Source organism: Brassica napus, chromosome C2, assembly GCF_020379485.1.
Source record: "Brassica napus cultivar Da-Ae chromosome C2, Da-Ae, whole genome shotgun sequence".
NCBI lineage: Eukaryota > Viridiplantae > Streptophyta > Magnoliopsida > Brassicales > Brassicaceae > Brassica > Brassica napus.
The window spans coordinates 49252623-49324711 of NC_063445.1; the positions used below are offsets into that span (position 1 = coordinate 49252623).

The 72089-nt window shown below is 36.5% G+C and overlaps 3 protein-coding genes, 1 long non-coding RNA gene and 1 pseudogene across 4 annotated transcripts; 4 read left to right on the forward strand and 1 right to left on the reverse strand.

The window, feature by feature from the left end:
- Window positions 1–965: 965 nt before the first annotated feature.
- LOC106357763 lies at window positions 966–2642 on the forward strand. Its single transcript, XR_001272351.3, has 3 exons — window positions 966–1504; window positions 1695–1774; window positions 1845–2642. It is a non-coding gene; the product is annotated as an uncharacterized LOC106357763 (long non-coding RNA).
- Window positions 2643–20994: 18352 nt separating this feature from the next.
- Window positions 20995–22878, reverse strand: LOC106357462 (annotated as a pseudogene).
- Window positions 22879–45997: 23119 nt separating this feature from the next.
- Window positions 45998–48272, forward strand: LOC106356200 (GDSL esterase/lipase At2g03980-like). The gene is made up of 4 exons (XM_013795998.3): window positions 45998–46370; window positions 46699–46829; window positions 46914–47138; window positions 47707–48272. The coding sequence occupies exons 1-4, from the start codon at window positions 46094–46096 to the stop codon at window positions 48166–48168; spliced, it is 1095 nt and encodes a 364-aa protein (XP_013651452.2). The 5' UTR covers window positions 45998–46093; the 3' UTR covers window positions 48169–48272.
- Window positions 48273–50953: 2681 nt separating this feature from the next.
- Window positions 50954–53145, forward strand: LOC106355030 (GDSL esterase/lipase At2g03980-like). The gene is made up of 4 exons (XM_048749180.1): window positions 50954–52180; window positions 52394–52524; window positions 52607–52834; window positions 53101–53145. The coding sequence occupies exons 1-4, from the start codon at window positions 52105–52107 to the stop codon at window positions 53143–53145; spliced, it is 480 nt and encodes a 159-aa protein (XP_048605137.1). The 5' UTR covers window positions 50954–52104.
- A 256-nt stretch (window positions 53146–53401) lies between these two features.
- LOC125582456 lies at window positions 53402–54784 on the forward strand. The gene has a single exon (XM_048749181.1). It carries the CDS (start codon window positions 53402–53404, stop codon window positions 54782–54784), a length of 1383 nt encoding a protein of 460 aa, XP_048605138.1.
- Window positions 54785–72089: the final 17305 nt, after the last annotated feature.

Genomic DNA, 72089 nt, shown 5'->3' on the forward strand with positions numbered 1-72089 from the left:
TGTACACTAGAGAACATTATATTAACCTAAAATATAAGAAGTGTGTATTCTTTTCCTTAATAAAAGCTACGAAATTACCTAATATGATTTACATATATATGACAATTAATGATTATAAATAATAAAGATTTGATAATAATTTTTGCATCCTTCTTCATTTTGTTTAATTTTATATTATTAAAAAAATAAACAATCACATTAACCATATAATAAAAAATTAGATTTTTTCTTATATGTTATATTTTGATTTTTTTTAAATGACTTTAAATTATAAAAATGAGGAAACATTATATGTTATATATTTTTTTAAAAACGACTTTAAAATACAAAAATGAGGACACCTTATATGTTATATTTTTTCTTATATGTTAGATCTTTTCGTATATGTTATATTTTGAATTTTTTAAAACGACTTTAAATTACAAAAAGGTAAGTTTTCCTTAAGTATACGACTAAAAACATTAAAATGACATGTATCAATTCAATGGTTGATTTGAAAGCTTTCAAAACCATATGGAAGATAAAAGTCGAAATAATTTAACTGTGAAAACAATACTGTTCACTTTTTCAAGAATGTGTTCGATGGAAAAATAAGATTTTTATGTCATAATTTGTTTAGTGTCCAATCCGATCAACCCATGATGTATTAATTATAGTTTTGTCCCATTATTTTTAATAAAAATTGATCCGATCCATCGAAAAAAAATTATATAATAACAACAAAAAATATTTTATGTATATAAATAAAATAATCAAATATATAGAAGAAACTATCGAAATATATACAAATAAATTTATCCTACTCAAGGCGCAGGTCTTATTATAGTCTATATATATAATAATATATAATAGTGTTTCCTTATGAAATCTTTATAGGCTATCCATGTCAGAAAATCAGTGCATCACGATGCGACACGTGTCCACTAATACTTCGTGCTGCGTTTCATTAACTTTCTTCCGTGATTTATGTGAGCTTCGCTGTGTGTTGTTTGGACCAATAATGTCCTCAAGGACCCATGTCGTTAGCGTGAAAAGCAAGACCCTTCATCCGCACCGTTCTGGAGTTTAGGGAATCTTCGATCTCCGCCATTAGAGAGGCTGAGATGCAGAGGTCAGCATGACAAATCTGTTCATTGGGGTTTCGATAGGTCCTTTCGCCTTCTTTACCTCTATCGAAACGAGACAGTTTCCAGATCCATAGCATTGAACATGTTCTTAACTACTTTAGCCACGATCTACAATTTAATTTGTGTTAATCTTCTGATAGGCGGTGTCTCTACGGATATAAAAAGGCATGCTTTGCTCCTCTCCAAAACATCTTCTATATCTTTCTTAGTATACTTATTCTCTGTGGTTGCTACGAACTCAAGTTTAGCATGACTATTTTTTTTTAGCATGACTTTGTTAGGTTCTTTTGTGAGAAAATCAATCAAAGAACCACTAATTAGGTTCCTTTGTGAGGAAAGACTACAATAGCTGCAGTGATTTGTTGTCTCGGCTTAAGGTACGAACTCTTCGAACCCTACTTTGTTTGTTGATGTTTGATGTGGCGAGGGTTCAAATATATGAGAGCTTCGTCTTTTTAGTTTATTCATGTGTTGAGGATCGTTCAACAGAGCTTAGGGCTGCCAAGTTTAGATTAAAATTTTTGGATGTGTAGAATGGATGATGGTATTTATCATGTTCTGTTTCAGGTTCTTTTGACGAAATTCATAAATTCTGTCTCCATTGTTTGAGAATACACCAAATGCTGCTCATGAGCTCACTCTTACAAGTATGTTCTCTTATTGGTTCAAGTCTGCGCTTCTATTTTATGTTCCAGAAAATTGTTTCTCTTAACGCAGGTAATGTACTTGGAGTTGAAGACAATGGCCCTGCCAAACAAATGACACTCCCTTATAAGGAAAACACTCAGCAGCCTCCCTGAGACAAGCGGTGCCATCCCCAGCGCAGAGATTGATGCTAATTTTATTTGGGTATTCGAGTCAGAAGAACACAACTTCTTCAACACAGGGTCTTTCCAGCCCCTCTGAGCATATGGAGAATGGTTGACCACGACCCTTTAGTTCCGCACCCATGGTTTGACCATCGTTTGAGCGTCTATGGTCACATGTTCTTCAGTCATAGACCAAGTGACTTCTACCCGAGCTTCAGGTTTTGTTAAGAACCTTCTGGAATTATAGGGTTTATTTGTCTGAAAGTAATGAAGACAATGAAGCTATGATAATGAGAGTTCTAAGCTGCAAAACAGTTCTTAGCAAAGCTAGAGAAGACTTCGGGTATTGAGGTCCATTTTGATAAGGCAAACATGTCTAACAATATAAGATACAGAGGACGAAAGCGAGGAGAACGTGTTTGATTCTGCAGCTGTCTGCGCTTTTGATGGCAGCCATTGATGGTGGAAGTTCAGTAGGTGGCATGAGAAATTATACAGTTAATCCTCAAGTAAATTATTATGATACAAATCAGAAAGATGTCTTGACACGGTGTGGCCTATATTAGTAACGAACCAGTCATAGAATTGAAAAAATAATTATAGTATTGGTTCTATTGGATGACTACAGATCTACATGATTATGTTAGAGCTGCATGAACAGCAAATATAAGATTACTTTGTTTTATTAAATGCTTTTTCATATTTAGAGTGAAAGCTATAAGCACAAGTTTTTGTGATTTTTTTTAGATGATTAGCATTTAGATGAGTATTAAACTCAATTATAATCTATTTTACAATACACTGAAACAATTTTAGTGTCACTTTTTAGTATTATAGCAAATTCTACTCGAAAACACCGGTGGTGAATATTATAGAACTTTATCACGTTGTTCTAGTTTAAAAAATGTGATGTCGCCATTTTCTCATTCACAATATCATTCAAAATTGTACGGCTTGATGCCTTTTAGTTACAGTATACTAGGTGTCTTTCTGCACCATGTGTAGTAAAAAAACTTTAAAATATTTTTTAACAGATAAATATAAATTATATTTTAAAATAAACTTTTATTAATATTGTAAATTTTCTTTTTCGTATCAATATTTTAATATAAATTTGATTTAATTAAACATAAAAATTATATTTAAGAATATATGCATGTATATATTTGAAATTATAATCTTAGATAGATTTTTCTATCTATTTATTTTAATTAAATATATTAAATAAATTTGTAGAAGTTGCATAATTACCAAAAATTAAAATTAAACAATATTTATAAAATTTGTAGATATATAAGAAAATAATGATTTTACGATTAAATTTTTATAATTTTCTAAAAAATTGTATACATTTTTGAAAATTTTAGTAATAAAATTGTATAAATTTAAAATTATATAATTAAATTAAATTTCGAAATTTATAATGCCATATTTGAATATATTTATTTTAATGATGATTTATGAGTTATTCTCATATTCTAAAAAAAATTTCAAAAATATAAATTGACATTAAATGTAATATATGAGTTATTACAATATTTTAAAAAGTTTACCAAAAATATAAATTAACATTAAATGCAATTGTCCATGTCATATTAAGCTATAAGATATGTCATCAATTTTAGTAGTCATGTCATATTTGTTTTGTGAAATTGATTGTAGAAAAGACATGTGGCAAAATCACTTTGCAAATATAGTCTAGGGGATATGCAGCGCAGAGTTATTAATCTACTGGAAACTAGAAATAAACTTTCCATTTTTTTATTGTTTAAACATATTTTAATCTATTTTAGTTTTTCTTTTTGCAAATAAGAAATTGTATTGCAGTGACTCTTGGTATATCTGTATTAGATTGTTCGATTCAATATCTTAAAACTATATTTATCAGAATTAGGAAAACCATTTTACATTAAATAGAATAACAATATATGTGTGTATATATATATATATATATATATATTTTTTTTTTATGCTACATGTTATCTAGAAGTGCTATTTACTGGATTATGCTATTCAGTCATATCTGAATATAGAACTCTGAATCAAAATTGTAACATGATAAAATATAATATAATTTTTAGAATTCGAAAGAAAAAAAACATATAATTCACATTAAATGGTCAATCAGACAGGGTTTGATAGAGTTATTCTTTCAAATAATCTTTCAATTTCTATTTATCAAAACTTGGTTTAAGAATATAGATTGTTAACAAAAAAACAGATGTAAGTTAAACAGGTTTTACATAAACAAGATGTAAACAATTTTAACGTAAATGGATTTTAAAAAGATGGGTTGGATAGTTCCAAGCTTGTGGAAACTTAACATATTATTAGATGTTTAATATGTTAAGATACACACAATAAGGAAACTTAGAAATAGGAAAAAGAAGTTTCTATTTAGGTTAGGTTTGTGTTTTCCATATTCCACATGTTAAAGGGAATTGTCTTTCATATAAATATAGGTCTAATGGAGAGGTGTTCCATATGATCTAAGAGAAACATTGAGAGCTTTAGTTTTGAGTAGTTTCTAAAGCTAATAAGAAAAATTTTTCTTATAATTCTTTGTGTTTCTAAAGATTTGAATTGGTATCAGAGCCTTAGGTTGGAGACTCGATCTAAGCTTAAGTTGTAACTTAAGATCCTGGTGCTTGTGAACAAGAGATCGCGTAAGCAAGATGGCGGACGTGACTGAGGCTCCACGCACGAAGGACTTTGGATCTACATCCATCCAATGTCTAATGTTGTCATCGACAAACTATACAGTTTGATCGATGAGGATGAAGGTTCTACTTCGTATTCATGAAGTGTGGGACACGATCGAACCCGGTTCAGATGATCAAAAGAAGAACGATGTTGCGATAGCTCTTTTGTTTCAATCTGTTCCTGAAACATTGATTCTCCAGGTGGGAGAACAAACCGCATCAAAAGAGATCTGGAACGCCATCAAGTCGCGACACCTAGGAGCTGATCGTGTAAGGGAGGCGAGACTTCAGACGTTGATGACGGAGTTTGATAGGTTGAAGATGGATGATAACGACACGGTCGATGACTTCGCGGGGAAGATATCGGGCCTATCATCCAAAGCAACCTCTTTGGGAGAAAACATAGAGGAATCCAAGATGGTCAAGAAGTTCTTGAAGGGTCTTCCGAGACACAAGTATATCCAGATCGTAGCATCACTTGAGCAAGTCCTAGATCTCAACTCGACGGGGTTTGAAGACGTATTGGAAGGCTTAAGGCGTACGAGGAGCGTGTAGGAGAAGAAACTCAGAAAGAAGACCAAGGGAAGCTGATGTTTTCGAACAATGAAGAGCATAGTCAGAGGGGCTATGACAATTCCCGTGGTAGAGGAAGAGGACGGAACGGTAAAGGCAGAGGTCGAGGTAGGTCACACAACCAAAACCGTGCGTCACACACCAAAGATAACAACTCGAAGAAGAATCGTTCAAAGCTGATATGTTGGAGATGTGACAAGCCTGGTCACTACGCAACTGTCTCTCCCGAGAAGACAGAGAAGAATCAAGAAACCAACCTAAACGAGACAGAAGAGGCCGATGCACTCTATGTACACGAGGTTGCGTTTTTGAACGAAGATAAGGTGATTCCGAAGAATCTTGATATCGACAAAGGCAATGCAAGTGTCTGGTATTTGGATAATGGAGCGTGCAATCACATGACGGGGAACAAGGAGTTCTTTTCGAGTTTGAATCTCAACACCAAAGGGAAGGTGAAGTTTGGTGATGGATCGTGTGTTGACATTGTAGGAAAGGGTGTGGTTACCTTTGTGTGCAAGACTGGAGAGAAGAAGGCACTCAAAGACATATACTACATACCCGACCTGAAGCACAATATATTGAGTCTTGGGAAAGAAACAGAGAACAGATGTGAGGTTAACATGAAAGATGTCAACTTAACGCTCACAGATTCGCATGGAAGGTTGCTAGTTCGTGTGACAAGATCTCCAAACCGTCTCTACAAGACCCCTATGGAGATAAGCTACCCGGAGTGTTTACATGTCAGGGACGTAGATGCTACATGGTGGTGGCATGCTCGACTAGGACATATAAGCTATGGAGTGATGAACAACATGGTAAGGAGGGAGATGGTCGTAAGAATGCCGTGTGTAACACACGAAGAAAGCGTGTGTGACCCATGTCTCGCAGTGAAGCAAATCAGAGATTCATTCCCGACTAAGGTCATGGTTTGTACATCAAAGCCATTGGGATTATTGCTTGGAGATTTGTATGGACGAATCGCACCACCAACGCTAGAAGATAATAGTGAGACATTCTATCGGTTCAAAAGATTTCACACCGATAGAGGAGGAGAGTTTGCCTCAGCTGTGTTCAACCTAGGTTGCACCGATAGAGGAGGAGAGGTTGTCTCAGCTATGTTCAATCTAGGATGCACCGATAGAGGAGGAGAGTTTGCATCAGGCGAATTCAATCTATTCTGTGAAGAGAATAAAGTTGAAGCTATGGCAGCCGAGGTGGATTATATCACAAGAAACAAGACGTGTGAGCTTGTGGATATATCGGCTGGTGTTAAACATACGTGGGTATGTGACACAAAGATAGAAGAGTGTAACACGACTCACGTAGGAGTGTGTGACACAAAGATGGAAGTGTGTAACACAACACACGTACCAATGGAGTCAAGGTTAAAGATCTTAAAGGCTGAAGACGAACTAGAGATAAAAGCGTGAGGTGTTGAGCAGAAGGCCGGCATCCTTACCCGAGCTCGCCTACGCAAGATGGCGGACATGACCAGAATTATCGTCGTAGTGAGCTTCAGCCACAAGACTCATCGTAACTTAAGTGAAGAGGTCAGGAGAAGGTTCTACAAGAACTGGGCCAATTCTAAGAAGAGGCGGTACGGAAGCGAGGAGAGCATCCGGTCTAACCTTGAGAAAGATGTGAATCCAATGGGTGGATTCGCACACCATGGTGTGGTGAAGGAGGATTACTTGATGATTAAGTTCAAGCAAATGAGGAGCTTAATCGGAGTTCAAGAAATTTATCTCCCTAATTCAATTTGGAATTAAGGGGGTGAATGTTGGGTAATTCTAAGCTTGTGGAAACTTAACATATTATTAGATGTTTAATATGTTAAGATAAACACAGTAAGAAAACCTAAAAATAGGAAAAGGAAGTTTCTATTTAGGTTAAATTTGTGTTTTCCATGTCCCAAATGTTAAAGAGAATTGTCTTTCATATAAATATAAGTCTAATGGAGAGGTGTTCCATATGATCTAAGAGAAACATTGAGAGCTTTAGTTTTGATTAGTTTTTAAAGCTAATAAGAAAAATTGTTCTTATAATTATTTGTGTTTCTAGAGATTTGAAGATGTGTGTTTAAAAAGGTTGGACATAATTAGACTGGATAAACCGTTTTAACTTACAACGTAGAAAACGAGAATTTGATATTTGATGATATAGAAACGATAACACTTTTGTGCACAAAAAAAGAAAATAAATGATAACACTTTTTGATCAAAAGAAGAAGAAAATAAGTGATAACTTTTTTTTGTCAACCAAATTTCATTATAACAGTCCAATGGGCATGGGCATGTTTACAGAAGTCGGGCTTTAAGACATCGAGGCCTAATAACAAAATTATAATTAGTCCATCGTGAACCGACTACTCTAGACTTAAGCAAGGACACATGTTTAATTTCTGGCATCTTGTGACACGTAATGGACACGCGGCTTTCATGCATAGCTTGAAGTCGCCGGCACCGCTCTGCCGTTTGCAATACTTCTCCGCCTTGATGGTCGTTGGCAACGATCCATACTCAGTTTTAGTGCCTCAGTCTTCCCGATCTTAAGATACTTCCACCACAACCGTGACCTCCTAATCAAAATTGCTCTCTTTCACCGTTGAATTAATAGCAAAGAAGCCTTAGTCTGCTTGAAAAGTTCATTCGTTTAGCCTGCTTGAAAAGTTCATTCGTTGGACCGCTATAAGCGCCAATTCTTCTTGAAACTCCTCCGAAGTGACCGCAGAACTCCATCAAACCCAACCAATTCCCAAACAGAGATGCTTTCCTCAAACGCCATATAAGGCTATAATCAACAAAGAAATGCTGATTCCCTTGAAAATTAGTTAAAGTGAAACGGTGAAAACAGAGATTCCGATTCTTTGGCCCTCAGGATCCAAATTAAACAAGTGGAAAGTAATCTGAACGTTCTTCGTTGAAGAAGGAGGAGTTGATTGAAGATCAACTTCAACGAAGAAACAAGGAAACACAACAAAAAAACATCGCCATAACGAAGGTATTAGATCCGCAACGGAAAAGAAATTCGGCTAACCGAAAAGCATGGATCTTTATATTACACAAAACAAAACAAACAAACGGGGTGGCAACCGGCAGCGAAATTGCTCGCCGGCCACCAAGCACAACTTTAGATTAGCTGAACTTAGAGAGAAGGTAGAGCGTTTAGAGAGAGAAAAAAATATGTTTAATAATAACCAACTCTAAATAAGTGATAACATGTTCAGTCAGTACGACAAACACTAAAAAAATGTTAAAAGCAATGAGTTACTTATTTTGGTTGTACTCGCTGAAGAAAAAAAATGAATATAGGAACTATCATGTATAGTTTGGCTCATTTTCATTTTCAGATTATAATAGTTTGGTTACATTTTAACTAATTTTTGATTTAATTGCAATTTCGCTCATTCTAATATGTTTCAACTACATTATTCGTTAGTGATATATAAATAAGAAAATGGTTAGATACATGATTTTTTTCTAATCTTCCTAAAACAATTTTGTATCTCTTCGCATTTTCTGATTATTAAACTATAACCGTGGAATTAATTAACTTCAGTGACCCCTTATGTAAACCAAAAAAAAAACAACTAAGCCATTGCAGTGCCTGCTATTTCACTCTCTCCTTTCACATTCGAACTCATAAGAACTATAAGTACTACATTCCGTTTATCATTGTTTTTTTTATAACTAGGGTCGGTCCGCCCTACGGGCGGGATATAATTTACTTGTAATCAAAATTACTATTTTTTATATGATTTGTGGTTTGTGTTTTAGTTTTACATTTGCAAGAAGAGATGTATATGAGATATACTATTTTCTTAATTTAAAATTAACCAAAAAACTAATTTTTACTATTAGCATAATCTCTCTCTCTCTCTCTCTCTCTCTCTTCTCTCTCTCTCTCTCTCTCTCTCTATTTACGCTATGAGCGTGTTAGTAACAAAAATACATAAATATATCAGTTAAAGAGTATTTCAAAATGTTTAGCTTACTTAAAATTTAAGGTGATATTAACTTTTATTGTATATGTTTTGTTATTCTTGTTATAGATCATGATCATCTTAATATTAAAATGTTCATGAATACATAATAGTTTTACATATTTTCTTTGTTTATTCTACTGTAATTATGATAATTTTGATAATAAGTAAAATAATTTTTAATACAAAAATCTTAGATTATATTTTTTCTTATGAATATTTTTAAAATTTATGTCTTTGATATTATATTATTAATTATGTGCTAAAATATTATTTTAGGTTGATGTCCAATGAACCATTATTTTCATATATATATATATATATATATATTTGAAACTATTGTTTTTCATATCGTATTAGTTCTAGTTGTTTTTATCCAAAATAGGAGGTGCGGTTGGACGAATTTTCTTTCAAATGTGTCAACGCTGTGATTGTTTTTTTATTAGGTTAGCATGTATCATTTGTCGAGAAGAGAGTACATATGTTATGGGAAGTTAGTGTTCTAAATAAAGCATAAGTTAGTGTTTGGACAAAACTAGAACGCTTCAATTTCATGTAAGAACATGTTTAGTATTCTACACTCAGCTCATTCGTCCATCATCCTCATTTTATTGTGATATATGCAGACTCAAACTTGGAAGTATAATAAGAAAAATGCATTCAATGTATATATCAAAACTCAGCCAATTTTGGAGACACAAAATCAGCCAAGTTAAATAGAATTCACAATCCAGTAGTCGGTATGGAAAATATGTAATTGAAATATACTCACAAATCACAATCATGCATACTCACACATGATTTTATATCCATAAGTGTCTGCACTAACTGTTGTCTCTCTCTCTATTTACGCTACGGGCGTGTTAGTAACCAAAATTACATAAATATATCAGTTAAAGAGTATTTCAAAATGTTTAGCTTACTTAAAATTTAAGGTGATATTAACTTTTATTATGTATGTTTTGTTATTCTTGTTATAGATCATGATCATCTTAATATTAAAATGATCATGAATACGTAATAGTTTTACATATTTTCTTTGTTTATTCTACTGTAATTATGATAATTTTGATAATAAGTAAAATAATTTTTAATACAAAAATCTTAGATTATATTTTTTCTTATGAATATTTTTAAAATTTATATTATTAATTATGTGCTAAAATATTATTTTAGGTTGATGTCCAATGAAACATTATTTTCATATATATATATATATATTTGAAACTATTGTTTTTCATATCGTATTAGTTCTAGTTGTTTTTATCCAAAATATGAGGTGCGGTTGGACGAATTTTCTTTCAAATGTGTCAACGCTGTGATTGTTTTTTATTAGGTTAGCATGTATCATTTGTCGAGAAGAGAGTACATATGTTATGGGAAGTTAATGTTCTAAATAAAGCATAAGTTAGTGTTTGGACAAAACTACAACACTTCAATTTCATATAAGAACATGTTTAGTATTCTACACTCAGCTTATTCGTTCATCATCCTCATTTTATTGTGATATATGCAGACTCAAACTTGGAAGTATAATAAGAAAAATGCATTCTATGTATATATCAAAACTCAGCCAATTTTGGAGACACAAATCAGCCAAGTTAAATAGAATTCACAATCCAGTAGTCGGTATGGAAAATATGTAATTGAAATATACTCACAAATCACAATCATGCATACTCACACATGATTATATATCCATAAGTGTCTCCACTAAGAGTTGTATCTTTGAGATTAGGGCCAACAACCTTTTAGGGAGCCACAATAATGAAAAATCAACACCAAGATGTTGGAAATTATCATGAGCTAAAAGATAAATAATTTTTTTTTAAAAAGGTTCACTAAAAAAAGTTATCTCCCCTCTTCTATCGCCTTCCTCTTTTCTCTTCTTCTCTTTTTATTCTGTTTTTCATCTCATTTTTTTGTTTCTTATCACTTTTCTATCACAATCTGTCAAGTACAACGATGACCTTAACAAATTTTTTTATCACTTTTTTGTGTTGTTTATTAAGAGAAATGAACTGATGATTTTCTTGGAAGAAAACCTTCATATTTATAGTGGAGGATTAACACAAAGGAATGAATGAAGAGATTGATTGAATGTGAGATCGTGTGAGAAGTAGAGAGTAGGTATTAATATGAATGTTAATGAAGATGCATGAACCAAGTTAATTTCTGTAACGGCTCCAGATTAAAAAAGTCTATTCGGCTTCCGACTGACATTGATCGGAATCGTTCGTCACTGGTGAAACCGTTGGATTTCTATTGACAGTTGACTGAACGGGAATTGTTGCTCGACGGCCACTTTCCTTAAGTTTCGTATACCGTTTTTTTAGAGAAGATGTATTTGGACCGTAGTAAACACATAAAACCCATTAAATTCAAGAATTAATGAAACGTTGGCTTTGATTGACCGTGACAAGTGTCGTTACCACAGACTCCGAATTAGTGACATGGAATCTGATGTGGAGGGCCTAGGATGGAGAGAAACACTGTTTTATATAGATATAGATAGATAGATAGATTGGTTTTCTATTTTTACACTTTCCCACCAAATGTTACATTCTCATTTCAATAAATAAATTCTCTTCCCCCATGTGCGTTATCCTTATGCTTAAAATTAATAACTATAACTTAAGCTCCTTTAAAACTAGAGGTGGAAAAAAAAAACGAACCGAACCGAGTCAAACCATACCGAACCAAACCAAACCGAACCAAACCAAACCCAACCAAAGCCTATTATCAAATAGTTTGGTTTTAGCTTTTCCCAACCCGAACCAACCGAATCGAGTTGAACCGAACCGAGAAACCACAGTGTTTTTATTATTATTTGAATCAACATACTAGCAATATACAATATACTAAATCCTAAGACTAAAGCCAGTATTACCTTTATTAACGATGTTGGTTTTTTAAGAAAATTTCTATTTACTTTAGTTAATTTGGGTTGGATTGTGTTCTTATAAAATTTTTACTGTGGTTTTTTTAAAATTTCGTTTCAGTTTTATATTGGATTCAATTTACATAGTTTATTCGTAAGAGGCATTATTAACGAGGGTTTTTTTAATTTTCTATTTATTTTAGTTAACTTTGATTTGATTGTGTTCTTATAAACTTTTTATGTTTTTAAGGTTTTTATTTCAGCTTTATATTAAATTTATTTTACATAGTTTATGTTTTCATAGTCACCAACATGATGATTTCATAACCCTGCGTTTATGTTTTAACACATGATTTCTCTTAAAATAACTAAATTAAGAGAACTCGATTAAACCAAACCGAAGCACAAACCAAACCGAATACAAACCGAACTGAAATTGATCCAAACCAAACTAATTATGGTTTACTTTGGTTGAAAAAAATTCTAGAACCGAATTAACCAAACCGAACCGATAAAATACCGAAGTGCCCACCCCTATTATGGAACAAAAGATATACCAAACCGTAATGCACACTTTACTTCAAACCTAAAATACTTCAGATAAGTTTATAGATGTTCAGTCTACATCTTATATGTTCACATGAAAATGGGGGTTGAGCCGAGTTCTGAATATACATGCCCACACACTTAAAAACCCAAATTAGAGCAATCCACCATTAATCAAAAAATTATGGATTACTAATTATAAAAAATATAATAAGAAAACCATATACACCTCAAACATAATCCCTACAAACCTAAATATTATTCAAGAACATTATCGTCAAAAATACTGCTCTTGCAAAAATCAACATAAAATACACACAATGAAAATATACAATTATACAGTTACATAGAACACATGTAAACCAAATTCTGCGCGTAGCGTAGACCGACCCTAGTAAAAATATAAAATAATGAATATTTGTATTACTTCAAACTAATACCAATCAATACAATTAATAAATGTTTGTTGAAAATTTATAGAGTAATTTAGAATCAGATAATTCATCATGTTGGTATTTATCTGTTCATGTTTTCAATCCCCTATATAATAATCTTGGAACATTACAACATATTTTCGTAGCCATGTGTCATCACGAAGATGATTTTTAGAATTCTTAGAAAAATAAGTTGGTCCATATAAACATATACTATGCTTTTTATTAAACTAACTATCAAATTAATTAGCAGTGTACAAAAAAATATTTTTTCTTTCCTTAAATAAAAGCTACGGAATTACCTAATATGGTTAAGATATATATGAAAATTAATGATGATGAATAATACATATTTGATAACAATTTTTGTATCATCTCTCTTTTATGGTTAATTTTATATTATTGAAAGAAATTAAACAATCACATTAAAGATATAATTTAAAAAATTAGATTTTTTCTTATATGTTATATTTTGAATTTTTTAAAACGACTATAAATTACTAAAAATGGTAAAAGTCCCACATTGAAAATTTTGTAATCAATGGTTTAACTTTTTTTTGTTCAATCAAGATACAAATGATCATATATCGTAGGAGTGGGCGTTCAGATATACCTTCGGGTTCGTATCGGGTATTTAAGATTTCTGGGTATTTAATTATAAAGGTATAGAACACGTTCGGGTATTTCTACACTTCGAGTTGGGTTCGAATATTTTATGTCCGGGTTTGGATATTTTGGATCGGGTTTGAATATTTAAATTTTGAAGAAAAAATAAATAAATTATTCATTGTTTAAGTTATTTTGTATTTAAAATATATTTTTAACTTAATTGGTTTTCTAATTTTTAATAAGATTAAACTTTTAATAGGTTTGGAGATAAAACTTTAAAAATAGAAAGCAATTAATTTAGTTGTTTTTTTTTGAAATTTTAGATGCAACTTTTGTTAATGTAAGAAACAAGAGCTTGATATGTATTCTAAGTGAGTAGCAAATGATTTTGTATATAATTATATGTATATTATCTAATTTTGAGCAATGTGCATCATTAGTATAAATTATTTTGAATAAAATGAGAGAATTAAACTAGAAATATAGAATTAAGTAAACTTATGTTTGGTTATCTTCGGATATCCATTTGGGTTCAGATATTACCCATTCGGGTTCGGATATTACCCGTTTGGGTTCAGATATCCAATCTCCCCGAATTCAATAACCGTTCGGGCATTTTGCTACTTCAGTTCGGATTTTCGGATCGGGTTCGGATACGGGTTCGGGTATCAAATAAAATGCCAAACCCTAATAAATCGTATGAATATGAGGTCTTATTAATAGATAATCATATTATATATATATACATTATATATATATATATATATATATTAATATATATATATATTAATATCATTTGAAATAAATTATATACTATATAAAAATATGTTGATTTCAAAATTTGCACTGAAAGTTATTGAGATTTTAATATTTTAATTTTAAAATTTGTATTAAAAAATTTCACATTAATTTTTTTGTGATTAACGGTTTAAATTTTTGTTACACTAAATATACAAATGTTAAAAAATAATATGAGTAGGAAGTGTCAATAATAAATATTTATATTAAAATATACTATATATCTATATCAATATTAATAAATTTTAATTTATACCATATAAACTAAATAAAATGATTAATTTGATTTATTTACCAAAAACGTGATTGTAAATTAACAAAATCACTACAAGAAAACATCAAGGATTCTGAGGGAAAAAATCGTCGGAATTTCGTCGGAATATCGTTATTCCGACGAAATTCCGATGAAACACGTCGTCGGAAATAATTCCTCGGAATTTTTTTTTCCTCGGAAATCCCTCGGAATTTTCCGACGGAATTCCGAGGAAATAAATTTCCGAGGAAATTCCGAGGATCGCTTGTTTGTCAGAAAAGTCCTCGGAATATACCGAGGGAGAACTTCGTCGGGATAATTCCTCGGAAGTTCATCGATCGATGCGTGTTTGGACATATATACATCGATCGATAGGAGTATACCGACGGACTTTTTCCTCGGTTTATTCCGAGGAACTGTTCCCTCGGTATATTCCGAGGGATCCGTTCCTCGGAATTTTCCGAGGGAGCTGTCCCTCGGAAAATTCCGAGGGAAATGTCCCTTGCTATATTTTTTTAAAAAAACGGATCGATCGATGCATTTTTGTTCAAAAACGCATCGATCGATCTAGTGAAAAATATAATTAATTTCCTCGGAATGTAAAAAATATTAATTTTTTTGAAAAAATTAAATTTCTGAAATTTAAATTCGAAAATATGAAATTAAAAGTAAAATTGAAATCATATTAATTAATATTCAAAGTTTCACAAATAAAAATAAAACATTCCGAGATTGGGGGAAAAAAAAACTACGGGTCTGGCACGTCCGGGAACACCTCGTTCGGGTACATCCTCTGCATCATCTTCATCATTTGCTGGTTCAGCCTCCTCTGTGCCTCATAGCCCGCCTGTTGAGCCGCCATCTGGGTCTCCAACAAAGATATACGATCATCTTTGTCCTTCAACTGAGCCGTAAGTACTTCTGGATCAACAAAGGGCGGTGGTGCAGAAGAAGGAGGAACCGACCGGGTGCGACGACCCAAACCGACCAAACGTCCCTTCTTCTTTGGAACCGACTGAATAGAAAAAGCCAAATTTAGAAATTTAAACCAAGAAATAAATGAATTGAACTTTTAAAAAAAAAGTTTGAAGTTTCTTCATTGATCACCTGTGCGACTATAGAACCTTCCACCCTACTTAAATTTTTCACCATCTTCTTCAAATGGAACATATACCGCTCATACAGATACATCCATCTATACTGCACAGGACCACCAAGTTCCAATTCTCTTGCCAGGTGAATAACAAGATGCTCCATAACATCAAAAAATGAGGGAGGAAATATCTTCTCAAGGTTGCACTGAATCACGGCTATGTTAGTCTTCAAATTTTCAATACCTTCAAGAGTCACTGATCTCGTGCATAAATTGCGGAAGAAACCACTTATCCCTGCAATTGCTTCATGAACATTCCGTGCTAATAGTTCCTTGAAGGCGAACGGAAGGAGGCGCTGCATCATTACATGGCAATCGTGGCTTTTCAAGGCAGTAAACTTTCCTTCCTTTCTGTCGATACAGTTACGCAAATTTGATGCGTAACCGTCTGGAAATTCCACATCGTTTGAAATCCAATCAAAGAACGCATCTTTTCCCGCTGCATCAAGTCGGTATATGGGAAAAGGAGCCCTACCATTCTCACAACATGAAGTTCTGAACGAGCACATATATCGACTAAATCCAGTCTTGACTTCAAATTATCCTTTGTTTTACCTTGAACATTAAGGATCGTGTTCATGAGATTGTCAAAAAAGTTCTTCTCAATATGCATGACATCTAAATTATGCCTTAGCAGATGATCCTCCCATTATGACAGATCCTAGAAAATACTTTTTTTGTGCCAGTTATGTAGTTCTCCAACAGCATCTACCGGAAAACGCTCATGTCCACCGAATTCTGGCGTCCTTTCTGCACCAAAATCTCTTAGTTGTATCTTCAAATCTTTCCCACAAATTTCCGGAGGTGGACTGTCAAACACCCTCTTGTTCTTCGTAAAGAAATTCCTACTCCTACGATATGGATGATCAGGTGGTAAGAATCTCCTGTGACAGTCAAACCAACACGTTTTCCTTCCGTGCTTTAGTTGGAAAGCATCAGTGTTATCTTGACAATATGGACATGATAGCCTTCCATGCGTTGTCTATCCAGACAACATACCATATGCTGGAAAATCACTTATTGTCCACATTAGTACTGCCCGCATTTGAAAGTTTTCTTTACACGAAACATCGTATGTTTCAGCACCTTGAGCCCATAGTTGTTGCAACTCATATATTAGTGGCTGAAGAAACACATCAAGTGATCTCTTAGGATGCTCTGGTCCGGGAATGAGAATCGAGAGAAACAAACACTCTCGTCGCAAGCACAAGTTTGGGGGGAGGTTGTATGGTGTAAGAATGACGGGCCATAGAGAATATTGTCTTCCACTCTTGCCAAACAGACTAAAACCATCAGTACATAATCCAAGGTAGACATTTTTTCTCTCATACGCAAAGTCGGGATACTTTGATTGGAAATGCTTCCACGCTTTTGCATCTGAAGGATGTCTGATCTCACCATCTGTTGAGTGCTCCGCATGCCATCTCATTGGTTGCGCTGTGCGTTCAGACAGATACAACCTCTGCAACCTTTCTGTCAAAGGTAAATACCACATCCTTTTATATGGCACTGGAACTCTTCCACTCGTATCTTTATAACGAGGCTTTCCACAAAATTTGCATGTAACCCGCTGTTCATCCGCCCTCCAATAAATCATGCAGTTGTCGCTGCATACATCTATTACCTGATACGATAAACCAAGACCAGCTACGAGTTTCTGAACCTTGTAGTATGAACCAGGAGCTACATTATCCTCGGGTAGAATACCTTTTACAAAATCAGCAATCGCATCCACACAGTCTTCAGCCAAATTATAATCTGTTTTAGTGCCCATCAATCTTGTAGCAGATGATAAAGCTGAATGACCATCTCTGCAACCTTCGTACAATGGTTGCTTTCCAGCATCCAACATATCATAAAATCTCCTAGCTTTTGCATTGGATAAATCTTCCCCTCTAAAATGATCATTTACCATCTGCTCAGTACCTACACCATAATCTACATCCGTTCTAATTGGTTCTTCTAATCTAACCGCTGGCTGAGGTTCACTAGTACTACCATGTTCATAATCAGTTTCCCCATGATGATACCAAATTTTGTAACTTCGTGTAAACCCACTCAAATATAGATGAGTCCAAACATCCCACTCTTTAATAACCTTTCTATTTTTACAATTAGAGCAAGGACATCTTAACATACCTGTTTTTGCTTCCGGTTGTCGGTGAACTAACCCCATGAATTCGGTTATACCTCGTTGGTATTCTTCCGTAAGCAATCTCGTGTTCGGATCCAAATGAGGTCCATCGATCCAAGAACGAAAATAATTTGAAGAAAACATATTTTTTATGAATCAAATTCGTGTGTAAATAGAGTAAGAGGGATGATGAAGATATGGAGTGAATGAAGAGGAAGAAGAGTGCTTGTATTTATAGTTTAAATCCTGCCGACATACCGAGGAAATTCCGACGGAATTCCGACGGAAAAAAACTAGTTCGTCGGAATTTCCTCGGAATTTTGTAAAATCCCCCAACGGCTATAATATTTCCTCGGAATTCATCGGTTTTTTCCGAGGAACACAGTTTTCCTCGGAATTTCCTCGGAATATTCCGACGGACTGTAGTTTCCTCGGAATTCCGTCGGTATATTCCAAGGATTTCATTTTCCGTCGGAATGTCCGTCAGAATATCGCTGTTTTCTTGTAGTGAATGTATTAGTTTTGATTTATGTGCTTACTCTAATATATACACTTTAATGTATACAATTTTTTTTAAAAATAGGTTGTTTCTGATATCGTATTTCATTCTGAATATACTCTTATGTCAGCCGTAAAACTTAATTTTTTTTTTTGTATATGAAGTCTTAAAAATAATTAAAATTAGATGTAATACGTTAACTCTTCAACAACGATGATATATTTAAGAGACCAACATTTGTATTCGTCATTTTAAAATCAATAAAGATTGTAGTGTTGCAAAATGTTAAAACCATTTAATGAACAAACACTATTATAAAAACTCACTCCGCACATGCGCGCGGATTATTATCTAGTGTTTAGTAAAACTGGAAATATGTTCCTATATGTAATATAGTTTTTAATTGTTTATACACCCGCCGTGCGGGCAAAATCCTAGTACTAATAAAAGTGAATATATTATATCTTAAATTGTTTTGATCTGCATGTGGGTATTTAAAAGAGTCTCATAAGACGAGATATCCCATTAGAAAAGATTCGACTTGTTTTGTGCAGAATCAAAACCCTAGTTGGTATTTTTTTTTAACCCTAGTTGGTATTGATGATAAACAAAAATAATTCGAAAAGCTATAATAAATTTTGATGTTTTATTGTGTTATTATTTATATCTCATCAGTCATCACATACAATTTCATGTTTCTTGTGAAAACAAACTCCTGAATGTTTTGTAGTGATGCTTCGTATAATAAAAGCAATGGAAACTCTTTTAAATGGTTAAGGTTAACATTTATCCTACCAATCTATTATATTAAAAGAGAAGTGATGACTTCATTATGTATGATATTTTAAAATGGATTATCTTCCAGAAAATTAACTAAAAAATTGTATAACAGTTTTACTTTAGAAAGTTGAGCCTTTAATTGTATGTATACATCGTGTGGCCCATTATATCTAAACGATTGCATAACAATTGTTTTGCAAGGTGGTTATACTATCCGTATTTCATACAAACAGTTATGACCAATTTTCATATGATATGTTTAAAGTGGTTATTTTATTTAATCTTTCGTTGTTAAAGGCTTAAAGCACAAGCCATTGTCCCCAATGCATACAACTCATTGTGAATATGAAATATGTATTTTATAATTACTTTGACATACATGTTTGTTAATATATTTTCTTATATCTTACATTAAAGTTTGATGTATTTTATAAATCACAAAGGGTTACAAATCATGTTTATAACCATTATGATATGTTTTAAGTGGTTATTTTATTTAATCTTGCGTTGTTAAAGGCTTAAGCACAAGCCATTGTCCAATCTTTTGTCCCCAATGCATACAACTCATTGTGAATATGAAATATGTATTTTATAATTACTTTGACATACCTGTTTGTTAATATATTTTCTTATATCTTACATTAAAGTTTGATGTATTTTATAAATCACAGTGGGTTACAAATCATGTTTATAACCATTATAGTATTCTCATAAAAATCGTCTCTTTTGAAATCAAGATATGACTAAACAATTTGAAATATATAAATTTATCTTTTTTTTTTACAATTTATAAATTAATTATTTTCTAACAATATTTCAAAATATACAAAATAAATACAGATTGTATAACCACCTTGCAAAATAGTGAGTGATGGGTACAAAATATACAAAATAATAATTCCAGATTGTCTTTCCTAAATTAAAGCAAAATATTTAAAAAATTTAACCGTATTACTTGAGTAAAAATCTTAATAATTAGTGCCAGAGTATTCAAAATTTTGTTAACATATTCGTTAAGATTTATATGTAAAAATATTTAAAATAGATTCCCGCATATCCTAATTATACACTATTTTCAATATTTAAAAAATATAATCAAACTAACAAAAACCTAAGCTAAACAATATCAATATATGACTCCAAAAATAAAAATATAATATGTTGGTAAAACGGGTTAACATTATCAAAGTATATAATACATGTATAATTAACATGTATTTCATTAAAACTAATACTATAAAATCTTTGTGACTACTTAATCATGATATCTTTTCATTTAACTATGATAATAAAAAAATATTTTACTTATATATATATATATATATATATATATATATATAGTTACGATTTTAATAATGAAATAATAATCCAAAAATATATATATAGAAGAAGATACAAATACAAGTGAAAGTTTGAAACAATCTATTCAATGAAAAAAATATACCGTAAACTTATTATGTTTTAAAAATTGATAGACACATATATATTATAATATATACCAATTTAGAATTGAAAACAAAATATTTATATAAAAATAAAAGAAAACAAAAATCAGCGCGGGTTGAAATCTAGTATAATGATTAAAAAACAGACGTGGGATATTTTGATGCTTTTTGTTGGCTGTGGATATAATGCATACAACTTGGTCGTCGTTTGGTGTATTATTTGATGTGGATGATAAAATAAAATAAGTTCGCCAAGCGGACAAATGATGATAACTCAGTGACCATGCATTTGTTTTTGTGATTCCTCACATAAGTTTATCAAACCAAAGATATACAAGTATTTTTTTTGGGTAAAAATATAAATGTATTTATCTAAAGAAAACCACAAAAGGGGTGTAAAGTCAGTTGAAAGGATATACAGAATATATATTCAGGCAAAGAGGCAAGAGTGATCTACTTTGCATGAATACTAATAGATGATCAAGCCATCGGAATTAACTATGAAACTTGCAGCGATAAAATACTACAAGCTTGGTAGTGCTACGTACAATTGAGACAATCGGACGGGATGGAGAAACGGATAGTATCTCTCCCAAATGCAATGATATAATAAGACAATGTTAAATTAATTTCAACAGAGAGATTTATTTGAGCATAATGACAATGAAATCCACTTAGAGAAATTTAATTATTTCATAAGGGACATGCTAAACTTGGGAAATAATGAAGAAATACACTGTCACTTGGAAGAGAAGGAGAATACGAAAAGATGCCATTCATAATGGAATTAGGGGTTAGAGGTTGATATAGAAGGAGCTTGTCGGAACCGTATTTTGCGAGCATCAACTTGTTTCCTTTCTTCGAAACTGCCGTAAGGCTGAGGAGCGAAGATTTATAATGAGTTTCTTCGAACCAAGTGGAGGTAATCTTGTTCAAGTCAAAGGAGAAGATCTTGTTCGTTTTCAACAATGCCCCTCCTGTGTTGTGGTTAGTGAGCCTCCAAACGTGTTGCATGCCATCTCCATTTGTCACTGAAATATTCACAAGACCACGGTCATAGTCTAGGCTGCACATATGCATACTAATAGATGATGATGACGATGATGACGATGATGCCTCAATAATTGGGTTTGGTACGACTTGAAACATCTCCATGTGAAGATCAAAAGCAATCAACTTCGTCTTTTCATGGGTGAACCAGTAAAGCCATCCGTTAGCAAAAGTTGCTTCTTGGTTGTGATCTATCCGATGATCAGGAGGAGAAGTCACATGTCTCCATTCCTTGACTCCAAAATCGAAAACCTCACATGATGAGATGTTCTTGTCTTTAATGTTATGTAACCAGACTAGTTTGTATGCTCCTGTGACATAGTCTCTTCCAAATCCCGGTTAAGAAAACTCCACCTTGTTGTCTGAATGCACTAGCTGAATCCTGGCGAGAGGGAGCGTCAAGGACCATCTAGTGGATGGGTTCATCACTTTAATTGGGTTTTTAAAGTTTGCACGTCCATAGAAGCAGAAAAGAAGACCATCCAGACTCTTGGAAACTATCACATCCTCTTGCTCATCATTACTAATATGATAGTCTTCTTCTTCTTCCACTTCAACTAGACATGCCTAAGACCACTCCAAACTCATCTCTTTTAGAGCATAGTTTGCCTTATAATATATCATCGTAGACACACAAAAATTTTGGTTCTAGGGTTTTCTGATGCAACATGTATCTCTCTCTGAACGAGTTAAGCGTTATCATACGTCTCCAGTGGTTAGACACGGCTTGGAAACTTATAAGGGATTTTACCGGAAGCCTCAGCATTATCTCTTCCAACGCATCATCGTTGATTATTATCTCGGTCACCTCTCTTCTTCCTCTTTTGCTTTCTCTTTCTGAGGAAAACGATGGAGCAATTTTATCCTTTTCATGGCCTCGCTGCTCCTCCATCGATTTGTCTTCTACTTTTATAAGAGCAAAGCAAATTATATAAAACGATTTGTCTTCTACTTTTGCTTCCTCTTTCCGATCAGGACAACGACCAAGTACTACTATATATTGCTTTCGTTTGTGTCTTCAATTCATCTCACCTTCCTCCAATTTATAGACACGGCAATCCAAATCCAAAACCCTAATGAATTCCAATTTTTAATAGTTTTTCCTTTTTTGTTTTTTCTTTTGTAGCAGATTTAATGCTATTTGCAGGGATTGTCGGTTTTGTCAAACTGATTTATTAATTTACTAGTATTATCTCCCGTACTCCATCCGGGCAAGCTCAATATCAAACAAAGAAGATGAATATAAAATATTTATTTTTCTTTTCCAAAACAATAAAAAGTTATTAGATATGAAAATTCAGGTAAAGCATCTCAACTAAAACATTTACGTTACTTATCTGCTAATACCACGCGTCAAGCAATCAGAACACCAAACGAGAACAATAATAAAATAAGAAATCGAAAAAGAGAGCAAGATAGTTCTTATTCCAAATCTGCGTTTGAGCGTTTACAACAAGGTGAGTGCCTGGGCTATGAGAGCTGTTGGCGAGATTCCTAGTTCTAAAACCCTAAGACGGCAAAAACCTAATTGAGTCGCAACTCGAATAACAAAAACGGAAAATTGCCTAAAATTGCTTTAAGTGCTAAGTTTGCTGTGAAAAGTCCTCCCCCATGCCTCTCGCCTAGGACTCCTTATATACTGGCTCCAAGGTCGGTTTACGCTTTTCCTCTTCTGCCCTTAAGCCGCCATAGCATAAAAATAGAGATATTCCATTTTTTCCGATCTTCGTAATTATCTTCAAAATTTCGTATTTATCCGCGGAAACTTGACATTTATCTTTCCTTGCGAATCAAGTTAACCATCATGCGACTTACGGGCTGTTGGTTAAGAAATCATAAGTTGGGCCTCGAGTCATGTCTTAGGTCCCTTTGGGCCGTCTTCCGACTCGAAGCGTTTATTACGGCTTCTTTCGATAAAGAATGCACTTTCCGCGGTTTTTACGGTAAAGTTTGATTGATAACTTAGAAATGGCGGGGAACGTGAAATGGGTTCGCTACGGTCTTCGGGAGATAGCATCGAAGGGTAGACGAGAATGCATGGACTAATGTCGTATCGACGTTTCGGAAGAGCTCGGTCGCTACGTAGCGACCGAGCGAACGCTCGAGTCATCATGATTCATGGTAGTGTGAGAAATATAAGGGACTTATCTAAATTTTTATTTTAAAAGGAAAAATAAATAGAAATCACTAAACGTAATCAGCATTTGCATTTTTCTGTAAAACTTTTTTTCAGCATTTGTATTTTATTTAGATGGTTAAACATATTCTATGTGTCAAAATTTGATTGGTGGAGTGACTTATGATTTAGTATATAAGGGATTGGAAATACATAATTGATAATCCAATAACAAATTTTAGAAATCATTATTATAATTTTGTGCGCTCAATATTTTAGAATGGACCATATTATTTTACTAATATTAAAATATAATACTGCATATGTTTAAGATTAATGTATAGTTTAGAGTTTTCACACATATTAATAAAATTTATCAAATTTTAGAATTTATGATTATATATTTCACATAATTTAAAAGCAATGAAAATTGAATAAATGTAATTAATTTTTTTAAAATTTATAATTAATTATTAGTATTTCAAAAAATTACACTGTATATATATTTTTTGAAACAATTTTTTTATAAAAAACATGTATCTTTATTGAAATAGAGGGAATCCATAACAATAAAGTAGAAGAGAAAGGCTACAGATTGCGCCACCTCAGCACTGACTATATATTCCAAAATTTGATACGTGTCACTTTGTCTTTAACTAAGCTGCTGTAGAACATTCACGGTGTCTCTTCGGATCTCACGAACTCTGATCAATGCAAACGTAATTGCTCAGTTTCCGGATCTCACGAACTCTGATCAATGCAAGCGTAATTGCTCAGTTTTCGTCTCTGTTCTACATTAATCAAGTCATTAACGCCGCTCCCACCACTCCTCCCACCACTCCTTCCACTCTCTCAAATTAAATATTGCATCTATATCCAAGAATAAAACTCTCTGACTTTTCAGCATATGGCTTATCTCCTTCTAAACGCCTCTTTCACTTTGAATCATCCTTCTATCAAAACACTTTCCTGTGTTTGAGCTCAAATCCACGATGGGAGGCGAATGGTATTCTTTGAAGCTTATTCAGATGATGAAGCTTGCGCTACAGCTCTTCAGGAAGTTGAAGAAATGGCTGATAGTATGTCTTCATGATGTTTTCCTAGCTATTTGGATATTAAGTAAATTTTATCTGTTGATTCTGGAGACAATTTGATTTCCCTGTCATTTTATCAGGAAACTATGAGTTTATCTTTGATTGATTACCTCCCAAGCTTACATATTTGTGTTGCCTTTTTAGGCTAAGTTCATGGTGACTACTTCCTAACTGATTGAGTTCTCTATGATTTATCTCTTTTTTTGTATGGAAAGATCGACCTATATTAGCCTATGACTATGAGTTCCGGCTCAAGCAAAAGGTAGACATGTCAATTAGGGCTGAAGCCCGTAGCCCGAACCCGCCCAACCCTAAAAATTACTGGGCTTGGGCTTAGCTTTATAAGCCCAAACAAAAATTGGGCCTTTCGGGCTAAGCCCATTTGGGCTTTGGGTATTTTGGGCTTAAGCCCGTTTTGGCTAGGGCCGGCCCGAAAACCCGAAATTTATATTTTAGCGTAAATATTATCCTTCTTTCTTGTAATCGAAACTATTATTAATATTGATATATTATTTTAATATTTTTATTCAAACTCTAATAAAGCAAATATAAAAGTTGTTAATGCACTTTATTGTTTCATCATTACAAGTGTTACATTTTAAATTTTACAAAAGTACCTTCTTCTTTCATGTACAACATTTTTTTATTTTCAAAATACAAAGTATGAAACGTTTGACCATGTTTATCATAAATTTTGTTCTTTTATATTTTTTTTGTTTTAATTGATAATTGATTATTTAAATCTTATTAAATTTGGTTTGTGTATAAAATGTTTTTAAAGCATACGAAAAAATAAAAAATTTGTGATAGAGAAGAAAATTTTAAACTCACTTTATATATTTTTTATTTTTTTTAAATGAAACTCTTTTTTTTAATGAAAATTCACATGTATTAAAACGATGGAAGTGACAATGACAAATTATTTTTCGAAAAGCCCACAAAAGCCCGAAAAACCCTATAGCCCTATAAGGGCCGGGCCGGGCTTTGAATTCTAGGCCCAAATTATTTTCGGGCCGGGCCGGGCCGGGCTCAAATATTTACGGGCTTAGCGGGTTTGGGCCGGGCCGGGCCGGACCAGCCCGAATTGACACCCCTAGCAAAAGGTGCGGCTTCTCCATTGATACTTGATCTGCTCAATATTGTTAACCTTGATTCCGGAGAGCTTCTCGCCATTAAACAGGTTGATTTATTAATCCATTTTCGATTTTGGAAACTGTAGTCCTTTTCTGCAATTTGGTTTTTATTTCTTTTCTCTGTGGAATTTGATTCATATGATGAGTTTTTGGTAGTCCATGAGATATCCAAGCTCATTCGCTCTACATCAGTAGTGAAACCCATCACCTTAATTCGTTTGATTACTCCATAATTCTATTTGTTTTTTTTTTGCGTTTACTCTAACAGTATTTGTGCTGTTGAATTGGCTAGATTTTAGTTGTTCTTTGGAGGTTCTAATTGCATACAGTTGTGAATCCAAGGAAAAAACTCAAGTTTGCTGAAAAAATAACATGTTTCTTTGTTACTATATATTGTGCTATGACTTCACTTTCATCACATGATCTTAGTTGTTTCGTTATCTATAGTGCGCTGTTTGATTCATGACTATCCTACTTTGGTTCAGATAGTCACATATCCAGAAGCTGTCCGAAGAATTTAAGCTTCTCAAGAATCAGTCCATCTAAATATAACTGTAAGCAATAAACGCTTTTGTATTTCTTTCAACGTATGATACCCACCACGTCTTTAATTTGTTTCTTTTGTAACTCTTTCATTCTTTTTTGGGCATTAAAGGTATTTGGGCACAGTGAGAGAAGATGAAACTTTCAAAATCCTTCTTGAAAGAGAAACTATTTCCAGATTTTCAAACTTCACTTAGGTTATCAGAGGATTTCTCAGACATGGATGCCTGTTGTTGCCATAAATCTGTACAAAGAAATGTGGAAATTACCTCCGAGGAGAACCTCAACGAAGGACAATCTTGCTGCATGATGCATGCCATGTGTGCGGCATGTGTCTTTGTGCTCACACATGAGCTTCTCCAACAAGCTGAACCGACGGTTATGGCCCTACAGAAACTGAAACCATTCCGTCTAACTTCGCTTCACTTAATATCTCAATTCGTACATCAAGATGTTTTCTCTCTGCTGCTCATCTCCGTACAACTCCAAGCAGCTATTACTTTCATTTGCCTAGGACGACTCATCATCATCAGTGATTCAGCATCATCAGGTTCCTCCAAAGAACTCGCGTTCCTCTTCAGAAAAAAACTACAAAAGGGAGAGGCCAAAAAGTAAAAACAACAGAAAAATCTACTGCTAAGGAAAATTTACAAGGGAATGCTCTTGGTTAGCTGAGAAGGTGAACCTATGGAACTCAAAGTAGAAGATGGACGGAGAAAGGTAAAACTGAGAGCAAAGCTAATACTGAGAGAGTTCAGAAAAATGACGTATTGGAGAAGCTACAAGAAGAACCATTATTGTTGACAGTTCAGAAAGAATCATTACTACTTCAAGGCAAGCAATGGCTCCGGGTGAAATTTCTGTGAAAGTAGAAAAAGAAAGACAACGGATGATTGCGTTTTTATTCCACAAGAATGAAAAACAGTTTTTTAAGAGAACTGGTTGTTTTTGTTCACAGTCCGGATTATTTATAATTAATATACAATTCAATAAACCATGTTTGATTGAAAAGACGAAAAATTCTAATAATTGTATTTGTCGTTTAAGAATGATGATGTGTGTCTATTAATGGAAATTAAACGGCCAAATAAAATAAAACAACAATACGGATTCAATAATGAACACTTTATTTTTCTTACTTAATATGAATTAGAATCTTATTAGGTTACAAGTACTGTAGTTATAGAAATACCACAAAAGATTAAAAAAATATGCATATAGAATATGATTGAATTAGGTGTTTTTCCCGCGCTTGCGAACATAATTTCTTTACCAATACTTATTAGTTTATATCTTATTAATTAAAAAACAACATCATAAATTATTATTTATGTTCTCAAAAAAATAAATCAAACATCAAATTATTTATATATGACAAAAAAATTCATCAAAATATATATATGCTTATTATTTTGTTGAATTTTTACACACATATATTAGAAATATTTTAGAAAGTCTTTATGCAAATTTTTTTGCTTGATTAATATTTAAATATAAATTATTTTATATTTTTTATTTTATTTTATAATAGAAAAACATTATTTCCAGATAACAACACACTATATATCATATTTTAAAAAATATGTTATTATTTCATAATTTTTATTGTATTAATTTATAATAGATTATCTAATATAACATTTAAATATACTATTATTTATTATTAATATAAAATTCGTTTTTAATTATATAATAAATTATAGATATAAATTCATTAAAGGTATCAACGACATTAATCACTCTACATTTTAAAGTGAAAGCTCAAATACGAAAAATCACTTCGCAAATAATAGTATAGATAAAAATTAACAGACAACAATACATATATACGAATATATTTGATTTTCTGGAAAACTCTTAAACATATTACATTTTTATACAATAATAAGTATTTATGTATCTTCTAAAACAAAACAAAAGCTGAAACTATTAGCCTTAGTTAAAATATATTGTAACTATCACATTTTAAATAAAAATATGTAGCTATAATTTGAAACAAATATAGTTAAAGACAAATTTGAAAAACCCACTAAAATACAAAAAAAAACACAAATCAGAAAGAACAGATAGAAAACTCATATTTGAATATAAAATATGTGTGTAAACATATCCAGAAAAAAAAATCAAATTACTAATTTATATTAATAAATGAGAATTCTATTCACTTTTCTTTTTATCACGTAAGCTTGGTACTAAGCAAAGGATATAATTTTTGTTTTTTTTCTTCTTATATTTTTTTCACTTTCAACGCAAATAGACAAGTATAATGGGTTCTAATCTATTTTTGGGCTTTATTACAAATTAATGTTTTCCGTAACCGTTGTTTTCTAACTATCAACTCATTTGCCTCTACTGTTGTAATTGGTGGTAAAAATATTATAGTCGGTCAGTTCATTTTCAGTAATTAAAATAGACAGTATGATAAGAAATGTTTGACAGAAAATCAAAACCAAACAACTTTGATATAGCAATGATAGTACAACAATTAGCTTTAAAAAAATGATAGTAAAACAATTTAAGCAAAAAAAAAAACTATTGTAAAATGATAAATTTACAAAATTTATAAACGTTTTTGGTCTCTCTCTCCTCTCTTCTCAAGAACCAAACTAGACCGGAAGGTCAGGTTGTGATCATAGAACATGACACTAACAACAACTTAGAAGCCTCTGACGGTGATGCTTCATGGACCGAGGTTGCCTTCACTTCGGCACCATGACCCTTCAATTTTTCTCTGATGATCCACTTAACACACTGGATAACCACACATTCATAATGGATCAATATATGAAACCACATTAAAAACTTTACATCGAGTTTGAGTTTAAAAACTCAATTTTTACCTCACCACTCTACAAAGAACTAAGTATACAATGTTATGTCACCAAAATAAGATTACCAAGAGATGCGACCACTGCTATTATTATAAGCAAATGACTAAGTTTGTTTATTTCATTTTAAGCCTTCACTTTCATACGTTAAGAATATAATTCACAACCGAACAACTATTATGTACTGCACAAATAAAATTTAATACATGATTTACATCTCCTATAAATAAGAAAATTTCATCGCTATTTTATGAAAACAATTCGTCTATGTTATCGGTTTCCAAAATTTTAATTATGTTATGTCCTACATGAGAACTTTCTCATAAACAAAAAAGAATTTATTTAGTAAATTATACCACAATCAAACAAAAGAATTTACAAATTTATATAATCTAGATGTCAAACAACCTGCGCGTAGCGCGGATAAACCACTAGTAACTATTAATATCATAAAAGAAAAAGTTAGAGAGTATGTATCTGTCGTTCAAAAAAAAAGAGAGTATGTATCTAAATTTTACCAAAAGGCAAAAGCATATTGCTTATCAAACATCTGCTTTTTATACAGTTGATCTTATATGTGTTAATGTGTGTATATATATATACTGTAGTGAATCCTCTGGTTTGATTAATGATTAATTCCGATTCTATCAACCATTTATGAAATTTGATGATTATCGTCTATGTGTATATTCACCCGTTTAATTCCCGACTTAATCCAATAGTTCTTACGGAATGGTCAATGTACGATTTGATTAATGATTGGTACCGGTTATATCAGACCTTGATTTGTTTGGTTATATGTATATTGTACTGCTGCAGTTAATCATCTGGTTTTAATAATGATTAGTTCCAGTTCTACAGAACCATAAATTTGATGATTTCAAATTTCGATTTGGTTGCTGTGAACTTGGAGGTCAAGCTCACATGGAGGCAGTGCCGGCCCTTGACACAAGCGTAGGAAGCATGTGCTTTCGGCCGCCATATTATTATCTAATTTATCGGCCACATATTCTTGTAAATGTGCCTCTGGTCTAGTGGTAACGCTGTCACAAAGCATTGCAACGAGGCTGGGTTCAAACCCTCCTTAAGGAATGTTTTATTTCTCAGCTTTTTATTTATTATTTGCTTGTGGTTTCAAAATGTGTAGGACCGGCTCTGCATGGAGGCAAGGCAATACATGAATTGGATAACCTAATAAAGCGGGTAAGTCTGAAGAAGATGACGATAAAGTTGATGTGGAGAAAGATAAAGTTGTTTCTGACCCAGTGGCCGTGATATAAGTAGGTAAAAAGCTGCGAGGCTATCTCAGATAGAGGTTATTGATCGTGTCATGATGAACAATACAAAGGAAACGCCCACTATTAAAAGTTTGTTTTACCTTGTTCTTTTTACGGTCGCTGCGTCAGCGATCAGCGATCAATATTATAGCTATCTTCACGCGCAAGAATGTGGAGACTGACGCCGGAAGCGGTACCTTCTCCGTTTAAAAGCAGTCGCAGCTATTATTTAATGGTCGCTACTTTTAACAGCGTCAGTGGCGATGCACGCAAACCTTGTGAAAACTAAACGCAGCGACAACTTAATTATTCCCCACCATTTTTATTGCCTGGTTTCAAGTATAATTTTTGATCGCCGGTGGTGATCGCAGCGACACTGTGCCGAACAGGGCCTTTGTAAGCAAAATGTCTAGAAGTAAAGTGCAAGTGGGTGTTATTGAGTCTAGAGTTTCAAGTAAGCATGTGTGTAATAGTAGAATAAAACTAGCAGTGGCGGATCTAGGATGGATTTCTACCCGGGGCAAAACGCAAAACACTAGTAATATATTTATAAATTCAAATTTTCATCCAGGGCATTATTAACATTCTAAGCAAAATTACACAAAAAAAAAATCATGGGGTGCAGCTGTCCCACCCACTCTCCACCTAGTTCCGCCACTGAAAACTAGTATAAGTATGTGTTGTGTTGTTGTAAGAAAAGATATCCAAGTCTAGTAAAAAAAAGATTTGGAGAAAGAACAATGTAGACATACAAGATAAACTCTCTTCTCTCTTTACAAAGACAAAGACAAAACGTGACTGAGAGAGTCAAGCGAGAGTGAGTGTGTGCAGTGTGACATTGTAACACAAGTGTAAAAACAGAGTGAGTGAGAACAAAACAAAGAGAACAAAACCAGAGTAAAAGAAAGAGCTGGCCATGCGTGAGTGAAGAGGCCAAGCAAAAGTGAAGAATGTCAACAATCTCTTACTTTGGAAGTTTGATGAGGTATGGTTTTTTTTTATTCTGTTTAATATGTCTCTCCTTGATCTTCTCATGCTCCTCCATTGTCATCGGTAAATAGACTCATGGAGTGTGTTGAAGCTACATTTATAAAACATTTCACCAATGCTAAGAGAACAAAAGGAATGAATAAACATCTTGAGACCCAAACCTAAAAGAGAGAAGCATCATGTACTTTATTTTTTTTGAAAAAACGTTAAATTTATTCGAATCAAAAAAGGCTTTCCTACAAATTAATGCATCTGTAGTCTAAGATTTTTGAGCTGATTTAGAAGCAAAAACAGAGGAAAAAAAAAGACTTTTAATCTCTAGACTCAAACCAAACCGCCATTGCTTGGACCAAATGCTTCCCTCCTTTTCCTTGCAACGAGCTGATTCTGTTTCTAGTTTGCTTATCTATAAACTTGATTAAGGTCGCTGGAGGTCTCTGAGCATTACCATGCCTTCTACCATTTCTCTCCATCCAGATTGTGTGAACAGCAACCTGGAAGACATATCTTAGAAGAAACTTCTTTGTGTTGGAGCCTGTATTAATTGAGATAAGATCCAGAACTTCATCCCATAAGCATGTGTAGCGCCTCTGTCCCAGTAACTTCCCAGTTAAATTCTTCCATATTTATTCAGTATAAAGGCACGCGAAATAGAGATGACTGCGTGATTCTACAGAAGAGTTGCAGAGAATGCAATTTGCATTCGCCTGAGAGTTCCACTGCAGAAGTCTGTCCCCTGTCGCCAGCCGGTTGTGCACTGCAATCCAACACATTACCGAATAAGTCTTTCCTCTTTCAGTCTTTCAGGGTTTCAGGTTTCTTTGCATGTGGAATAAGTTACTAATTTTGGAACTTGGTTTTCACGTTTCTTGGGTGGATTTGTGTTCTCACTAGTAGTGGCTCTATTCGCCATCATACGCACCCGGAACATTCTGCAGGAGGAAGGCCAAAAACAGTGCATGGACATTATGTTCCCTCTTTACAGGTAAAACCTAATATGCTACTATTTTTATACCGGCCATTTGATTTTATTTTACACACTATTTTTTATTGTTTCGCCTTTTTGGGTTCATTGCGCTGGCATATAATCCTTTTTTTTTGTCACAACTTTTATATTAAAATTAAACGCTCAAAAATCTTAAACAGTTATAACTGGAACGACTAGATGACAAACGAAAACTACAACAGCAATAAGAGAGATAGAAGTGTTAAGAGGGGTGAAAATACCCGTAGAAATGCTTCACTTGAGACCCCGAAACTGATGTTCCCAAGAACATACTGAAGTCGGGATATGAACTGACGATGAGGAGCCCTATCAAGAGGGTTTGGAAACGGTTGGTATAAGACACCAACACTTGTGATAAGAGGCTTCCGCTTGATGACAATGTGACGAACAAATGAGCCGAGAATGACAACTGAGGTAGGAGACCTCTAGACCAACGTGCATACCTAAGACACGTATGAAATGTTGAGGTGCGTCTGCAGGCATGGCAGGAAGAAAGGGAATACACTCCATAAAGGAAGCTTGGTCAAGGAGAGTTGAGCCATAAACTCCGGTTCTAGAGTACTCGTTGGATTGAGCAGACAATGCAACTACCGTACACAAGAGACTCATCGTGACAGTTTTGGGCTCCATGGAAATGATGACAAGCATCAACTTCCTCAAACAATCAAAGATCACAAGAAGTAGACGCAGGAGTGGAGCAACCAGTGCTAGGGTGATTTGCAGTGTTGATGATGGGAAGATAAACGTTGTAGTACATGCTGGTGTGACGATGTTGTGGGAAGGAAGGCGGAGAGAACGATGACTCCTGCAGGAATTGTGATAATACGTTGGTGAGAGCTGAACTTCACCAAGACCAATCATCACCGATACTTTGACATTCAAAGACCAGTCCTCAAGGCTCGGTTTGTCGCGAATCGGAAAGCGATCAACTTGGAGACGATGCTCTCCCTAAACAAAACCATTGTATCAACATGCTAAAACTGCTGAGAAAGCAAAGCCCTTGAGGCTGGATTTGACACATCAAGTTCAAATAGAGCGTTCCACGTCGAACTGGTTTGGAAATGACTTTTAAGTTTTTTTTTTTTTTGGTCAAAACACTTTTATCCACGTATCTTCACTGAGCTAAAAAGGGCTGACACCTTGCACAGAAGGCGAAAGCAAATTTAATAGTACTACAAGGATTGTGTTAAAGAAACAGAAAAGAGTTTTGAAAGAGAGGAAAGTAAAAGACTAAAAGGTATTTCTTTTGTGAGTTGGGTTTGTTAGATTTATTTTTTGTCGTTACTTCGAAATTCTATTTTTGGTAACTGAAAGTTTAGGACTTTATGCGTATTTTGGGCATTTGAATCTATGAGAGTCTCTATTTATGTTTATAGTATATTGAAAGTAAGAAACTTTCAGACAAATAAGAGTATCTTCAATGTCAAAAGAGAGAACCATAATCAACTCTTAATGATCGATCATTAGTATTGTTTCTAGCGTTAATATTGACAAAAACTTGGTTATCTTTTTATCCCTTGAGGATGTAATTAGCTTACTACAAATGTGAATTTACGTGTAGGGATCATTTGGTATGACACACCAACAAGCTTTAGCACAAGTCACTGCACAAGGCAATACTGTCCAGATACAGTCAGGATCATCTACACAACAACAAACATCAGTGACCGAGGTTCCATCGTTACCAGCACTGGTTCAAGATTCGTTGCAAGCTCAGAGAGTTGACTCTGCAGTATCAGTCTATGAGAGTCGGTCGCAGCCTCAGAATGCCAGCTGATGATGGATACAACTGGCGGAAATACGGGCAGAAGCAAGTCAAAGGTAGCGATTTTCCTCGGAGTTATTACAAGTGTACGAATCCTGCGTGTCCTGTCAAGAAGAAAATCGAGAGGTCTGTCGATGGACAAGTAACGAAAACCATTTACAAGGGTCAGCACAATCACGAGCCTCCACAAAACAATAAGCGTGGTGGCGGGAACAATAACGGGAGTTCTGAAAGTTCTGATATTGCAAATCAGTTTAAGACCAGTAATAACAGTCTCAACAAGAGTAAGAGATACCAGGAAACAAGTCAGGTCACAACAACAGAACAGAAGTCTGAAGCAAGTGATTCCAAGGACTTTCATATTTAGTTAATATGGAAAGTAAGGCTGCAGTGACTGCTTTTGGCTCATGATATGATGTTTTATGAGTGAGAAGAGAATATATTAAGTTTGGTATGCTGATTCCAGCCTTGTCTCTTGTCACCATAGTGTGAGTATTGATGGCAGATGGAGAGGATACTAGGAAAGCAACAGATTGAGCTACATCAGATGTATCCGTTTCTTGAGAAGAGTGAGTCAAATCAGGATCATAACTGTAGGTGAAGATATCAAATTTTTTCTTGTTTGAGAAGTCAAAGCATTGTCACTACGAGAAACAAGGTCATTGATTGTTTCTTGACCAGAACATTCAGGTAACACTGCACCAGACATATTACTATGTTGAAAAGCAATTGAAGACCTTGAGAGTGCTTCAGTAAAGAGAGAAAGATCAGAGGAAGCTACTGAAAGAAATTAGCGTGGTTGTTGTTCAAAAGACAAGTGTTTCCTTGTTATTGTAAATGATAAATGACTTTTCAGGAGATAAAAAAAACATTTATCAAGTACAAAAATTCTGTTTATATCAACTATCAAGTTACAGCAATCATGAAGTATCAAAATTACAATGAACCGAGCAATTAAATCAAGTTTTGTCTATAATCCCCATACCAACATCTATCGCAAATGAGAAAAAGTTTCATTGCAGGTAAAATCAGCTTTATACTTTTTCAACTAGGTAGTCATAAACTTCCATCTTTCCTCTCCTTGCTGCAATTTCAGAGGGCGTGTATCCATCCTGGAAACATGAACAATCCTTTGTGTAAAGGCAGGTTTAAGTTTCAAAAAAGCAGAAATATCAATGTACAAACCTTGTCAGTGATCTCTAGTGTTGCCCCATAAGTGTTTAAGATCTTAGTGATCTCCATATTATAGAATGAACGATATGTATTATTGATATCAGAGTACACATTATATACATCATAGAAAGTAGGGCTTTCACGTTAGATATTTACATAAGACACTTTCCATATATATACTCTACACGCCCTCTCAAGATGGAGGTACTTGAGTAACTCCAATCTTGCCAAATAATTCTTGAAATCTTGCTCTCGAGAGCGGTTTTGTAAGAGCATCAGCAAGCTGGTCTTTGGTTGAAACATGAGCAACACGAAGTGCACCAGACTGAACATTATTACGTATGAAATGATAGTCGAGGGCCACCTGTTTCATCCTAGAATGGAAAACAGGATTCACACACAAGTAGGTGGCACCGACGTTGTCGCAGTAAATCACCGGCGCAGCAGGCAAGTTGATTCCGAGTTCTGACAGAAGGGAACATACCCATCGAAGTTCAGAAGCAGTATTTGCTACTGCACGATATTCAGCTTCTGTGCTAGAGTGAGCAACTCCATTCTGTTTCTTTGCTGACCATGAGATGGGAGTCGCACCAAGGTAGATGATGTAAGCGTTTGTGGATACATAATCATCGGGATCTCCTGTCCAGTCAGCGTCGGAGTATGCATGAAGCGAGAGAGGTGAGTTCTTACGTACCAGAATACCGTGAGATGCAGTCCCAGCAAGATAACGTAGAACTCGTTTTGCCGCTTGCCAATGGTCATCAGTGGGTCTGTGCATGAATTGCGACAGCTTATTAATGGCATATGCTATATCCGGACGTGTGAAGGCCAGATATTGTAAGCTACCCACAACCATTCGATAATCAGTCGGATTTGAGAGCATGGTTCCAGACGCAAGAGTGAGCTTGGGATGTGAGGCCAGCGGAGTAAACACTGGTTTAGAATCTAGCAACTTTGTCTTTGTGAGCAGGTCCTGAATATACTTCCTTTGCATGAGGTGTAGTTCAGAGCTTGTGCGCGTAACCTCAATGCCCAAAAAGTAGGATAAGTTGCCAAGATCTTTGATTGAGAACCGTGTGGCAAGGAGATGAATAAACTGATCAACCAACGCATTGCTACTCCCGGTAACAACAATGTCGCCCACGTAAACCAGGATGAAGACCTGATGACCACCATGTGTGTAGAAAAAGAGAGACGTATCGGCCACTGAATTTCGAAACCCAGCAGCGAGTAGAGTATGTTTTAGTTCCTCGTACCATGCTTGAGGCGCTTGTTTGAGTCCGTAGAGGGATTTTCTGAGACGACAAACATGATGAGGCCTATCTTGATCAACAAAACCAGGAGGTTGAGAGACATAGACCTCGTCTTGAAGTGTGCCTTGCAAGAATGCATTGTTGACGTCAAGTTGGCGGATGCACCAGTCATGTCGAACAGCTTCTTCCAATACAAGGCGGACAGTGGTTGATTTAATCACCGGACTAAAAGTCTCAGCATAATCAAGACCATACTTTTGATTGAAACCACGTGCCACAAGTCGGGCTTTGTACCTGTCAATTTTACCATTAGGAAGATATTTGAGTGTAAAAATCCATTTGGTATCGATGACATTTTGACCCGGAGCTGGTGGAACCAGATCATAAGTGTGATTCCGAGTTACTCCATTGAACTCATCAGTACAAGCATTGCGCCATCTTGGATCTCGCAAAGCTTGGTTCACTGTGGTTGGGATTATGGGTCGGGTGTTTACGGTTAGGGTGAATTTGGAGTTGGGTTTTACGATATTGTTTTTGGCTCGGGTTCTCATCTGATGTTGATTTGTAGGTTGAGGTGGTGGCGGGTTTGTATTTTGAGAGGATGAAGATGAAGATGAAGTTTGAGTTTGGGACAGAACAGGTGATATTTGTGGGTGAGGAGTTGTAGAGGCTACGGGTTGGTCCGAGGATGTAGGAGCAGGGAGAGAGGATGGTGTACCTGTCGAATTCCTTACAGAAGTCATCTGGTCTCCACTAACATTTCTAGGGATAGACGACCTCTGTTCTGCAGTAGATGGAGTTTCAGAGATTACCGGAGAAGGAGTTGGCACGATCGTCTGATGAGGGACCGAGCTCGGGGGCGCTGTTGAACTAGTAGATACGAGTTGCCGGCTAGGGACTGGTATGGCTATAGGATAAGGGTGTATGGGTTCTGGTGTTTGTGGTTTGACAGTTGAGGGAGATTTGGGTTGAGGATTACAATATGGGAAAGAGTCTTCGACAAACTGAACATGTCGAGATGTGTATATTCGGCCGGTAACGGGTTCAAGACATAGGTTTGCGCTTTGTGTGAGCGAGTAGCCGATAAAGACGCAGGGGGAGGAGCGATCGTCAAGCTTTGTCTTGGCATATGGTCTCAGCCATGGGTAACATAAGCAACCGAACACACGAAGTTTGAGGTAGTTAGGTGGTTGATTGAAGAGTTTGGCGTAAGGGGAGCTGTTGTTAAGTACTGGAGACGGCAGCCGATTAATAAGAAACACGGCTGTGGCAAAAACATATGGCCAATAGGTTTTGGGAACACCCGCTTGACTAAGTAATGTAAGCCCAGTCTCGACAATATGTCGATGCTTCCGCTCGGTGATACAGTTGTGTTCTGGGGTATGAGGCGGAGAAGTAAGGTGTGAGATACCATTGGCAGTGAGGAATGATCTGAGACCGCTATACTCTCCTCCATTATCAGAGTATAAGGTAACGATCTTGGTGTTAAACTTGTTCTCAACCAAAGCTTTTAATGCAATGAATGCCTCACGAACTTGGGATTTTTGTTTAAGTGGGTAAAGCCAAGTGTATCGGGTGAAGTGATCAACAAAGATAAGGTAGTATTTGAACTGATCGGTAGAAAGAAGTGGGGATGTCCAGACGTCACTATAGAGACATTCAAGTGGTCTGTGTGTTTGGATAGTGTTTAGGTGAAAAGGAAGTTTGTGGGTTTTATTCATGAGACAATCAGAACAAGCAAAATGTTTTTGAACGGAATCAACAACTGGTAAGGAAAACTGAGCAACAACAGACTTTAAAATAGAAGTAGAGGGGCGGCCAAGTCTTGAATGCCAAGAGGAGATAGAGGTTTTGGCTGATGGTGAAGCATGATAGGTGGCGATTGGGGATGATGGGATAGGCCACTCGTATAGTTCGTTCTTAGTTTTGCCTTGGAGCAAGCGCACCCCCGTGCTGAGATCCTTCACCTGAAAATGTGCCGGAAAGAATTCGACAGATACTTGGTTAGTGTTACATAATCGGTAAACAGAGATGAGATTTTTATGAACATTTGGAACATATAAAACATCTCTTAAGGCTAAGGATTGAGAGGGAGTAGGGAGTATAGATGAACCAGTGTGCGAGATCGCAAGACCGCTACCATCAGCTATGGTGATCTCCTCACCACCGTTGTACGGTTGGTGTAGTGAGAGATTGTTGAGATCGCTTGTAAGGTGATGGGTTGCTCCGCTGTCGAGGATCCAGTTACTTGCGCTGTACGGAGCTGCGGCGAGATTCGCACGAGGCTGCCAAGGAGCTGAAGTGTAGCCTGTGCCGGAAGAGGAACCATGTTGTTGCAGTTGAGAGCATGTCCTCGCACTGTGCCCATACATACTGCATATCTGGCACCGGCCTTGATATCCACGAGAGTTACGATTGTCCTGTCTAGGACTGAAGCTCTGTTGCTGCCATGTTTGTGTTTGGCGGTTACCTTGACGATTGTTGACTGCATAGCGATTCTGGTTCCTGATGTTGTTGTTGTGCGGTTTGTGCCCGGTGTGAGTCGCTGCATTCGCCTTGATGGGAGCAGAGACTGGCGCCGTTGCGACAGTTTGAAGCTTGAATTCATGGTTAAGCAAGCGCTCATGAACTTCGGTTAGAGATGGAGGAGTGTCACGGCTCTCAATCTGAGCGATAACAGTTTTGTAATCCTCCGGAAGACCGTCAATGACGTACTCGATTTGATCTTCATGATCAAGTGGTTTTCCAAGTAACGCGATCTGATCAAAGCGAGTAGTTAAACCTTGAAGATACTCATCGATGGTCTTGCTGTCCTTCTTCCAGTATTTCAATTGATGCTTCAATTGTTTGAAGTGAGCGCGACTTGGCTTAGCGTAAGTGTCGGAGAGTGTGGTCCAGATCTCCGCCGCAGTGGAGGCAGTGGACAGAATCGGCTGCAGAGAGGTCGAGACAGCTCCTATTAGGGCTGAGAAGAGAAGCCGGTCTTGGCGTTTCCACAAAGTATACGCCGGGTTTGTAGAGATGATGCCTTCAGTTGTAAGCGTCGGGAGTGGGATGATTATAGATCCATCAATATCCCGCTAGGTCATATCCATTAAAGAGAGCATGGACTTGACGGCTCCACATCACAAAGTTGGTGGAGGTAAGCTTGGTAACGTTCGTCATGTTGACGTTAATGACGGTTTGAGTATCGGAGACGTTAATGGTCTCACTGTTGCTGGCCGGAGATTGTGACATGGTTGTGAGATGTAAGTTTAAAACGAAGAAGAAGATGAGAAAAGAGGGGGAGGTGGCGGCCGTAAAAGAAAAAAAAAGGGATCTTAAGCTCTTGATACCATATTATAGAATGAACGATATGTATTATTGATATCAGAGTACACATTATATACATCATAGAAAGTAGGGCTTTCACGTTAAATATTTACATAAGACACTTTCCATATATATACTCTACACTCCAAGCACCCATTGCTAGCAGCAAAGTGAAGAGCAGTCCAGCCTTCTTCATCCTTGTTGTTGATCATAGATACATCAGCACTTACTAGCATGTTCACAACCTGCAACCAGCTTAATGATTAAACAACTTCACCATGTGAATGAGCTAGTAGACTAATAGCACCACTACAACATACAATTACACATTCTAAGTCCCCTAACTTCAATACACCAAGACTAAAGTGACAAATCCCCCTAACTTCTTCTTACAGTACACAAAAAATGTTCAAAGGTTTCTAATCAGTTAAAACCATATTAGGCAGCTAAATTCATTACCTGAAGATTCCACACACACAAAAAACGTTTATATGCCAAGGTTTCTCATCATTACATTTGGTTCCTTGGACTTCACAGCGTGCATAAGTGGGGTTTGACCCTTTTTATCTAGTACATCGATAATGGCTCTTTTTTTGTATGAGATAGTCACAAATCTCCAGTTTTCCTCTGCTAGCTGCTATGTGAAGAGCTGTCATTGAGTCGCTGTCAGTGTCATTGATGTTGGCAACTGACACATAACAGAAAAAAATAACTATTCATTCAGTAAATAGTCTTTTCAATCTCGTCATTCAGTGAAGAAAGAAAAGAAATAGGTTCAATACCTGTGCAGCTGTGCTGATAAGCGTTGAGAGAAGCTCTAGATCACCAACCCTACACGCAATGTGTAGACTCTCCATTACCTGCTTCCATGATAGCTCTGTCTTGGGTAAAACAATGTATGCTTTGTTTCGTGTAATCTTGACCCTGTGGTCATTCGCGGATACCAAAATCTTGAACCTATCCAACACACAGTGTCTAGGCCTGCAAAGCCTTACAACTACCTTGATTGTACAGAGATCTATGAGTACGTCCTCTTAGGCTCCATAAGGTAGCGTCGTCTTTCTCTTCCCAAGGCTAAAACGGAGATAAGATTTGACATAAAAGAACATAAAGAAAGAGAAAGAAAACAGAGAAGAGGAAAGAGAGAGAGATACCTTCGCTTCTAGCTCTTCGAATTTCCTTGTGCATTCTGACGGCGTGAAAGGAAGATGCCTACTAACTTCAGGCCAGTCAGCGCTCAATCAAAACTTGAATCTCTTTCTTGGACCAGAAGGAAGCCATGGCGCTAGTAAGTTTTCTTTAATTTTCATTTGCAGAGACAGGTTTAGGGTCTATTTATGCGTCTACACGGGCCGGTTTATTCCGGTTTTATTCAAGATTAAATAGAAAACCATTGCCTAGACCCCACCCAAAGATATTATTTCTCTTCACATCATCCCCAATCTTTTTAATCTTACACAGACCCCCTCTCTAATCCAAAATTGAAATCCAAATTAAAGGGTCTAAATGGCGTTTTGAGAATAGTGATTGCCCAATTAAAAAACTTGATTCAACCCGACCCAACACAAATTGATTTTGCGGAATTTTTTTAATTAGGGTTCGTGTCTCCCTTCTTCACAGAGAAGACAAAACGATGGAGAGAGAGCAGGCGCGAGACAGAGACGACAACTGTTTGTACGGGGTTCAGTCTACTAGATTGAAAGAACTCGAAGGTGGGATGAATAAAGACGTTTTATTAGATCTGACCAAGGGATTACAAGAGTGACAAAGAGGTTAAGGGGTGAGGTCGGTGCTCGGGGAGCTAACCGGAAAAGTACAAAGCGGTAAGAGATAAACCGAGACAAAAACCCTATATCTAGCCGCTTGGTCTGTGTGTGTAAAGTGTCGATCCTCTTCTTGTTGTTGCCTCCTCTCCTTTTATAAGCTCCTCGTCCTCGTATGCCCTAGTCCGAATATGTCTTCTTGGGCCTTATCCAAGAAGGCCGAGTATATGGGCCTTCAGGGGGTCTCTTCAAGCCATATACTTTTAGTCGACTTCGGCTTCGTCGTCGGCTAAAAGCACTCTGGGGCCGAGCCGATGAACCTACTCGCCGAACCGAGTAAATTCCTCCCTTAGCGGGCTAGACCTTGTTATTTGATGGGCCTTGTGGAGAGATATGATCCATCTCCTACAATAAGCCCCCCCCCAGTTCACTTGTGAGCGGGGTGGCGGTCTCAGTGAATTTGTGGGTCAGGTTTGTTCGGATAACAAGTTCTAGCGCAAGAGGCGTTCCGTCTTTCGTCGGTCGAGTAGAAAAGATCACAGAAGCGCGTCTACTCGGTTCTCCTGATGACCATTAGGCGTGTTCCGTCTTTCGTCGGTCGAGTAGAAAAGATCACAGAAGCGCGTCTACTCGGTTATCTCGACGATCGTTAGGTCATCCCTTGTTGATCGAGTAATGTTGAGTCATAGAGATTCGTTAACTATACACTTGCTATTTTGGCGACAGAAAACGCGTTCTAGTCGTCCAATGAGTCAACCGTTGACCGTTTCGAGAAGTCAATCGTTGACCGTTTCGAGGATAGAAACTGGGTTAGGTACGAACCAGAGATTGGTTTTGGTTCGACCAGAAACCGGGATCCGGTTTGGGCGAGAAGTCAAACCGTCGCGAGTAGATTATTGGGCACGTAGGCAGCCTTTGAGGCCCATTTAGGCCTTCCTAGACCTAATGATTGCGTTTGGGAAGTGTGCCTCCGTCTTTACTATAAATAGGCCTCTTTCTTTCGCTTTCATCATTCTTCTCTGCAGATCCAGGTATCCATTCTTCTCTTCCTTCTCTATACTTTTGTTTCTCTCTTTAACTCCGTTTCGGGTAAGTTAGCATCCCGATTGTCGGTCTAGTCGTCCCCCGAACGGGAAACATGTCCCCGAAGAGTCGACTATCGCGCGAGGAGAAAGGAAAGGCCGTTGCTACTACTCCGAGTCCGACTAAAGATATGGCAGCGCATGGTAGCCCGTTGGATGAGTTCAACCTGATCCATCACAATGCCTTGCGGGATACAGAGAACATGAGTCTATCCCAGCATCTTTTTGTCGCCGAATCCCACAGGCAAATTTGCGAGGAAGCCGCTGGTCCGGTCGAGGTTGGTAGAAGTAGTAACGCGATCAATTGTTAGGATAGTGGGAGCGATGGCCGAGAAAAACGAGGTGACGGCTCGGGGGTTTGGAACGTGGCGGTTCTTAAGCGTTAAGCCAAGTCCCAAGGCCTTTGGGACAGGCTCGTCGGAGGATTCGCTTCAATCAGATGGATTGCCGGCCTACGGTCTATCACCCTGGTGGGATATTCGAGGAGCTTCCTCCGCTGCCGTCTGAAGCGCTACGGGACCCGCGAGCAGAAGGACAATCATGGAAGAATGTTTTCGGCACTTGCTCATGCCATTGCGATATTTAAAGCTGTCATGTGTTCGACGGGGTCTCCTCTGGGCTTGTACTCCGTAAGGCGCAACTTTTCTATCTTTCTGAGTTGTACATCGGTTAGTGTACTGGTGAAAGGGGTTCGGGAGGTTGCAGCGAGCACGCTCTCGATTTGCGGAGCCGCACTAGTAGCTTGATGGATCTTGGAACTTAAGTGCGGAAAGTTGAGTTTGAGTTCGGCGATATCGCTATGGTCGTGAGATCTGGTCCGATCTGAGGAGCGTCAGCAGGGAGAGGTTCGTTAGGCTCCGACTCATCTGAAGAGTGGTCGCCGCCCGTCGCCGCAGGGTTTGTGTTGAAGAGACGATGGTGGATCAGTTGAGGACGGCTTGTTTGGCCATCAGGAGCTGTGAGTGCTGCGACCAGAGCAGCAAGCTGTTCATTTGTCATTTTTTGAACTTCGTCTTGTCGAGCGAATCGCGCCATGATGGAGCTCATGAAATCTGCAGGGATTGGTGGTGCGGCTTCAGGCGTAGGAGTCGGTTCTTCTCTTGAAGCGCCGAACGTGGCGTCGTCTTGAGCCATGTAGATAGTCTAGAAATGTTGCTTTATTCCTGTCCCACGGTGGGCGCTAATTGTTTGTACGGGGTTCAGTCGACTAGATTGAAACTTGAAAGTACTCGAAGGTGGGATGAATAAAGACGTTTTATTAGATCTGACCAAGGGATTACAAGAGTGACAAAGAGGTTAAGGGGTGAGGTCGGTGCTCGGGGAGCTAACCGGAAAGGTACAAAGCGGTAAGAGATAAAGAGAGACTAAAACCCTAGATCTAGCCGCTCAGTCTGTGTGTGTAAAGTGTTGATCCTCTTCTTGTTGTTGCCTCCTCTCCTTTTATAAGCTCCCCGTCCTCGGATGCCCTAGTCCGAATATGTCTTCTTGGGCCTTATCCAAGAAGGCCGAGTATATGGGCTTTCGGGGGGGTCTCTTCAAGCCATATACTTTTAGTCGGCTTCGGCTTCATCGTTGGCTAAAAGCACTCTGGGGCCGAGCTGATGAACCTACTCGCTGAACCGAGTAAATTCTTCGCTTAGCGGGCAAGACCTTGTTATTTGATGGCCTTGTGGAGGGATATGATCCATCTCCTACAACGACGAAGATGAGGAGGGTTTCATGTACGGGTCAGTAGTTTTCCAACCTTGTTGATTAGATGATAATGATGGAATTTGATCTCTACTTAGTAAGTGCATGTCGCGTTGTAGCATGATATGGAAGTGTTGTTGTTCTTCTTCTTGTGTTTCAAAAGCGCAACGGGCATTCTGTTCAAAAGCATGTAGAGCAAAACAGATGGTATCCGATATCTTTATTGAAAAATCGTGAGAGATTGCCAAAGCAAATAAGGGAAGAACATGTGCAAGTTTAAAGTGTGTATGGATAATAGACTTTGGAAAAGTATGTTTAAGCGTAATTTTCTCTTGATTTGGACTCTAATTTGATTTTCTCTTCATTTGGATTCTGATTTAATTCTGGATCAAATGTTACTGATACAACATTCTTTTTTTGGGTCAAAACTGATACAACATTCATAAATTACTGTATTTCATAACAATATGGACAAGTACGTGGGAGGTTAATGTGTAGGAGTATATAGTTAGTTCATGAGTAACATTTACTGCACATGCCACTAGGGTGGATATAAATATTTGAAACAATTACATATAAGGTCACTTTTACACTAAATATTTATGGGCTTAACCTACGGTGTAGAACTGCTGCATCGATAAAGATGTATCTACTAGACACGCAAAGACCACTAGAACAGCGCTAAGCTTTTTCCGGTTATTTTTTCGTGGCGTGAGAAATACAAAGACTTTTTGACCAAAAATGAAATACAAAGACTTCAGTAAGAAGTTAGCAAAGGCAATCTTGTTAAATACTCCTTCACCAATTACGGTTATGTCTTATTTCAATCGATTTAATTATTTGCTTATATCCTTGAGAACGATTAAATTTTGTAACGTACGTCTTGATTTATATTGGGCAGCTGCCTATCTAAATAAAACCTCTATGCATACTTTTCGCCTCAATAATTACCAGCAGGAATAGACAGAGAATTTACAACGGAAGCTTTTACGTATATTCAGCTGTCTCGGATTAGATATTTATGTTAAAAGTTTGGATACACCGTTCGTCGCCATAGGAGGTTTTTTTTAAAGAAAAAAGTTTCAATATTGTTTTTTTTTCAGTTCATATATAGGATTAGGTAACACTTAACAATGGTTAATTATAGCTTTTACCATGTTGTATTATATATTTAGCTTGTGTAAAAGCTGTATGATGCTTTCCAAATCGCTTATAATTAACTTTCATCTTCGTTCTTTCCTATTTGCAAGGTTCATTTCGTTTCTTTCTCTAACCCCAAAAGAGAAAGATAGAAATGGGTTTGCCTTCTCTAAAGCCATGCCTTCTTTTGATCTTCCTTTTTCTTCTCAATGTCTCCACCATTAACTCGAAGCCATCAAAAGTAGAACCTGTGCTTTTTGGCGGGAATTTTCAGGCTTTGTATGTTATAGGAGATTCATTGGTTGATTCAGGGAACAATAACAATCTTAACACGTCTGTCAAAGCGAATTTTGCTCCTTATGGTTCTGACTTTGAAGGAGGCAAACCCACCGGCCGTTTTAGCAATGGCAAAACAATTGCTGATTACATTGGTAAGAACGAAACAAAATTTGTATTTCTCTCCTTTTTGTTTACGGATGTTTTATAGGTTGTGTAATTAATTACTCAAAGGACTTATAACATTAACCAGTGATTGTTTTCTTTTCTGATAATTAGGTCAAAAATTATTTCTGATTGGTAATTTTATGGAAATTGTGTACTCTTAATAACTTAATAAATATTGAAAGTTAAGACAGATACATTGTTCTAGGTGGGGATTTTGGAAAACGAATATGAGTTCCTACAATTCTATAAACTATACAAAATAACTAAAAATATTGGCATTTAAACCTTGTCTAATGGTCTTGGATGTTTTTTCAGCTATTTATTATGGGCTTCCTTTGGCTCCTGCGTATATGGGATTATCAGAAGAACAAAAGAACAATATCTCAACTGGTATTAATTATGCTTCTGCTAGCTGTGGGATTTTTCCTGATACAGGAACGCAACTGGTAAGTTTCAATATTCTACAAAATGATCTTTAGTTGCAATATTGGTAAACTAATGAGTTTTATATGATTCTTTCTATGAAAAAGGGCAAATGTCTTTCGTTGAGTGCCCAAGTTGATCTATTAGAAAAGACCATCGACAATAATCTGAAGAAAAAGTTTAAGACGAACTCAGAGCTCACTAAACACTTGGCTGGATCGTTGTTCATGACCGCGATTGGAGTTAACGATTACGCTTTCTACTTTAAAGAGACAACCGATCCAAATGAATTCGCAAAAAAGCTTCTTCATGATTTCTTGAAGCAGATTAAGGTAAAATAAAATGACGTTTGAATTTTCGCCAATTTTTCATTGGCCTCTACGTTAACTAATGGTAATATTGTTTGATTGAGATAGACCGAACCAAACATATTAGCTTAACAGTGAACCGGATGAGACTTAAACTTACAAACTTTTGAAAAACTGAAACCAAAAAATATCTTTTTAAATGCTAATAGATAATATGTTTTTTTTTAATATTCTTTCAAGAAGATGTACTCTTTTGCATTTTCTATGCATTTTTAATAAATAATAATGACAGACTGTGAGTTATAAAAATAATTATATTTATTAAATTTTTGTTAATTTAAAAATAGAGAAAATAGATAATCACAGAATATAATTAATAAAGTTATAATTAAATTTTAGTATGTGTGAAAACTTTAAAATGTAGATTTTTGATATAGGAGTGTTTTTATAGGAGTATAGTTTATAAAATAAAAATATATAAATCGAATTAATTAAATCTTTAATATATATATTAGTCTGAGTTTAGGCTCAAATATTTTTTTCAGGGTTAATCGAGATGCATTGTACAAAATATTCTGATTTTTGTTTGCAGAGATTGCATGAGTTAGGAGCAAGGAAGTTCTTCATCAACAATCTTAAACCATTAGGATGTTACCCAAATTACATAGTAGCTAACACCGTACCACGTGGAAGCTGCAGCAAGTATTTAAACAAAGCGGTTGCCAAATACAACGTCAAGCTAAGGAAAAGCCTGACTCATTTGAAAAAAACATTCTCCGAAGCTTCTTTCTTATACTCAGATTACTTCAACTTCATGTTGGGACTTCGCGGACCATCGACCAATCAAGTTAGTTCGAATCTAATGAACTCGATAAGCCCATGTTGCCCTAGCGTTTATGATGGAGATAAACGCACGAGTTGCACGCCACGATCAAGCTCGTGTAAGGTGCCAGATACACATATTTTCTTTGATCCATTTCATCCGACTGAATTGGCGAATTTCATGTACTCAATTGGATGTTTCCAGCAGAGAAAAGTTTGCCAAGTTGTGTGAGTAAATAAATTAACTTTACTCAGCAACAATCTTAAAAAATCACAACTTTACTTGTTGCTGCCGTTGTTTATTTTGCTCTCATGATCAATATGTGTTTCGAAACATTTGTGTACCTAACCTCAACGTTTTCGCATATTCGATTCAGTGTGATTACTTTATCACTGATTTCTCAATGGTGATTGTGTCAATGTTCTAAATATGAGTCATGTAGGCGTTTATGCTCACCTAAGCGGTCCCAAAGTTTGCGTGTTATTTTTTTGACCTAATCGCTTTAACATTAATATATAGCCAAAAGTCATAACTCATTTACATACAAAAGCTTCAAAACTTCAGAGTTTAGGTCATGTAAACGGTAAACCATTAAAGAGCAAATTAAAAAAAAAACAAACATATTTCCGTGCGGATGAGAATAACATAACAATTCTAAGATTTCATATAAGCAAGAGGGCGTATAATTAAAAGAAAGAGAAGAATCCAATTAAATATACATAGAAGATCATTGAACATATGTTGTAAGTTCGTGGAACTTCGTGTAACCATACAAAACTAGTCCATTAACCATGCATGCGTCCCTGTTAACGTCTACATAGTATGTATAATGACAATGAAGAGCTGTACTTGTAAATATTTACTATTTCTGACATTCAGAACCATGCTTATTTTCAGTGTTCGGCGCCTTGTCGGTAAATCGGGTCTGAACGAAATAATCTTTTCAAACTGTTTTTGTTTTGAATAATCGGTGTAAGTGATTAGTTAGTTTGTCAAATTAATATGTTTGAGTTCTTTTTTTTTTTTTTTGAACACATTTGGTGAATAATTTTACAGAAAATAATAAATCATGCTTTACTTTTTTTTTTTTTTTTTGACATCGAACGACCATTCTATTACTCAGGCTTGAGGTGGTCTGGGTAACCAGACCGGAATAAAACAACCAATGAAAAGTAACTCCCTATGGAAGGATCTAGCATTCTTAGCTAAAAGTCTGAAAATTGATTTCTCGCTCGTGGAACATGATTGATGCTAAACTCCGGGAAGCATATCCGTAGCGTCTCTATCCTCTCCAATTCCGTCGCAAAGCTAGGCCACGCATGAGGATCATCTAACATTGCGATCAGCTCCTTACAATCCGTCCCAAAGCGCTGGCATGTTGAGTGCTGTAGCATATTCTCCATTGCCCACCGTAGCGCTTCTACTTCCGAATGCAAGGCTGATTCACGTCGAGGAAGATTCTTCATCCCCATGAGCTGAGTATTTCCCGTATTGTCCATCCAAACCCATCCAAGTCCACTGAAGTTGCCAGATGTTGTCCAAGATCCATCCAGCAAGCAAATATTACCCAAGCTTATGACTTGAGGGTTCTCTATATTAGTCTCTTGTACCATAGGTTGTGCCACATCGTTCGCAGCAAACCAGGCCTGACATTCACTCTCTGCATAGCGGACTAACTCCAAAGGATCTCTATCTATCCCCTTGAATAGTTTATCATTCCTAGCTTTCCAGATATACCAAATTATCCAGGGAAAAGGATCTCTGTCTTGTTCCGGCTCAATAATAGAGTTTTTTCTCCAGAATAGGTAGTCCATATTGGCGTAGACACTTGGTAGTGGAAATACCTCAGGGCTTGTTGGGGTTGTCGATAAGGTCCAAGCTTGTAGCGCTGGCGGGCATTCAAAGATAGCGTGTGTGACTGATTCATCCAAATCTCCGCATCTTGGGCAATAGTTATCACATCGCATATTACGTCTTGCTAAATTCCTTATTACTGCAACATGCCCAGTCAATAACTGCCAAATAAGATGACATATTTTCGTAGGCGCTTTTAACTTCCAAGCAAAAGCTTGAAGCTTGGTAATACTCGGTTCCAATATCTCCTGTGCTTCCGCCGTCTTCAATAGATTCTGGGCCATCCAATATCCAGATTTAACCGAGTATTGGCCATTCGTTGTGTAGCTCCAGCAAAAAGTATCGCTCCGGTGAGATGAACTTATGGCCAAACTCCTTATAAGCGGTATGTCCTCGGGATTTACATAATTCTCCAATAATCCAACATCCCAATCCTTCCCTATCTGATCAATGAGATCGCTTACTCTCATGTTAGGATGCATTACTGGTGCCACAGGTACAGCCGGCCTCGCTGGGATCGTTGGGATCCACGGATCCTCCCACACCTTTACTTCATAACCTGAGTGTATCTTCTGTCTGATTCCCAGCAATAACAACTTCCTTGCAGCAGAAATGCTAGTCCACACATAAGATGGGCAGCTAGCCGAGTTTACTCTCAGCGGCGAGGTTAATTTGTAGTATCTCCCCTTCAAGACCCGAGCGACCAATGAGTCTGGGAATTGAACCAGCCTCCATAGTTGTTTTGCCAACAATGCCAGATTAAACTCATGGATCATACGAAACCCAATCCCTCCTTCCTCCCTTGGTAGGCAAACTTTTTCCCATTTTGCCCAGTGAATTCCTCTCTTTGGTGGGTTTGAACTCCACCAGAACCGTGCGATGGCACTAGCTAGGTTTTCACATATCTCTAAAGGGAGCAGGAAAGTAGACATGACATAAGTCGGAAGAGCTAGCAGAATAGATTTTATCAGAACTTCCTTCCCTCCTTTTGAAAGCCACCTACCCGTCCATCCATTTACCCTGTGCATTAACTTGTCCTTGAGGAATGCAAACAATTTGCACTTGGATCCGCTTATATCTTCCGGGATACCTAAGTAGGTTCCCATCCCTCCTTCGTTTTGTATACCCATTGTATCTTTGATCTCTTGCCTGGTATTTGCATTAATCCGCTTACCAAAGAGTAAGGACGACTTATCGAAGTTGATACATTGGCCAGAAGCTTTACCATATTTCCTGACTACTTTCATTACTTCTTCACATTCACGGGGTTCCGCCTTACAGAAGAAAAGGCTATCATCAGCAAAGAGAAGGTGAATCATGCTTTACTTTTTATGTTGGTTTTTATTAGCAATATTATTATGTTTCTGAAACAATATTATTATTTCAGGTTTTTTATATATAAAAAGGATCACAATTTGTTTGCTTGCCTTAAGTTTCGGCGAGCCTGAGCACGACACTGCAGCCACTACGTCCATTCTCAAACCACTCGAATACATATATATCTATATATATTGACACACACGTGTATTATGCATATCTTGAATGTTACATCGTTTTATGATAAAAGTGTTTTGTATTTTCCGGTTTATATTTCGCCGAGCAGAAAATCATCCCAGATAAATAATTGCTATGAATAATTTATATTCCACTGTTCATGTCAAATACACCAGCGTTTATCGAGCTTAATTTCACTTCATTTTCTTCTCTGTTTCATCGGTAACTCCTTGTTCTTTCTCATTTCCAATTTTCTATTTCTATTTATTTTCAATTTTATATCATATGGTTTTGCTGATATACTACTTTATTCACATCAATTGTTATTCATCTAATGTTCTCATTTCCTCGTGCAGCTTTAGATTAAAAAACAAGTCTTTTGGTCTCATTTGTTGCTATTTAGATTATATAATGTCCTGAATTAGATTATTTATACTTAAAAGGTTGGATTCTTTGTTGTTTGTTACTTTTATTTTTTAACTATTATTATTGGAGTATGTTTGAAAGCTGTTTGATGCTTTCTAAATAGATAATTGACTTCTCTTAGTGCATTTTCATTTGGCAGGGTTAAGTTCTTTCTTTTTCTCTACAGAAAATACAAGAAATGGGTTTGCCTTCTTAATTATCTAAAGCCATACCTTCTTTTTCTCCTCTTGTGTCTTCTCAATGTTATCACAATTAACTCCAAAAAATCATTAAAAGGAGAGGCCGTACTTTTTGGCGGTAATTTTCCAGCTTTGTATGTTATTGGAGATTCATTGGTTGATCCAGGAAACAATAATCATCTTTTGACGCTAGTCAGAGCGAATTTTAAACCTTATGGTTCTAACTTTGAAGGAGGCAAAGCTACCGGCCGTTTTAGCTAGTGATGGCAAAACAATTGCTGATTATATTGGTAAGAACAAAAAGAATTATTAATGTTTTGGTTTCTTAATATTCTTTTCGATTTTCTATGATTCTGTGACTAATTTCGCAAAAAAAACTAGTAAATGTTTTTTAGAATGAAATAAATAACTAGTAAACTTACAAATAATTAAATCTACATATATATGCTATAATTTAAATTAGTGAAAATGTTAACCCTCTTTGTTATGTTATTCTTTTTCAGCTATTTATTATGGGCTTCCTTTGGCTCCTGCTTACATGGGATTATCTAAAAAAGAAAAAAACAACCTCTCAACGGGTATTAACTATGCTTCTGCTAGCTGTGGGATTTTTCCTGACACAGGAAAGCAATTTGTAAGTTTCAATATTCCACCAAAAGATCTTAGCAATATCTAAAAACTATATTGAGTTTTATTAATATTATTTGTATGAACAGGGAAGATGTCTCTCGATGAATGTCCAAATCGATCTACTCAATAAAACTATTGAGAAAAATCTTAAGAAAAAGTTCAAGACGCAGTCAGAGCTTAGTAGACACTTGGGTGGATCGTTGTTTATGACCGCGATTGGGGTCAATGATTACGCTTTCACCTATAAAAAGAACGCAACCGATGCGAATGAGTTTGCAAGCAAGCTTCTTAATGAGTTCTTGATACACCTCGAGGTACAAAATGTTAGGGTTTTCAATATAATTGCCTTGGCCATACATTATTTAGTTTTAGTTAGGACTGTCGATTTCAGAACCGATTCATATATATCTTAACCTAATAAATACACCAATCCGAAGAGTCTTTCCAGAAAAAACATTATGTTTAGATTTTTGAAAGTGAAACAATTTTTTTGAAAAAAATCGTACGTAGCACGATTTTTATAATGTTAATCTTAGGGCACGGGAGACTTGATATGCGTAAGTTTTAATTTATTTTGCAGAGATTATATAACTTAGGAGTGTTGGATAAACTTGAAGTTACTTAGGCTACAAGTAATAGATATCCTGATGAGTTTAGGAAATATTGTGTTGTGTTTATCCTAATGAGTTTAGGATATCTAAAGTGTTATATAAAGAGATATCAACTTGTGATATAACTTAAGAGAGTTTATAAGTTTGAGAGCTTGAGGTTTTGAGATAGTTTCCTCAAGAGTGATTAATAAGAAGTGTTCTTATTCGAGTTACTATAATTGTGTTTGTGATTACTGAGAACTATATTTGGTATCAGAGCCACAATCAATCATGAGTGACATTGTTGCTACAACTGCAAAGATCAAAGAAGGCGGAGGGCTTTCATCGATTAAATGTCCGATGCTGAGTACAACTAATTATACAGTGTGGGCAATGAGAATGAAGATTACTTTGAGGGTTCACAAAGTTTGGGAAGCCATTGAAGCAGAACAGGCTAACACCGAGAAGAACGATGTAACGCTAGCCCTATTATTCCAGTCAATACCGGAAAATCTTATTCTCCAAGTAGGAGAACTCGAGAATGCTAAACAAGTATGGGAAGCAATAAAAACTCGACATGTCGGGGCAGAACGAGTACGTGAGGCTAGGTTACATACTCTAATGGCCGAATTCGAACGCTTGAAGATGAAAGAGTCTGAGAGCATCGATGACTTTGGTGGGAAGCTATCCGAATTAGCCTCGAAATCAGCTTCTCTTGGTGTCACCATTGAAGAAACGAAACTTGTTAAGAAATTTCTTATGAGCCTTCCTCGAAAGATGTACATACATATTGTTGCATCTCTCGAGCAAGTGCTCGACCTAAATACAACGGGTTATGAGGACATATTAGGGCGTTTAAAAGCTTATGAAGAAAGGATTTGCGAAGAAGAAGAGAAAGAAGAGGATCAGGGAAAGCTTATGTACTCAAATACAGAAGGACAGAGCCGGGCTCAACAAGATCAATCTAATCGACAATATGAACAAACAAACCGAGATTATAACAATGATTGGTATCGAGGCAGAGGCCGTGGAGGTCGATATAGCAGAGGAAGAGGACGAGGACGGTATAACGGTGGAAGAGGAGACTACAATTACGGAGGAAGAGGAGATTACAGTAGCGGTGGAAGAGGAGACTACAATAGGGATCCATACGCAGGCAGAGATGCATCTCACATCACTTGCTATCGCTGTGACAAAGTAGGTCACTTTGTAGCTCATTGTCCAGACCTGAAGCTAAAACTACAAGAAACTCAAGAAAACGACGTCACTGAAACACAAGAAGCTGACGAGCTTATGATGCACGAGATTGTTTTTCTAAACGAGAAGAATGTAGTTCCTGAGAGGTATGAAACAAACAGTGGAGATGATAATATATGGTACCTCGACAACGGAGCCAGTAACCATATGACCGGAGAACAAAGGTATTTTTCGAAACTTGACACCACGATCACCGGTAAGGTTCGCTTCGGAGATGATTCCAGAATAGACATTAAAGGGAAAGGTACAATCTCTTTCACCGACATGAATGGAGATTCTCGAAAGATGACTGATGTCTACTTCATTCCTGATCTCAAAAGCAATATCATTAGTTTGGGACAAGCCACTGAGGCAGGATGTGATGTAAGAATGAAAGGAGAGACACTCACGATGCATGATCAAAGTGGTAGCTACTAGTTACATCTCGGCGGTCAAGAAACATATTATACAAAGTTCGAATGGGAATGAGAGACACATCGCGCCTTTATCTAACTGAAGACAACGAATCATGTAAGTGGCATGCTCGGTTGGGACACGTAAATCCTGATACTATTCGAAATATGATGCGGAAGGAACTAGTTTTGGGACTACCAAATATCAACATTGAGAAGGGAGTATGCCGATCATGCCTTCTTGGAAAACAGAGTCGCCAAGTTTTCTCCAAAGCTACATCCTATCGAGCTACTAAGACGTTAGAGCTTCTTCATGGAAACCTTTGCGGACCTATAACACCTAACACACAGGCTGGAAACAAATATGTGTTTGTTGTCATTGATGATCAGAGCAGATATATGTGGACGATGCTATTAAAAGAAAAATCTGAAGCTTTTGATAAATTTAAAAGGTTGAGAGGTATTGTGGAACAGGAGACGAGACAGAAGATACAGACATTTAGGTCTGATAGAGGCGGAGAGTTTGTCTCTCAAGAGTTTAACTCTTATTGTGATGGAGCAGGAATAAAAAGGCATCTCACCGCACCATACACACCCCAGCAGAATGGTGTTGTTGAACGAAGAAACCGTACGATGATGGAGATGGCAAGAAGTATTTTAAAACACATGAATCTACCAGACTATCTATGGGGAGAGGCCATAAGGCATGTTACCTACATACTCAATCAGTTAGCCACGAGATCGCTGAAGGATCAAACCCCATACGAGCTATATCGAGGTAAAAAGCCTAACGTGAGTCACTTGCGAGTTTTTGGTTGCATCGGATATGCAAAAATAACAGGCACACACCTTAAGAAACTCGACGATAGGTCTCGGATGCTAGTGCACTTAGGGACAGAACCGGGATCCAAAGCGTACAGATTATATGATCCACACACAAAAAGGATAGTGGTGAGTAGAGATGTCATCTTTGATGAATCAAGAAGCTGGGAATGGAACCAAAAAAATGACAAGACAGAGAATAATGAAGGTTTCAAGGTACAGGTTGGAAGGTTTGGGAACCATGGAGTAAGTGGACTCGATGAAACAAACCACACGAGTAATGATCACGAGCCTGTTCGGGAAAATGATCAGTACGCTGATATTCAGAGCCTTGGAGAAGACGAAACCGAAGCACAACCTCTAAGACGGTCAGAGAGACAAACAACGAGGCCCAAATATCTTGATGATTATATCCTTTTAGCTGAGGAATTAGGAGAAGAGATTCTGATGTATCTCGACAACGAGCCAAGAAATTTTGAGGAAGCAAAAGAGTCTAAACAGTGGACGAGAGCCTGTGAAGAAGAGATTGAATCCATAGTCAAAAACAAAACGTGGATCCTAGTAGATCTACCATATGGAGCCAAGCCTATCGGTTTAAAGTGGGTTTTTAAACTAAAACGCAACTCAGATGGAAGTATAAGCAAATACAAGGCTAGGCTCGTTGCAAAAGGGTATGTACAACGTCATGGGATCGACTACGACGAGGTGTTCGCACCAGTAGCAAGGATTGAGACCATACGTCTACTTGTAAGTCTAGCAGCTGCAAGTGGATGGGAAGTACATCATCTTGATGTAAAAACAGCATTTCTCTATGGAGAGCTTAAAGAAATAGTCTATGTATCACAACCAGAGGGTTTCGAGCAGAAAGGATGTGAGAGTAAGGTCTATAAGTTAAACAAAGCTTTATATGGTTTGAAACAAGCTCCAAGAGCATGGAACCACAAGCTTAATCAGACCTTACGCGAGCTGCAGTTTGAGAAGTGTGCGAAGGAGCCGTCGGTATATCGCAAAGTGATCGATGGAGAGCTTCTCATAGTTGCTGTGTATGTGGATGACCTCTTCGTCACAGGAACAAATAAGAAGAATATCGATGAGTTCAAAAGGAACATGTCTAACAAGTTTGAGATGAGTAATTTGGGAAAGTTGTCTTATTATCTTGGGATTGAAGTATGCCAACATGAAGAAGGAATCACACTAAACCAAAGACGATATGCATCTAAAATTCTAGAGAATGCAGGAATGATCAAGTGTAATCCAGTACACACACCAATGGAGCTTGGATTAAAGCTTTCCAAAGCAGAGAATGAAAGAGAAGTTGATGCAACGATGTACCGAAAGAATGTTGGGTGTCTGCGGTATCTCTTACACACAAGACCCGACTTATCTTTCAGTGTGGGAGTTCTTAGTCGTTATATGCAGAGTCCTAGAGACTCACATGGAGCTGCCATGAAGCAAGTACTACGATATTTACAAGGAAGTGTGGCGTTTGGTCTAGAATTCAGACGATCTGCGATGAAAATACCAAGACTTGTAGGGTATAGCGACAGTAGCTATAACGTAGACCCGGATGATGGTAAGAGCACGACTGGACACATATTCTATATTGATAATAGTTCCATCTCATGGTGTTCACAGAAGCAAGAAGTAGTAGCATTATCAAGTTGTGAAGCAGAATTCATGGCTGGGACTGAGGCTGCACGGCAGGCTATATGGTTACAAGATCTCTTGAGCGAGATAACAGATCAACAAAGCGAGAAGGTGCTGATATGTATCGACAACCAGTCTGCTATTGCCTTAACAAAGAATCCGGTGTTTCATGGAAGGAGCAAGCACATACACAGGAGGTATCACTTCATCAGAGAGTGCGTAGAGAATGGACAGATTGAAGTAGAGTATGTTCAAGGTGATAAACAGAAAGCGGATATCTTGACAAAAGCTCTAGGAAGAATTAGATTCAGAGAAATGAGAGACTACATTGGAGTGAAAGAAAACTTCAAGCTTAAAGGATAGAATGTTGGATAAACTTGAAGTTACTTAGGCTACAAGTAATAGATATCCTAATGAGTTTAGGAAATATTGTGTTGTGTTTATCCTAATGAGTTTAGGATATCTAAAGTGTTATATAAAAAGATATCAACTTGTGATATAACTTAAGAAAGTTTATAAGTTTGAGAGATTGAGGTTTTGAGATAGTTTCCTCAAGAGTGATTAATAAGAAGTGTTTTTATTCGAGCTACTATAATTGTGTTTGTGATTACTGAGAACTATACACGGAACTTCTTCGTGAACAACATTAAACCTTTAGGTTGTTACACAAATATCATTGCAGAGACGGTACCTCGTGGAAGCTGCGACGACTCTTTAAACCTTGCTATCGACATTTTCAATGTTCAGCTTAGAGAAAGCCTGTCTCATATGCGCACAAGCTCTCCAACACTTCTTTCTTATACTCTGACTACTTCAACTTCATGTTGGAACTTCGTGGACCTTCGAGCAATCAAGTTAGTTCGAATCTATTGAACACAACAAGCCCATGTTGTCCTAAAGTTTATAATGGAGGTTCAACTACGACTTGTTTGCCGTTCTCAAAGGCGTGTAAGGAACCAGACATGTTTATCTTCTTCGATCCGCGCCATCCAACTCAAATAGCGAATTTCATGTATGCTATTCAGTGCTTTCAGGAGAGACAAGTTTGTCATGTGGTGATAGATTAAGCTTGACGAGTATATCAGTTGTATAGTGTGATAGTTAAAAATAATCGAAGTACGATGGAACAGTAAAAACTAGTGGATAAAGTTTTTGCATAATAATAATCTAACTAGATTTTTAACCCTTGCTTTTTGGTACTAATTTTATTGTTTTATCTGCAAATAGATCAATAAGTCTTTTGTTTGATTATATAAAATGTCACATGATCAAGTTTTAATTATGCGGATCTGTTATTTGTTACTTAATTATATAAAAAGAGAGGGTATATGGTTATTTCTATATTAGACATTGAGAAATTACTTAGGATAACTTTTTTTAAGTTTTTGTCACAAAAATAGTCTTCAAAGAAGAAAATAGTCAAATTAAGTTTTATTAAACGGTAAAAATGTATTTTTATCCTAAGGTTAAATAATCTAGACTTAGGGTTTAGAGTTAAGTGGTGGGGGGGTTTGGGGATAGGGTTTCAAATTAAAAAAAAATATTAAAAATTTCAAAATAAAAATGGGCTATTTTGGTCATTTCCTTTCTTAAGAACTATTTTGTGACAAAAACTTAAAAATAGCTATTTGAGAGAATTGCCCTTAAACATAAGTCATATGATTTGATTAATAAGAAATTATATAGAGTGTATAGTATGAAAGAAATATTTATTTTACAATGTGTCACACAACTGTTTTATGTTTGTAAATAAGTTAAACAATGGTTGTATTTCTAAACATATAAAGTGGCCCAAATTTTTTTTTAGTTTTGTGATAAAATCTTAAAATAATGTAGTTAGAAAATTTTAATATCAAATATTACTTTTTAAAAGTATTGCAGATTTTAATTGATTTGTTATTATCAAAAACGTGTATGGGCTATGAAATAGATTATATATAAACATAACCCATTTAATTAATTAACTGATTTGTGCCATATCTAATTTATTTCACAAACATAGGCTAAAATAAGAAAATCTGTAATCCAATGTATAGGTAAATACGAAGGTTTTTTAACTTTAAATCTATGTGCACTAAGATTTATATAAAAGTATTGCTACCGACTTGGTTTTTTTTTATATGTAGTCATATTCAAAATACATGCATGTAATAGTAACATCTTACAATACTAAAAGTTGGTGACATAGAGTTTTGAGAGTGTCTACATCATCCAAAAATTCTCAACCAATCAAATTGACAACTCATTTATATACAAGCCATGTCATTTAAAAAATATTTATATTCTTCTGTATTTGTGTTTATTGGCTACATTAATATGAAAGTCCCGTAATTTCCATCCTAATCGTTCTCTTCCCAAAACGTCTGCCGATCGAGATTCTTTAGGACTTAATGGTATTGTCTCCTGAAGCTTTGGATCAGCTTATCATGGTCTCATTAAACCATAAGATTTTCTTTCTTCCTCCAATATCAACTGCAGTCTCCTGCTACGACGCCGCTTTGCATTCTCCGGTCAGATTATGAATACGACGGATCCACGTTTAATCGCTAACGTCACTCAAGAGTTATTTTTTTTTTGCAGATTCAACACAATCGGCAATATCAAAGCTTCATGAAAGGAAATTAAAGGCAAATGATCTCAAATACAGACAAAGGTAAGAACCAATACAATCTTTTTTTTTTTAAACACCAGAATTCCACTAACGATCAACTGGACTAACTTATGATAATATATTCTTACTTAAATTGAAGCTCATGTCATATACTCATATGTACTGTCTGACTGTTGCTTGCAGTTGCTCGACATGTTAATCCTTGAGTTTAAGGTTTTGATCCAGTCGTATCAGTGTGGGATTAGTTTTTTACACAAGAAGATACAATAAAGCTAATCGGGAGTCGTATCAGTGTAGCTTCTGATACGTATCTCCTGATCTCTAATTTCTCCGATCACGTTGAATAGGTTGATTAGGAAAGGGATCCCGCCGGTATTAAGGGAAAAGGTTTGCCTTTCTCTTTCTGATGCTGCCAAGAAAAGTCCACCGCCCTAGAGAATTATTACAGTGATTTGAGCAGGCCGAGAAGGAAAGGCCACATTGACAACACAACAGATCGATCGTGTGAGTCTGATCTTATCCGAAGTCTCAATTTTTTTTTCTCCAGCGAAATTGATGTATTTTATATTCAGTTAATTTTCCAGGATATATTGGTGTTGTTTTAATTGGTTATAAGCTCCGTTTCTGTGTTTCATATTGTAATTTTATGTAGAATATTGTTTCTATCGATGCTGTTATGGTTGGAAATTTAGAATATTGTTTCTTCCCTTTAATGATTTGACCTTTAAATCATTTTTCTTTTGATGATATTAAAAAAGCTTTGGTGGTCCATGTGAATTCGTTGGTGTGTTTCCTTGGTTTGATCCTCCAAGACATGATACTGTAATACAGTATCAACATAAAGATGATCATTGGTTAATATCTGTCTATTTACTTCTATTTTTGGTTTTAATCTTATGTAGTATTGGTTTTCTTATAGGGGATCAACTTGCTATTGCCAAATAGACTCGACATAGGCTTGGTATGGGATCAAACATGTATCCATCAGCATCAGCTTCTCTACTTGGTAATCACAAAGACAAAAGCCTAGCTGATGTCCCCGTTGAACAGTTGATTGAGAATGCTGATGTCTTTGCTGCGGTCTTCCCAGGTTGGTTAAGAAGAGTTTTTTTTGTTCATGAACATGCTCTCTCTCTCTCTCTCTCTCTCTCTCTCTCTCTCTCTCTCTCTCTCTCTCTCTCTCTCTCTCTCTCTCTCTCTCTCTCTCTCTCTCTCTCTCTCTCTCTCTCTCTCTCTCTCTCTCTCTCTACAGCGATGTTTCGGTTTATGTTTCAGCCAGAGCAGAAGTACGAGATTGTGAAGAAGTTGCAAGAATTGAAGCGTATATGTAGGATGACTGGTGATGGATGCTCTCCTGCTTTGAAGAGAGCCAATATTGGTATCGCTGTTGCTGCTGCTGCTGCTACAGATGCTGGGCGAGGCACTTCTGATATTGTTCTCACCAAGCCTTGACTCAATGTTATCATCAGCGCGTTTTAACCACTGAAGCTATTTTCCAAAGAATAATGAGCTATACAGTCATTGCTCTCTTTTAAGCTATAGTTTTTCACTGTATTCTCTCTTCTCCAATCTCACTTTGTTTTCCCATGTTGTTTTCTAACAGATTTATGCTGTCTCAATCACCATTCGTATAGTGTAAAGTAAACAACCTTCCATGTATTTTTGAACATCTTCAAATATTCATGTTTACGTTCTCTTTGTACATCTTTTATAGTTTGGGTTCATGCTCATTGTTTTAATATGGATAGTGAGTTTTTCTCTTTTTAAAACTTCCTCCAAGTGCTTTAAATGTTAACTGCTCTACATGAATAATTATGACTATCTCAAAGGAAAAAGTCGTGCCTTCTCCTAGACCAGATAGCTGGAAAATCAAATAAATCTTTGCAACTGGCATTGTCTTTGGAGGCTATTGGCTTTAGTGGCCATCTTTTTCTTTTGTGCTGCTTACAGAACCAACTTCTTCCCGGTATCTAAAATATACACAATCTTTCTCTCTTTTTCTTCAATCCACTTCTCCAATATCACACAAGCATAACTACACTACAAGAAAACAGCAAGGATACTGAGAGAAAAAATCGTCGGAATTTCGTCGGAATAACATTATTCGACGACATACCGACGAAACAAGTCCTCGGAAATAATTCCTCGAAATTTCTTCTTTCCTCGGAAATCCCTCGGAATTTTCTGACGGAATTCCGAGGAAACAAATTTCTGAGGAAATTCCGAGGATCATAGTTTGTCGGAAATCTCCTCGGAATATACCGAGGGAGAACTTCGTCGGGATATTTCCTCGGAAGTTCATCGATCGATGCATTTTTGGACATATATCCATCGATCGATCTGTTTATAAAAAAACGTTCGGAATATACCGAGGGACATCTTCCTCGCAATATTCCGAGGAACATGTCCCTCGGAATATTGCGAGGAAGATGTCCCTCGGTATATTCCGAGGAAAGTTGTCCCTCGGTGTATTCCGAGGAAGATGTCCCTCGGTATATTCCGAACGTTTTTTTATAAACAGATCGATCGATGGATATATGTCCAAAAATGCATCGATCGATCGAGTAAAAAATATAATTAATTTCCTCGGAATGTAAAAAATATTAATTTTTTTAAAAAATTATAAAATTTTTGAAATTTAAATTCGAAAATATAAAATTAAAATTAAAATTGAAATCATATTAATTAATATTCAAAGTTTCACAAATAAAAATAAAACATTCCGAGTTTTTGGAAAAAAAAAAACTACGGGTCTGGCACGTCCGGGAACACCTCGTTCGGGTACATCCTCTGCATCATCTCCATCATTTGCTGGTTCAGCCTCCTATGTGCCTCATAGCCCGCCTGTTGAGCCGCCATCTGGGTCTCCAACAAAGATATGCGATCATCCTTGTCCTTCAACTGAGCAGTAAGTACCTCTGGATCAACAAAGGGCGGTGGTGCAGAAGAATGAGGAACCGACCGGGTGCGACGACCCAAACCGACCAAACGTCCCTTCTTCTTTGGAACCGACTGAATAGAAAATAGTCAAATTTACAAATTTAAACCAAGAAATAAATGAATTGAACTTTAAAGAAAAAAAGAACTTACGGATTTAACGATTTCGTTGATTCGAAACCGGGACAAGTTGGTCGAAGCCGTCGAAGCGTCATCCTCGGTTTGAAGCTGAGACACTTCGTCTACCACCTGAGTTTGGACCAGGTCGACCACGTCCCTCACAAGACCGTCATCAATCTGGCCGGTCTTCTTGTTGGTATATGCCCTCCTCATTAGGGCGAGATCATCAACCGGCTCGCCATCATTTTCTTCCGCCTTGAAAAAAAAATAAATTAAAAAAACATTAGAAATTAGAAGAAATGCACAATAAATTAAAATTCTGAAACTCAAATAATTGAAGAAAAAGCGGTTGAACTTACCATGCGATCTCCCAGAGTGGCAATAGATTGAGCACCCAAGTTATGCTTGTAGATGCCCTTCCCTTTACGGTCGCTCCTGCGGTTGGTGGAGTTGGTAGAAGAAGTTTCTTTCGTCTCTTCCTTATCCCAATGCGCACACAACTCCTTCCAGACCGTGTCGTTCATCGACTTTGGGACCTTTTAATATATATAAAAAAAGAAAATAGTTTAATAAATTAAAAAATTGTTTAATAAATTAAATCGAACCTTATTGATTTCCCACTTCTTCTTCCACTCGTGGATCTGCTTCCCATAGTTGTCCATAACTTTATGAACTAAGTGGTGATAGATAAAGATCGTCTCATCGGAATTCCAGTTGAACTCTTGCTGAAAAAAAAACACAATTAGTAGAAAATTTATATTAAAGATTAAAAATATAAGTAAAAAATTAGAATACTTACCGCAAACTGACGAAACCACAGAACCTGCTTGTCGGTAGGGAAGTGAGTGAAAGTCGGATGTTCCCTGTCGAGGACCGAGTACATCATACGGTTGATCCATGCGCTGATCCCGTTCTCGGATCGGTTAAACCTAATAAAAAGAACAAACAGTTAATAATGAATACAAATTTAAAGAAAAAAAATGTTTAATTACCATGTTTGACCCCGTCCATGTGGATACGGAGTGAGATACGGAAGATGGTCACGACCGGGCTGTTGAACCAACTCTGCAACACTCATCACTCCCGGAGGACCCGGAGGAGCAGGAGCGGATGCAGCAGCGGGAGCGAGAGGAGCAGGAGCGGGTGCAGCAGAGGGAGATGTATGGTTGGAGCTGTGGGGCGAAGGGGAATCCTGAAAATGGCTGGAATCCCGAGACTGGCTCCCCGTACCACCACGACCACGACGTTGTCGAGGCCGGGTCTGATCATCATGAGACCTGTAAATTAAAAAAAAATATATTTAATAAATACACAAATATATAAATTAATTTTTTTTAAAAAAAAATCCCAAATAATAGTTTTTAATCACAAAAAAAGATTTATAGATATTAAAAATATTTAATAAATATATAAAAATAGTTCTAATAAACAAAAAATAGTTTTAATAAATAAAAAATAGTTTAATAATTACAAAAAATAGTTTTAATAATATATATATATATATATATTAAAAATATTTTTAAATCCCAAATAATAGTTTTTAATCACAAAAAAGTTTTATAGATATTAAAAATGTTTTGTAAAATCCAAAAAATCTAATTTATATACAAAAAAGATTTTTTAAAATCTAAAAAATCGAATTTATATAGAAAAATCGTTTTGTAAAATACAAAAATCGATTTTATATACAAAAATCGATTTTATAAATACAAAAAAATAAAAAAATTATAAAAAAAATCTAAATCAATTCAACAAAACAAATTATTCAACCAAATCACAATTCTAAACCTATTATACAACCAAATCACAATCCTAACCAATCACCCTAACAAAAATCTATCAAAACTACACAAAAACCTAAAAAATAGAACTTAAGAGAGTGGGATAGGGTCCTTACATGATTTGTGTAAGAGAAGGGGGAGATCGCCGGAGATATCGTCGGATTTCAGGGGGAAATCGCCGGAGAGAAGAGAGGTGTCGCGCAGAGGAAGAAGAGAGAAATGGGGAAGAAGAAGGGGCTCGTGGTTATAAAACCTAGGGTCCGACGGATATTATCCGTCGAAATTCCGTCGGAATTCTAATTTCAATTTTCGCGAAATATTTGCCCTGTAAAATGAAAATATTCCGAGGAAATTCCGACGGATAGTAACATATCCGTCGGAATTTCCTCGGAATATTCCGAGGAAATACCGAGGAACTAGTGTTTGGGGTTTCAAAACATCAATTTTTTTTTGCCGTATTTCATTTCTTATACAATTTTAATGCATACCATTGAGGATTCTTTGTATAGATGAGCATAAACTATGAAATAACAAATTTCAAAATTAATTGAAAGTACTCCCTTTACCGTTCATTAAAAGGTATAAGTGTTTCTCTTATGTTGTGGGATTTCGTTCATAGAATCGGAAAAGTGTTAATTATACGGTAAAGAACAAATTTTTTACTTCATAATGAATGTAAGACACTTAATAAGGGTTATATAGGTGTTATTCAAACAGCAAAACGTTGTTTTCGGTTTAAAAACCCTATTTCCTCGGAATTTCCTCGGATTATTCCGAGGGAATTCCGAGGACCCTTTTCTTCCTCGGAATTCCGTCGGAATATTACGAGGAAATTCCGAGGAACTAGTGTTTGGGGTTTCAATACGTCAATTTTTTTTTTTAAACGGATCGATCGATGGATATATGTACAAAAGCCCATCGATCGATAGAGTATATCAGGTGTTCCTCAGAATTTCCTCGGAATATTCCGAGGCTTTTCCGAGGAAACAGGGTTTGGGGTAACAATGTGATCGATCGAGAACAAAATCTCGTACGTTTTTTTATAAACGGATCGATCGATGTATATATATCCAAAAACGCAACGATCGATCACTAAGATGGACCAAAGCGTAACAATGTGATCGATCGATTAGATTATCCCATCGATCGATCGAGAATATCAAGCGTTCCTCGGAATGTCCTCGGAAAATCTTGTAAGTTTTTTTATAAACGGATCGATCAATGGATATATGTCCGAAAACGCATCGATCGATCACTAAGATGAACCAAAGCGTAACAATGTGATCGATCACTAAGATGGACCAAAGCGTAACAATGTGATCGATCGATTAGATTATCCCATCGATCGATCGAGAATCTCAAGCGTTCCTCGGAATGTCCTCGGAAAATCTTGTAAGTTTTTTATAAACGGATCGATCGATGGATATATGTCTGAAAACGCATCGATCGATCACTAAGATGGACCAAAGCGTAACAATGTGATCGATCGATTAGATTATCCCATCGATCGATCGAGAATATCAAGTGTTCCTCAGAATTCCATCGGAATATTCCGAGGCTTTTCCGAGGAAAGAGGGTGTATCAAGTGTTCCTCGGAATTTCCTCGGTATTTCTTTAAAACAAAAAAAAAAATCAATGGTAGTCTGTTTCCGAGTCATCATCACCAGATGAATCTGAATCTGGATCTTGGTGAAACTCTCCAATCACTGGTTCATCCTCTACGTGAACGACGGCTTCCTCTCCAAAGTCGGTTAAATCGACTACAAGGCCAACTCCAGCTAAATCTTCTTCGGCACTTAAGTTGCCGGATGTGCTTGGTTGTAGTGGGTCTTCCAGCTCAGAACTTCCCTGAACTCGGCCTCTCGGGTTGAGTCTTGTAACAGTAACCCATGGATCATCTCTGTTCCTTACTCGGGGATACTTGATATAACAAACCTGTAACATTTAGAAAATTATTAGTAAAATTATAAATTAATACACATGATGATGAATCATTCTGAATAATTAACATTTAATTACCTGATCGGCCTGAGAAGCAAGAATTAAAGGATCATAATATTGCAGCTTTTGCCTCGAATTTTCTGATGTAACACCAAATGCATCTGTTCTCACACCTCGATCTGTAGTGTTGTTGTTCCAATCACAATAGAAAACAGTACAGCGCAATCCAACCATGCCCAAATACTTGATTTCCAAAATCTCATGTATGTGTCCGTAGTATACATCATCTCCTGATGCAGAACAAACGTCAGCATCATAAGTCGTACTCGAACGTCTCCTCTTCTGAGTTGTGAATGCATATCCTCGAGTACAAAATCTCGGATATGACTTCACAACAAAGTTTGGTCCAACGACCATCTCACGTATCCAATCGTCAAATGTTTCACCTCTGGCCAAACCAGCAGACACCTATTAATAGCACATATATATATGTTATATCAATAAATGTGAATTAGTATAAATATGTGATAAAATATATTTTAATTTGTTTAAAGCACTCACATAAGTAAACATCCATCCAGTAAATTCTCTCTGCTTCATTTCTTCTAGTTCGTCCTCTGTGGCGTATCTATACTCGAACCGCTTTTCTGCCATGAAAACCCTGTATATGATGACAATAATGTAATTAATTAAGATTTAAATTTCAACTTGTTAGAATAAAAATTTGTAAGCTAATTTATTTACCTCTCATATTGAAGAACGTCTTCGCAGTTGGTGAGCAAATATGTTTGCAAATGACTGCGCTCCTGCTCAGTAAGTCGACGGTCCTTTGGTTTTCCGCTAAGTCGTCCAACGTCTGTGAAATTGTATGGAATCGTAACATGATATGTTGCCCGTTCGCCTCTATCATCATGCCGAGCAGGTCTTCTGTTTTTGGTCTGAACTTCTGCTGGAAAGTAGTACTCGGCAAAGTTTGAAGTTTCTTCATTGATCATCTGAGCGACTATAGAACCTTCCACCGTACTTAAATTTTTCACCATCTTCTTCAAATGGAACATATACCGCTCATACAGATACATCCATCTATACTGCACAGGACCACCAAGTTCCAATTCTCTTGCCAGGTGAATAACAAGATACTCCATAACATCAAAAAATGAGGGAGGAAATATCTTCTCAAGGTTGCACTGAATCACGGCTATGTTAGTCTTTAAATTTTCAATACCTTCAAGAGTCACTGATCTCGTGCATAAATCGCGGAAGAAACCACTTATCCCTGCAATTTCTTCATGAACATTTCGTGCTAATAGTTCCTTGAAGGCGAACAGAAGGAGGCGCTGCATCATTACATGGCAATCGTGGCTTTTCAAGCCAGTAAACTTTTTCTTCCTTTCTGTCGATACAGTTACGCAAATTTGATGCGTAACCGTCTGGAAATTCCACATCGTTTGAAATCCAATCAAAGAACGCATCTTTTCCCTCTGCATCAAGTCGGTATATGGGAAAAGGAGCCCTACCATTCTCATCAACATGAAGTTCTGAACGAGCACATATATCGACTAAATCCATTCTTGACTTCAAATTATCCTTTGTTTTACCTTGAACATTAAGGATCGTGTTCATGAGATTGTCAAAAAAGTTCTTCTCAATATGCATGACATCTAAATTATGCCTTAGCAGATAATCCTCCCAGTATGGCAGATCCCAGAAAATACTTTTTTTGTGCCAGTTATGTAGTTCTCCAACAGCATCTACCGGAAAACGCTCATGTCCACTGACGTCTGGCGTCCTTTCTGCACCAAAATCTCTTAGTTGTCCACATTAGTACTGCCCGCATTTGAAAGTTTTCTTTACACGAAACATCGTATGTTTCAGCACTTTGAGCCCATAGTTGTTGCAACTCATATATTAGTGGCTGAAGAAACACATCAAGTGATCTCTTAGGATGCTCTGGTCCGGGAACGAGAATCGAGAGAAACAAAAACTCTCGTCGCAAGCACAAGTTTGGGGGTAGGTTGTATGGTGTAAGAATGACGGGCCATAGAGAATACTGTCTTCCACTCTTGCCAAACGGACTGAAACCATCAGTACATAATCCAAGGTAGACATTTCTTCTCTCATACGCAAAGTCGGGAAACTTTGATTGGAAATGCTTCCACGCTTTTGCATCTGAAGGATGTCTGATCTCACCATCTGTTGAGTGCTCCGCATGCCATCTCATTGGTTGCGCTGTGCGTTCAGACAGATACAACCTCTGCAACCTTTCCGTCAAAGGTAAATACCACATCCTTTTATATGGCACTGGAACTCTTCCACTCGTATCTTTATAACGAGGCTTTCCACAAAATTTGCATGTAACCCGCTGTTCATCCACCCTCCAATAAATCATGCAGTTGTCGCTGCATACATCTATTACCTGATACAATAAACCAAGAGCAGCTACGAGTTTCTGAACCTCGTACGAACCAGGAGCTACATTATCCTCGGGTAGAATACCTTTTACAAAATCAGCAATCGCATCCACACAGTCTTCAGCCAAATTATAATCTGTTTTAATACCCATCAATCTTGTAGCAGATGATAAAGCTGAATGACCATCTCTGCAACCTTCGTACAATGGTTGCTTTCCAGCATCCAACATATCATAAAATCTACTAGCTTGTGCATTGGGTAAATCTTCCCCTCTAAAATGATCATTTACCATCTCCTCAGTACCTACACCATAATCTACATTCGTTCTAATTGGTTCTTCTAATCTAACCGCTGGCTGAGGTTCGCTAGTACTACCATGTTCATAATCAGTTTCCCCATGATGATACCAAATTTTGTAACTTCGTGTAAACCCACTCAAATATAGATGAGTCCAAACATCCCACTCTTTAATAATCTTTCTATTTTTACAATTAGAGCAAGGACATCTTAACATACCTGTTTTTGCTTCCGATTGTCGGTGAACTAAACCCATGAATTCGGTTATACCTCGTTGGTATTCTTCCATAAGCAATCTCGTGTTCGGATCCAAATGAGGTCGATCGATCCAAGAACGAATATAATTTGAAGAAGACATATTTTTTATGAATCAAATTCGTGTGTAAATAGAGTAAGAGGGAGGATGAAGATATGGAGTGAATGAAGAGGAAGAGGACTGCTTGTATTTATAGTTTAAATCCTGCCGACAGACCTAGGAAATTCCAACGGAATTCCGACGCCAATGGCTAGTTCGTCGGAATTTTCTCGGAATTTTTTAAAATCCCCCAACGGCTCTCCAACGGCTATAATATTTCCTCGGAATTCATCGGTTTTTTCCGAGGAACACATTTTTCCTCGGAATTTCCTCGGAATATTCCGACGGATTGATATTTCCTCGGAATTCCGTCGGTATATTCCGAGGAAATTCCGAGGAAACCAAATTTTGTGTTTCCTCGGAATTTCCTCAGAAATTCCTCGGGATATTCCGAGGATTTCATTTTCCGTCGGAATGTCCGTCAGAATACCGCTGTTTTCTTGTAGTGCTAGCTCTCTTTGTTCTTTTCTTTAGAGAACGTTCCATGTGAGAGACTTCAGAGGAAATAAACATGAAATGATGTCCGCTTTGTACTTACAAGTCAGTATTGTGAGCCAAACCCGTATATTCATCACTTGATCAAGAGGTAAGTATTTTGTAGAATGACCTGGTTTGCTCTTACTTATTGCCTTCTAATAACAAAAGCGGTAAAGCATAAAACATTTTTTCATTTCTACTTGCTTTTATTTACCGATATGCTGTGTGAAAATATTTTTTTGCATTTCTTTTAGATGAGTATTCTCAATTCATATTTACGATATGCATATGAGTAGTCATCTCTGTGTCCTTGCTGTACCGTCGCAAGAACTTGCGAGCCGGAGTTCAATACAATCCCGCTTATTTATGAATAATTTTTGTTAAATTCTCTGAGTATTATACATGTAACTACGGGTCATTTATAATGTTGTCCAGAATTTGAGTGTCATTTATTACGTGCCGACTTCTGAAAGTATTTTACATTGCTATGGTTACTGTTTTTGCTTCCTTGGTTACAAATATGTTCTATACTAATTTAACTTTATATTGTAAGCTGATTTTTTTCTTGAAACAGGTAATAATAATTAACTTAAGATACGCTTAGACTTATACCGATGAACCCATCTGAAATTTTATAAGAAGCGTTATGCTTACGACGAACCTTAGAGGAACTCCAATGGTGGGTTTTAACCATGCAGTTGTTAAGTTATATATTGGTGTAAGTATAAAAAAGTATAATAAAATTCTTGGAAACAAAACCAATAATATCTGATGATATAGGAGTTTCAAGGCTCCAAATCAAATGTTGTAAAATAAAGGATGTCAAACAAGTTCTAAGTGATTCTAAAGCAAAGGGAATGCAAGACCATGCTTAATCTAAGTGCTATCAATTGATGAGATGATTTTTGAACCAGAATGCCACTGAAATGCAATAAAGGACAAAGCTTTCTTTCTTATGAGATAAGAGAACTCATGGGCTAAAGGAATTGACCTTGGGTGATCAAGTTTCAATCTAATGGTGTTAACTTTCAACCAATCTTTCTACCTTAGACCTAGACACCATCCTAAACAAACTCTATCTCTAGATGAATGCTCATTTACTAATATAACTCAAGCATCAAAATATCTTTGGTTGAATGTTATCTAAGTAATCATTAATCTCAAGTCTACTAGCCATCTTAACACCTTTAACAACAAATCTCTTTGGTAAAGAATGTTAAAAGCTTAGGAGAGTTGGTTCAGGCATTTCATCAAACACCTTTCAGGTGTGAAATGCCTAGAGCTCAACTTTAGAGAGGCCAACTCTAAAATTGCATTAAAAGTACTCTACTAGCAAGAAACAAGATGGATCTATACTAAAACACCTTACATCTAGCTTAATCACCCTTAGTCTCCCTCACCCATGAATCCAAAGATGACTACTCACTACTCTTCATGATGAGCCCAAGAATCAATGATGATTTGGTGCTAATCATGATTAGTGATCAGATGAATCAAGCAAATCACAAGAGAAAATGATCAAGATAAGATCTTTCACCTAAAAGTTCTTTGTTATTAGATAGAAAACAAGATAAGATCCTAACTTTAGGATTACAAGAGTATTTATATGTCTTTGGAAAACCTAATGGCTTCCCTTAAACACATTAAAATTTCGACTAAGATAACACGTCGACGCGAGTTGAGACGATCGGCACCAACCCGCTTCATCCTTCCCGCGTCGGACCTTCGACGATACTCCTTCTTCGTGCGAGCGGGTGAGTGATCCCGCGCTGCTTCACCCGCGTGACTCCTCGAACAGAGTCTTCGGCAACGCGGGTAGGGGAAGATGGGGATCACCCGCGTCGCCTTCCCCGCGTCGGACCTCGATGATTCTTCTAGCTTGTGCGAGCAGGTAGTCGACCCCGCGTGATCCTTCCAGCATGGCCCCCTC

Excerpts from the sequence above, each read along its gene's own strand:
- LOC106356200 (XM_013795998.3), top strand. The coding sequence starts at position 46,094 with ATGGGTTTGCCTTCTCTAAAGCCATGCCTTCTTTTGATCTTCCTTTTT. Across the intron at positions 46,371-46,698 it reads AACAATTGCTGATTACATTG|CTATTTATTATGGGCTTCCT; the intron begins GTAAGAACGAAA and ends ATGTTTTTTCAG. Across the intron at positions 46,830-46,913 it reads CTGATACAGGAACGCAACTG|GGCAAATGTCTTTCGTTGAG; the intron begins GTAAGTTTCAAT and ends TCTATGAAAAAG.
- LOC106355030 (XM_048749180.1), top strand. The coding sequence starts at position 52,105 with ATGGTTCTAACTTTGAAGGAGGCAAAGCTACCGGCCGTTTTAGCTAGT. Across the intron at positions 52,181-52,393 it reads AACAATTGCTGATTATATTG|CTATTTATTATGGGCTTCCT; the intron begins GTAAGAACAAAA and ends ATTCTTTTTCAG. Across the intron at positions 52,525-52,606 it reads CTGACACAGGAAAGCAATTT|GGAAGATGTCTCTCGATGAA; the intron begins GTAAGTTTCAAT and ends TTGTATGAACAG.
- LOC125582456 (XM_048749181.1), top strand. The coding sequence starts at position 53,402 with ATGAGTGACATTGTTGCTACAACTGCAAAGATCAAAGAAGGCGGAGGG.